This window comes from Myotis daubentonii, chromosome 6, assembly GCF_963259705.1.
Source record: "Myotis daubentonii chromosome 6, mMyoDau2.1, whole genome shotgun sequence".
In the NCBI taxonomy this organism is placed as follows: Eukaryota; Metazoa; Chordata; class Mammalia; order Chiroptera; family Vespertilionidae; genus Myotis; species Myotis daubentonii.
This window is the reverse complement of record NC_081845.1, coordinates 77,450,788-77,522,876: the sequence shown is the minus strand read 5'-3', so window position 1 is coordinate 77,522,876 and position 72,089 is coordinate 77,450,788. Positions and strand designations below refer to the sequence as shown.

The 72,089-nt window shown below is 44.2% G+C and overlaps 1 protein-coding gene across 5 annotated transcripts; it reads right to left on the bottom strand.

Moving 5' to 3' along the window:
• Positions 1 to 17,598: 17,598 nt before the first annotated feature.
• Positions 17,599 to 67,483, bottom strand: GCLC (glutamate-cysteine ligase catalytic subunit). Of its 5 annotated transcripts, none has more exons than XM_059701400.1 (16): positions 66,853 to 67,483; positions 41,478 to 41,590; positions 40,503 to 40,685; positions 36,478 to 36,591; positions 34,136 to 34,194; positions 33,910 to 34,043; positions 27,870 to 27,944; positions 27,293 to 27,409; positions 26,017 to 26,155; positions 25,449 to 25,561; positions 24,860 to 24,952; positions 24,459 to 24,563; positions 20,575 to 20,656; positions 20,386 to 20,498; positions 20,184 to 20,304; positions 17,599 to 19,154 (listed from the first exon to the last, which is right to left on the bottom strand). In XM_059701400.1, the coding sequence occupies exons 1-16, from the start codon at positions 67,000 to 67,002 to the stop codon at positions 18,943 to 18,945; spliced, it is 1,923 nt and encodes a 640-aa protein (XP_059557383.1). In that variant the 5' UTR covers positions 67,003 to 67,483; the 3' UTR covers positions 17,599 to 18,942. The 5 variants fall into 5 exon arrangements, with proteins under 5 accessions (XP_059557383.1, XP_059557381.1, XP_059557386.1 ...); XM_059701398.1 differs by having other exon boundaries at positions 20,386 to 20,501; positions 66,853 to 67,482; XM_059701403.1 differs by lacking the exon at positions 27,293 to 27,409 and having other exon boundaries at positions 20,386 to 20,501.
• Between the last annotated feature and the right edge of the window lie 4,606 nt (positions 67,484 to 72,089).

Below are 72,089 nucleotides of genomic sequence, written 5' to 3'. Positions count from 1 at the left end.
CATTTTCTCCCAGTTCTGGAGGTAAGAAGCCAAAGGTCAAGGTGTTGGTGGTGTTGGTTTTCAGAGGCCTCTCACCGGACTTATAAATGGCCTTCTCCCTGTTGTCACATGGTCTTCCCTCTGTGTGTGTCTCTGTTCAAATGTCCTCTTATAAAGGACTCTAATCATGTTGGATTAGGGCCCATCCTCGTGACCTCATTTTCACTTAATTACTCCATGAAAGACCCTATCTTCGAATGCAGTCACAGACTGAGATACTGGGGGGTTAGCACTTCCATATATGAATTTGGGGTGCAGGGACACAGTTCAACTCCTAACAGCACTGACTCCATCTATTTAGTATTTTAGATTGTACTAATGGTAGTAATAAAAATCCTACTTTGCCCTTGCTGCTTTGACTCAGTGGATAGAGCGTCCTGGGTTTGATTCCAGTCAAGGACATGTACCTGGGTTGCAGGCTCCTCCCCAGCTCCAGCCCTGGTTGGGGCTCATGCAGGAGACAACCAATTGATGTGTTTCTCTCACATTGATGTTTCTCTCTGTCTTTCCCTCTCTCTTCCACTCTCTCTAAAAATCAATGTGAAAATATCCTCGGGTGAGGGTTAACAACAACAGCAAAACCCTGCTTCTCCCAGGACTCGCACTCACACATTTACCAGCATCTGTGGTCACAGCTGTTACTGCAGCATTTCGCTGATGGGATCCTGGGAACAGTTTCACAGCCATTACTTGATAAAAGAGGTTCATAGGTTTGGAAACAAAACAAGTAGCAAGGTTCCCCCAGCTTATTTTATTACAGAACCCCTTCTTATTGGCTTACCTGTAAATGCCTCTCAGAGGTGCCCTGTGGAACAAAGTAGAAAAAATAAAAGCTGATTTATGGCAACATAAAAAATTGCAATGGTATTTTTAGGAGTATATTTAATTGCTCTTACTTATAAAAACACACACACACAAATAATGCCACTTATTAAAAATGTAATAATACTCTTGTGTATGCATTTTACTGTAGACAACAAAAAGATTAAAACTTGTAATATTGTTAAGACTACATTTTATGACTTGAATCTAGGACATAGATACGAACTTGAGAGTTGAAGAAGAGCTGATTGATGGTAGCTGTAATGTCTGCGAATTGAGACCCGCTGGCTAACAGTAGTTACTTCTCATCTGGTATGAGGCTGATGGTAAAGATGGCATGTTCCAGCGAGGCCCTGGAGTGACCTTAGATCCACTAAAAGAATGGAAATGGCAGAAAAGTATAGAGAGTAAAATAAAATCACCCAGAGTTGGACCAATCAGAGGAAATCACTGTGCATGTCTCACATTGCTTTCCTTCTTTTTGCTCTGCTCACCGACATTTACTGTGTGATGGTAATGATGCTGCATGTTAAATTCCATGTCCTGTTTTAGTACTTAAATTACATCACAGCCACTTCTCATGTCATTAGAAATTGTTCATAAATATCATTTCTAACAAGTCTACATAACACTTATTCTGCTCAATAACATTTAAAACCATTTCCTTGATAACTTTGGGTTGTCTAATTTTTTTAGATTACAAATAACACTGTAAAGAGACATCTTTAGAATATATATATATTAGAGGCCCGGTGCACAAAATTCATGCGGTGGGGGTGGGGAGAGATGGACCTCAGCCCAGCCTGCACTCTCTCCAATCTGGGACCCCTCAAGGGATGTCCGACTGCTGGTTTAGGCCCCATCCTACCTAAATGGGCAGTCAGACATCCCTCTCAGCTGGCTCCCAATTGCTCGCCTGCCTGCCTGCCTGCCTGATCACCCCCTAACCACCCCCCTGCCAGCCTGATTGACACCTAACTGCTCCCCTGCTGGCCTGATTGCCCCTAACTGCCCTCCCCTGCCGGCTATCTTGTGTGTTGGAGTGATGGTCAATTTGCATATTACCTCTTTATTATATAGGATACTCTGTAGTTCTGATAATTTTTATAGACTAGATTCCTCTAAATAAAACTACTGAATATGAAATATAAATATTTAAGGCTTTTAAACTCAGTATTATTGAAGTATAGGAAAGTGCCCATTTTGCTATATCTATGTCAGTACCAAATATGACACTCTAAAAAAACACACACAACTGCTAATTTGATCAGCAAAATTTAATTTATTTGAATTTTTATTTTCTTAATTACAAATGAGTTTGTATATTTTTCTTATATTCATTAACTTTCCCTTTTTATGTTTAAAACAATTTTTAAAAAGTTTTGCCCTAACTGGTTTGGCTCAGTGGATAGAGCATCAGCCTGAAGACTGAAAGGTCCCAGGTTCGATTCCGGCCAAGGGCATGTACCTTGGTTGCGGGCACATCTCCAGTGGGGGGCGTGCAGGAGGCAGCTGATGGATGTTTATCTCTCATCAATGTTTCTGGCTCTCTATCCCTCTCCCTTCCTCTCTGTAAAAAGTCAATAAAATATATTTTTTTAAAAAAGTTTTAATTGTGGCAAGATACTTATAACAAAGTTTATCATCTTAACCATTTTCCAGTGTACAGTTTAGTAGTGTTAATTAAGTACATTCACATGATTGTGCAACCAATCTCCAGAGTCCTTTTCATCTTATAAAACTAAATCTATATCCGTTAAACAGCAATACCCCATACGCTCTTCCCCTAGCCCCTGCAACAACCGTTTACTTTCTGTCTCTATAAATCTGACTACTCTGACTGCCTCATACAAGTGGCATTAGACAGTGTTTTTCTTTTTGTGACTGGTTTATTTCACTTAGCATAATGTCCTCAAAGTTTACCCATGTTGTAGCATGTATCAGAATTTCCTTCCTTTTAAAGGTTGAATGATATTCTAGTATCTGCATGTAATACCTTTTGCTTATCCATTCATCGTTGATGGACATTTGGATTGCTCCCACTTTTAGCCTGTTGTAAAGACTGTTCCAATAAACATGGGTGTGGAAAGATTCCTTCGAGGCCCTGCTTCCAATTCTTTGGGGGTATACACCCAGATAAGGGATTGCTGTGTCATATGGTAGTTTTATTTTTGAATTTTTGAAGAATTGCCATGCTGTTTTCCATAGCAGCCGCGCCATTTCACAGTCCAGTGCACACGGTTCCAACTTCTCCACATCCTCGCCTCCATTTGTTTTCCGTTTTGTTTGGTGTGTTTTTATAGTGGTATCCGAATGGGTATGAGAGGACATCTCATTGTGGTTTTGATTTGCATTTCTCTAGTGATGCTGAGCACCTTTCCTGTGTTTGTTGGTCATTTGTATATCTCCTTTGGAGATTTGGCTATTCAGGTTCTTTGTCCATTTTTTAAAGATGAGTTATTTGTGGGGGGTTTTGTTCCTGTTGTTGTAGAATTATAGAAGGTCCTTCTATATTCCAGATGTGTAAATTCAGATATATGGTTTGAAAATATTATCTCCCATTCCATAAGTTGCCTTTTCACTCTAATGATTATTTCCTTTGATACACAGAAATGTAAAGTTTGCTATAGTCCCATTTATCTACTTTTGCTTCTGTTGGCATTGCTTTTGGCATCGTATCCAAGAAATCATTGCCAAATCGAATGTCATGAAAATTTTCCCTCAAGTTTTCTTTTAGGAGTTTTATAGTTTTAGGTCTTGGATCTAAGTCCTTGGTCCATGTTGAGTTGATTTTTGTATATAGTGTAAGCAGGTAAGGGTCCAACTTTATTCTTTTGCATGTGATATTTCATTTTCCCAGCACCATTTGCTGAAAGGACAGTCTTTTCCCCTTTGAATGGGTTTGGCACCCTTGTCAAAAATCCTTTGACCATAATTGTGAGTGTTTATTTTTGGGCTTTTTATTCTGTTGCATTGGTCTATATGTCTGTCTTTATGCCAGCCAGTACCATGCTGTTTTGAATACTGTGGCTTTGTAATAAGTTTTAAAATAATGAAACCTCCAATATGTCCCTTTTTTTTTCTTCAAGATTGCTTTGGCTACTCGGGTCCCTTGAGATTTCATGTGAATTTTAGGGTGGATTTTCTATTTCTGTAAAATAAACCATTGAGATTTTGACACAAATTATGCTAAATTTGCAGATCTCTTTGGGTAGTATTGACACATTCATGATATTAAGTCTTTCAATTCATGAACACCGTGTGTCTTTCCAAGCTTTATCTTTTTTTTCCCCCTAATTTTAAGTCTTATTTATTTATTTATTTTTACTGATTTCAGAGAGGAAAGGAGAGAGATAGTAAGTCTGGATGAAGCCAGGGATGTGAGGGAAGCCCGGGTCCCAGGTGCCAGAGGGAAGCTGGTGCCGGCAGCCAGGGGAAGGAAGGCCTACTCTTGCATGAATTTCATGCATCGGGCTTCATATTTATTTATTTATTTATTTATTTATTTAGGATATTAACCCCTTATCAAAGGTGTTGTTTGCAAATACTATCCTTTCCCATTTGTTCATTTGGTTGGTTGCCTTTTTGTTTTGCAAAGTTTTGATGGTTTCTTTTGCTGTGCAGAAGCTTTTTAGTTTTTAGTCCCATCCACTTGTTTTTGCTTTTACTTCCCTTGCCTTTGAAATCAAATTCATAAAGTCCTAAGACCCAGGTCCATAAGTCTGATAACTCTGTTTTCTTCAATATACTTTATTGTTTCATATCTTTAGATTGAAGTCTTTGATCCATGTTGAGTCAACTTTTGTGTATGGTGACAAATAACAGTTTCATTCTTTTGCATCTGGCTTTCCAGTTTTCCCAGCACCATTTATTGAAGAGGCTTTCTTTACTCCATTGTATGTTTTTGGCTCCTTTGTAGAAAATTATTTGCCCATATAAATATGGGTTTATTTCTGGGCTCTCAAATCTGTCCCACTGGCATGTGTCTGTTTTCTTGGCAGTGCCAGGCTGTTCTGGTTATTATAACTTGGTGGCATGACTGTAGCTCTGAAATCAGGTAGTGTGATACCTCCAGCATTGTTCTTTTTTTCTCAGGATTACTTTGGCTACTTGGTGTCTTTTGTGGTTCTGTACAAATCTGATAATTTTTATCTTATTGCTTTTTAAAAATGCCATTGGGATTTTGGTGGAGATTGTATTAAATCTGTATATTGCTTTGGGTAATATGGCCATTTTAACTATGTTGGTTTTTTTAACCAATGAACATAGGATATCTTTCCATTTTTTTGTGTCTTCTTTAATTTCTTTTAAGAACATCTTGTAGTTTTCAGTGTATAGGTCCTTCACATTCTTTAAGTTTATTCCTAGGTATTTTATTTTTTAGTTGCAATTGCAAAAGAAATTTTTTATTTCTTTTTCTGGAATTTCATAGCTAGTATATAGAAATACAATGGATTTTTTTACATTGATTTTGTATTCTGCAATTTTACTGTATTTTCTTGTTGTTTCTAATAGCTTTTTTGTGTGTGAGAGTATTTAGGGTTTTCTATATATAGAACCATATTGCCTGGCTGGTGTGGCTCAGTGGTTGAGCATCAACCTATGAACCAGGAGGTCACAATTCAATTCTTGGCCAAGGCACATGCTAGGTTGCAGGCTCAATTCCCAGTAGGGGGCATGCAGAATGCAGACAATCAATGATTCTCGCTCATCATTGATATTTCTGTCCCTTTCTCCTTCTCTCTTCCTCTTTCCAAAATCAATAAAAATATGTATTTTTTAAAAGAATCATGGCATCTGCAAAAGGTGGCAATTTTATTTTTTTAATTTCCAATTTGGATAATTTTTATTTATTTCTCTTGCCTGATTGCTCTGGACAGGACTTCCAGTACTATGTTGACTAACAGTGGTGAGAGTGGACATCCTTGTCTTGTTGCTGATCTTAGAGGAAAAGCTTTCAGTTTTTCACCACTGAGTATAATATTAGCTGAGGGTTTGTCATATACGGCCTTTATTATGTTGATGTACTTTCATTCTATATCCATTTTATTAAGTGGTCTAATCATAAAAGGATGTTATAACTTGACAAATGCTTTTTCTGCATCAGATAATTGTTACCCTTTATTTTGATCGATTTGCATATGTTGAACCAACCTTTACCCTTCCACCTTGATGATGTTTTGATATGTTTTACATCAAGTTAAAATTCACAGTAGTTTTTTTTTTAATTAAATCTTTATTGTTCAGATTATTACATTTGTTCCTTTTTTTTTCCCCCCCATAACTCCCCTCCTCCCAGTTCCCGCCCCACCCTCCGCCCTCACTCCCCACCCACTGTCCTCATCCATAGGTGCACGATTTTTGTCCAGTCTCTTCCCACATCTCCCACACCCCTTTCCCCCCCAAGAATAGTCAGTCCATTCCCTTTCTATGTCCCTGATTCTATTATAATCAACAGTTCATTCTGTTCATCAGATTATTTATTCACTTGATTTTTAGATTCACTTGTTGATAGATGCATATTTGTTGTTCATAATTTGTATCTTTACCTTTTTCTTCCTCTTCCTCTTCTTAAAGAATACCTTTCAGCATTTCATATAATCCTGGTTTGGTGGTGATGAACTCCTTTAGCTTTTCCTTATCTGTGAAGCTCTTTATCTGACCTTCAATTCTGAATGATAGCTTTGCTGGATAAAGTAATCTTGGTTGTAGGTTCTTGGTATTCATCACTTTGAATATTTCTTGCCACTCCCTTCTGGCCTGCAAAGTTTCTGTTGAGAAATCAGCTGACAGTCGTATGGGTATTCCCTTGTAGGTAACTGAGTTTCTTTCTCTTGCTGTTTTTAAGATTCTCTCTTTATCTTTTGCTCTTGGCATTTTAATTATGATGTGTCTTGGTGTGGTCCTCTTTGGATTCCTTTTGTTTGGGGTTCTCCGCGCTTCTTGGACCTGTAAGTCCATTTCTTTCACCAGGTGGGGGAAGTTTTCTGTCATTATTTCTTCAAATAGGTTTTCAATATCTTGGTCTCTCTCATCTTCTGGCACCCCTATAATTCTGATGTTGGTACGCTTGAAGCTGTCCCAGAGGCTCCTTACACTATCCTCGCATTTTTGGATTCTTTTTTCATTTTGCTTTTCCGGTTGGATGTTTTTTGCTTCCTCGCATTTCAAATCATTGACTTGATTCTTGCGCTCCTCTGGTCTGCTGTCGGGCGTCTGTATAATATTCGTTATTTCAGTCCGTGTGTGCTTAATTTCTAGTTGGTTCCCCAATATAAGATCGAGGGTCTTATTAGTTTTCGTGTAGATCTCATTAAGTTTATCGGCAGCTTCTAAACAGTTCTTGAGAGACCTTAAAAGTGTGGTTCTGAACTCTATTTCTTCCATTGACAATTTTGTCCTGTTTCTTTGTCTCCGCATTTTGTTATGCTTCCTTGGTGCACCCCCTAGTGGTCTTTGTTTGCAGTCTTATAGATAAATCTTGATTGTTGTAGCTAATTCCAGGGAGGGTTTGACCTCCAGGCCAAGTGGCTATGAGAATCAGCTGTGTCAGCAGTGAGAGAACTTCTGTCCTCTAGGGAGGTGCTAATCTAGCCTTTGCCTGAGGCTATCCGGCAAATGGTTCTGCGCTGGGCTTGGGCGGGGCGGGTCGCACAGGATCAACAGGGTGGGCCGGAGAGAGCAGTTATGGCGGCTCTCAGTCCTGTCCCCAGGGGCTCTGCCTCTCTGAGTCCCAGCACCCGCTGCAAAGCTCGGAGAGAAAGCTGCACTCGCTCTGACCGAAGCCAGACAGTCCACTTCTCCCGTTTGAGCCTGGGTCCCTAAAGACTCGCCCGGATCTGGTGCTCAGAGTCTGCGACTCCCTCCCGATTGAAAACAACAACCGCGCCCTCCGCCGCCAGCCCGCTCCGCGCACTCCGCACCTCAGAATTTGACTTCAGCACTGCGCCTCCTCTGAGTGTCCGTGTGCGTTTCTCTTTCCTCCTAGTTGTAGGACTTCCACTCAGCCAGCGTTCCTGTGGTTCTGGGTGATGTCCGTTCCGTGTTTTAGTTTCACTTTTGAAGTAGTTGTTCAAAGCAGCAAACTCCGGCGTTAACCTATGCCGCCATCTTGGTTCTCCCACAGTAGTTTTTAATATCTTTTTTCATGTAGGGTTATTGTTATTGTGATATAATTGACATATAGCATTATATCCGTTTCAAGTGTTCAGCATAAGGCATTTAGGATAATTTTTAAAAACTGCACTTCGCTAGGACAGTGGTTGGCAAACTCATTAGTCAACAGAGCCAAATATCAACAGTACAACAATTGAAATTTCTTTTGAGAGCTAAATTCTTTAAACGTAAACTATATAGGTAGGTACATTGTTATGAACTTAATTAGGGTGCTCCTAAGGCTTAGGAAGAGGCACACTCAAGGGGCCAAAGAGCCGCGTGTGGCTCGCGAGCCGCAGTTTGCCGACCACGGCGCTAGGATAACAGCTAATGTTTAGTGAGTGCTTGCTATTCTATAGGCACGGTCTAAAGTGCTGCACACATACTCGCTCTTTTATCCTTACAGCTCTGAACTGAGGTTGGTCCTGTTATGATCAGCCCCGTTTTACATATGAGGAAACTGAGGCACGAGGAAGTTAGGCAGCTTGGCCAAGGTCACACCATTAAAGCCAGGCAGTGAGAGGCCAGACACCTCATCCCTTTGTCTCGATGCTCTATTGCCTCCCTTCCTTACTTAAACTCTCTCCTTGCCACTCACGTTCATTCAAACTTCTTTTAGGTTTGGCAGGGAGAGTGAATAAGGAGCAGAGAAACTGCACGCTCGAGGTAGAATCGTTGCCAGCCAGGAGACGTGGTGTCCCGCCGCAGTGCGACACAACCACTGCAGGCCCCGGGTCTGGCTGAGGGGGGCAGGGCAGGGATTTGTTCCTAACAGGGCAGGACCAAGCCTGCCCCAGAGCAGCAGCCTTTTTAGCTTGGTGACACAGAAGCAGGAGCAACAAGCTGGGGAAGAAAGGAGTGTTAAGGAATGTATTTAAAATGTCACATGGCACCATGTCAGGCAAATGACTTCTGAAGCTGGGTCTGCTCTCCGTGAGCCCTGTGTATTGTGAGTGACACGGATAATACCACACGTTCACTTTCCTAGTGGGCTTTTGAGCCAGAAGAGGAAAGGATCTTCCTATTTTTATTTGTGTTCTTTTTCTTTTTCTTTTTCTTTTTTTTAAAGCTTAGCACTGTGCTGAGTCTATTCTTTCCCTGGCTATCAAAGAATGCACCGTAGGCTCTCTAGACCAAACTCAGACACTGACTCAGACATATATTCAACAGGCGGAGAAAACGGTTAAAAGATTTGGTATCGGGACCACCATGATGCCAAAGCAAACCTGGATCCTCATCCAAGATGGGTTTAGCACAGGGCTGAGCTGAGAACATTTTCAGGGAGAATCTTACTTACACGTAGACCTTGGAAACGTTGCTCCTGTCTGTTCGATTGTGTAAGTGATGCTTGTGGTAATAATTGCTCCGGTGCGGTCCTTGTGGCCGCCTCGCACATGCTCACATGGCTCTCACCTCCCATACTTGTCTGACCTGAGCCGCCAGACGGTGGGGCCCAGCGAGGGATATAATACCTGGGAAGTGACAACAATGTCCTGGTGGGAACACAATTCAACCTTCAGCTGCAAAATGGGCAAGAGCGTCCTCTGCCCTGTGGTGGTGGTGTTTTTAAGGAATAATAAAGAGAGAGATGCTGGTGCCCACTGCTCTAAAGGGCTTTGGGGAAGCAGCTCTTTGTGCTCTCCACAGATGTTAGACGGAATCCGGAGGGCCTGGGCAGTGGGAACAGTCTGGGTCCTGAGCCCCATGTGTGACAGGTGGCGTAGACTCACGAGAAGGCAGAGTTCTTGAGAACAGGACTGCAGTCTCTCTTTTTTTTAAAAAAATATATTTTATTGATTTTTTTACAGAGAGGAAGGGAGAGAGATAGAGAGTTAAAAACATCGATGAGAGAGAAACATCGATCAGCTGCCTCCTGCACATCTCCCACTGGGAATGTGCCCGCAGCCCAGGTACATGCCCTTGACCAGAATCGAACCTGGGACCTTTCAGTTCGCAGGCCGACGCTCTATCCGCTGAGCCAAACCGGTTTCGGCAGGACTGCAGTCTTGTCATCTCGCATCTCGGGTTCAATGGTCTGTGGTACTGAGTGGACACTCAGGCAATGGCTGTTGGCTGCCAGGGACACTCAGCATGGCATTGTCAATGCTTCCAGCCACAGGGCATTGGCGCCCTAAGGACCCCCAGCAGCTCCAGGAACAAGGAATGTTGCTCAGGCAGAGAAAGAGACCGAATGCCCCATCTCAAATGGGGTGACTTAACGATCCTCCGAGAGCCACCCTAAGAAGAAGGCTTCCCCAGTGGTGCCTGAAATTCCACGAATAGAGAGTGTTTTCCGTTTGTGTCATCCTCACTAGCTTCTTTGAAAACGCCTCAAAGAGGGGCATCCACATCGGGCCCTTGAGCCTTCATGAGACTGAGTTGGTCATGTCACAGTTTTCTTCACGGGAGAGACCGTTAGCAGGAAGGGGCAGCTGCCCGGGAGGGAGCATTGGACTCACCTGCTCCCGTAAACAATGCTTACTGTTTATTGCTTTTTTTTTTTTGTCCTGACCGAACCCTTTGAGAACCTTGGCTGAATTATCCTCCCCAAGCGGGTGGGCTCCGGACTTTCCTACTCAAACTTCAACATGGGCTTAAAATACAGGAGCTGCTCACACACCCCCTTTCCAGAAGCCTATCTCTTAGGAGCAGTGACACCCCAACCCGCCCTTGCAGGCGCCAACAGAGAAAAGTCGATCCCTGGCTAAACAGCCATAATCGTGGTTGCGTTTCTTTTCCTTCTTAGGAATGACAGGGGTATTTCCTATGAACAGTCCACTCGGGGTCTGTGTGACTTGCATTTGAGCCCAGGCAGAGGACCTGCTTGCAAGGCAGTGGGGGCTGGCACCGACTGAGCACCTGCCTGTGCCAGGCACCTGGCCAGACGAGCACTGCCTGCTGGAAATGACTTGGTTAGGCAGATGGTATCCTTTCCGGGTTCACTGAGAACCGAGCTGAGGTGCTGAGAGAAACAAAGGACGTTTGCAGAGTCAGGAAGCTGGGCTGAATTCCAGAGACTCAGGGCACAGTCATGAACTCCGCGTACACCCCCACTGGCCTTTGCACAGGACCGTGGTGTCTCTCACAGGGAGTGCAGGTAGCAGAAACCCGCTCAGAATGAGCTGGAACAAACCTGTGGGTTTATTGGGAGGGATATTGGGTACCTGCTGGGATCAGAGGGAGGTTGACCACCAGGGTCAGCAGCGGGAGTCCTTGGGCTTTCTCCCTGGCCCTCCACCCAGGAGGAGGCCCGGTAACCTGCACCTCTGTTTTTTAGTTGGAGTCCTCAAAAGAGAGAACCTCATTGGCTGCTCAACAGCCAATGGCTTGGCTCCTTCAGTGTCAGGTGTTCACATCTAGTCCAGTCAGCTATGACAGAGTCATGAAGTAAAAACATGGTTTCTAGGCACTAATCTGTCTGGATAGATGAAACAGTTCTCTAAAAAAATATATTTACACACACACACACACACACACACACATTCTGTGCTGGGCAGACAACCCAAATGTATATTAGATTTGGCTGAAGTTCAATAAATGTTTATTGTTTATTGCATTTTTTTGGGGGGGGTGTGTGTCCTGAGCTAACACTTTGAGAACCTTGGCTGAATTATCCTGTTTTTCATTTAGTGCCTAGGCAGTGTTCATGTGGTCAGGAAAAAGATGTGGCATTTCTACAGTGTATGCTAGTTTGTCCCCTTGTTTATAATCACTGGGACAAATCAAGAAAGGAGAAATGGCCTATTTATTCTAAAAAGGGTTGGTTTTGAGGGGACAGAGGAAATGGGGGAACATCTGTGGCCGAGGCTATTGTGTGTGCTGCTGGAAGGCCTCCAAGGCCAGTTATTGGATGGTGGGCGGCAACAAGTAGGTGCTTTGTTTTTCTCCATAGGAAGTTGTTTTCTGTTTTGCAAGTTTGTTGAATCTCTGTTGTGTCTGGGGTAAATATCCCGAATGCCTGAAACTCTTTCTTTCCCTTCAGTGTGCCCTGACTTGGTATTTTACGAAACCCCAGAGCTGACCAAAAAGCATGTGAAATGACAGGTTAGCGTTGGCACTGAAGGCTGCAAGCATATGGAATAGTCTTATACTGCCACCATGTGGGGACTGCTGGAATTACAAGGCACTTTGATTAAAATGATTTGTTATACAATGGAGTTTCAGAAACAAAATGAGCAAGTAAAAAAAAAAAAAAAAAATTGTGATGGAACAATCCACCTGCTAAAAAATGACCAGATTCTGCAAGGCTTAAAGGGATAGACAATATTTCTAGGTGTGGCCAAGTTAGGTAGGTGAGGGTTTGAGACCTTCCTCAACCTACCATTATCAGTGAGTGTCCTTAGACCAGCCACTGGGTTTTCTAAGCCTTAAGTGTCAAAACGCAGTATGAGTATCCATGTCACAGGTTTTGTATTGAATAAATGAGCTTCCTGTGTCAAAATTTAGCACTTGGAAAGCACTCAATAAATGGCTATTGTTGTCTGAAATTGGCCAGACTGGAAGATTAGAGGTCTTCTCCAAGAAGAAATAGAGAAAGGTGCCAGAAAGGGGGGGGGGGGGGGGGGGTGTGCATTGGTAATCCAAATAAAACCGAAAACTCAACATATGCCCTAGAGCAGAACTGCAATAAACACTTGAAGGGTTGGGGGAGAAGGATCAATGGCGTCACTGGAGATGGTTCTACTTGTCAAAATGGGGATGAAAAACATTCTTTTTTACTACTCATTTTAGAGTCATTTTAAGGCACTATAAAAATATCGAATGCTCATGCAGTAAGTGTTCTATAAATGTACTCCAATTTCCTTTTTTCAAATAGGGCGATCGAGTGTTTGGATCTCTCCTCAGTTAATATGTAGATCCAGACTGAAATCAGAACCTAAGACTTTTGGCAAATAACGCAGCACCCTTCCCATAAGGCTGAAATGGTGCCCAAGACTGGCCGGATCAGGACTGCCCGATTGTTTTCAAATGTTCACTGGTGTGATTACCTGACAACAGACTTCATGTCTTACAACTAAACTCTCTCCTGCACGTGACCAATCGGCCTTGGCCACTTTCAAACCACTGGCTTCCTAACTCTGGATCTCCATGGTAACAAACTCTTTAATGGCAAGAACATGTGTTACCTCTTTATACCTCCTGGCACCTGGCACAACTACGCTTTGTAAACTTTGAGAAACAGATTTATATGCAGTTGTAGGAGATGATACAGAGAGATCTGTCTTTTACCCCGTGTTCTCCCTTGGAAACAGTTTGGATTATAATACAGTATCACAACCAAGGTGTTGACATGGATATAAGCCACTGGTCTTTCCCAGGTTTCCCGGTTTCATTGTACTCTTATGTGTATCTATACAATTCTATGACACGTGCAGGTTCATCATCAGCGTCTAGATGCGAACAAGTCCATCATTCAGAGCTCTTTTGTGCTGTTCTTTTATAACCATACCCATTGCTCCCCTACTCCCTCCCCACCCCGTCCCTATACTCTTTTGACCACCAATGGTTATTGGGCCCTTTTCACTCAACAGAACTCACTAGAGATTCATCCAGACTGTTGCTGTGTCAATAGTTGACCCTTTTTATTGCTGGGAGTATTTGGTGATGTCGATGTACCACTGCTAACCATTCACCCCTTGAATGGCATTGGGCTTGTTTCCTGTGCTTGGCTACTAGGAGTAAAGCTGCTATGAAAATCTGTGTACAGGTTTGGGTGTAAATACAAGTTTTTATTTCTCTGCGATAAATGCCTAAGAGTGCAACTGCTGGGTCGAAGAGTAATTACATTTCCCCTTCCACACACCCCTCCTCTTTGGCAACCATTGGCTTGTTCTCTACATCTATGGGCCAGTTTCAGTTTTATTTACTCGTTTTTTTAGGTTCAATATAAAAGTGAGATCATATGGCATTTGTTTTTCTCTGTCTGACATGTCAGCATAATACCCTCTAGTTCTATCCATGTTGCAAATGGCAAGATTTCATTTCTGTTTATGGCCGAGTAATATTTCATTATATATGAACCACATCTTCTTTATCCATTCATATACTGATGCACATCTAGGTTAGTTCCATATCTTGGCTATTATTAGTAATGCTGTAATGAACATAAGGATGCATATCTTTTTAAATCAGTATTTTTGTCTTCTTTGGGTAAATACAGACTTTTAAATGAAGAAATACACTACAAAATTACCCATGGATCAAACAAAAAATTACAAGGAATAAGGAAATATTTATAACTGGACAATGAAAATAGAACATAAAATGTGTGGTTATAGCTGAAACAGTAATAAAAGTGAAATCCATAGCTTTAACTAATTATGCTAGAACACAAGCCCATTTCCATTTTAAAATGACAATAGAAATAAAATAGGTTTCAATATGGAATTTCACTTTATATTATCTTTGTTCAGAGCGTGTGTCTGAATAGTTGTAAACCAATGAAACTAAAAAGGCAACTACAGCATACACCACTAGAGGGCACTATTATCTAACACCATTGTGAAATAATTTTTAAAAATCTAGTTAACATCCACCACCAGACACAGATTCTTTCTCTTGTGGAAACGTTTAAGATCTCATAGCACCTTTCAAATATGCAGAACAGTATTATAAACTATGGTTACTATGCAAGTTTACACCTTTTGACCCCCTCCACCCATTCTACCTCTGGTAAAAACCAATTTATTATATATATTTGTGAGCTTGGTTTTCTTTTTTAAAAAATATTTTTATTGATTTCAGAGAGGAAGGAAGAGGGAGAGAGAGAAACATCGATGAGAGAGAATCATTAATTGGCTGCCTCCTGCCTGCCCTTTACAGGGGATCGAGCCTGCAACCCAGGCATGTTCCCTTGACCCAGAATTGAACCGTGACCTCCTGGCTCATAGGTTGATGCTCAACCACTGAGCTACACTGGCCTGGCTGAGTTTAGTTTCTTGGTTGATTTTTACTCCATACACGAAATCACAAGGTATTTGTCTCTGACTTACCTCATTTAGAATAATGCCCTCAAAGGGCCACCCTTGTTGTCGCAAATGGCAAGATTTTGTTTTTATATGATTGAGTAATATCCCATTGTGTATATATATACATCTTTATTGATTCATCCATTGATGGGCACTTTGGTTGATTCCATTATCTTGGCTCTTGTAATAATGCTGTGATGAACATGAAGGTGCAGATATATTTTCAAGGTACTGTTTTCATTGTCTTCAGATAAATACCTAGAAGTAGAATTACTAGATAATGTGATAGTTCTAGTTTCAAGTTTTTTAGGAGCCTCTGAGCTGTTTTCCATAGTGGATGTGCCAATTCACATTTCCACCAGGAGGGCACAAGGGTTACTTTTCGTCCACATCCTCACCAATACTTTTATTTCCTCTTATCAAATACCCATTCTAACAGGTGTGAAGTGAGGTGACATCTCATTGTAGTTTTGATTTGCATCTCCCTGATGTTTAATGATGTTGAGCATCTTTTCAGGTACCCGTTGGACATCTATGTCTCTTTAGGAAAATGTCTACTCAGATCTGCTACCCATTTTTAAATTGGGTTACTCGGGGATTTTTGCTATTGAGTTGTTTCTATATTTTGGATTATTACCCCTTTATCAGATATGATTTGCCAACATGTCCTCCCATTCAGTGGGTTGCCTTTTTCTTTTGTTGATGGTTTCCTTTGCTGTGCAGAAACTTTTTAGTTTAATGTAGTCCCACCTGTTTTTCACTTTTGGTGTCAGGTGTTTTTTAAAAAAATCACCACCAGATCAATATTAAAGAGCTTACTACTTGTTTTCCTTTAGAATTTATAGTTTCAGGTGCTGGTTTTCAAGTCTTTAATTCATATTTATTTTCATGTCTGGTGTAAGCTAGTGGTCTAGTTTTCCCATGTTCCATGTATTGAAGAGGCTATATATATTCTTGGCTCCTTTGTCGTAAATTAATTGAACGTACGTACATGGATTTATTTCTGGGCTCTCTATTCTGTTCCTTTGATCTGTTTTTATGCCAATACCATGCTGATTATTATAGCTTTGCGATTGGTTTGAAATGAAAAGTGGGCGGCACTGACTGCATCTTCCATACGTAGCTTTGTAGTGTTTCATGTCATAGGACAGTAAGAGCGGAAGGGGCTCCGGGGACAAGCCAGCCTCATTCAGCTCCACATACCGAGACCTGAACAGGCTGTCGTGCACCTGCCAAGGCCGCCCACCAAGGTCTCCTCACTCCGACTCCAAACCTCATCAGTCCCCTCTAAATCACACTCTTCTACATACACTTGGCATGCATGTTCAGGGAACGTTGAATGTTTATGCAAAAGCATCAAGGAGAAGAGCAGCTGGTAGAGCGCAGTGGCTTATCTTCAGGGAAAGTCGGGGGTTGACCTCGAACTTGAAAGGCCTGGCCTCCCAGGCACACCCTGTGGTCCCTCCCCCCACGGCAAGGGCTACCAGCTGCTTGAAGGAACGTCCACTTTTTGTCTTTGCACGGTTCCAGGTCCCCAGAGATGTCCCTTCAGCTCCTCAGAGACGTGGCCTAAGCTGTGCCACACCCTGGACTTCCACATGTCACCGGTTAGTTTTGTCAGGAGGCAGTTCAGACGGGCGGCCATGGCGAGCTTCCTACATTTCTGAATGGAAAGGCTCATGAGCAGCCAAAGGAAGAGCCAAGTGGTCAGGGCAGAGCCGTCCTGGGACCCGGAAGAGCCTCGTTAACCCAGGAGCAACTGACGGGCAGGAGACTAGACTTGGGGTAAGAGTGGGTGAGGCTGTCTTCTGAGTGAGGGTCTGAGTCTGGGCTCAGCCAAAGGGAGAAAGCCCTTTTACTTATCTCAGCGTTCACAGTTATTGTTCCCGAAACCGAGTCCTCGCCGTGTTCAGGTGGTAAAGCTCATGAAAGGCGCAACTCACTTTGTCTTGGAGACAGCACCATTACCTGTTTTTCACTAAGAAAAAATCTAGATACAACCGATGGAATGAAAAGCAAGTGTCATTGGAGATAGACAGCTGATGTCTACACCTTGAGTACAGTAAGTCCACGTTACTCAGTGTGGCGCACAGAGCCAGGCTGTGCCTGTTAATAAGACCCCCAAGAGGTTTGTATGCAGGTTAATTAGACAAGCACAGCCCTGGGCTGTTCAGGCAAACAAAGCTGAGAAAAGCAGACTGGCCCCAGGACAAGCATGATCACACGAACTCTAGGCTGAGAGGATGTTGACACAGCCGTGGGTTGAAAGGATTCTCTGCAGGACCTGCAGATTCTCCAGTTTAGGTGGAGTGTGCGTCAGCACCCGAGTTCCTCAGCGTTCCCGTGACCACTGGCTCCGCTGAGCAGTGTGGAGTAAAAAAATTCACTTCCTGTGGCTCAGGGGTCACTTCAGCCCAACATCAAGCCCCTCCCTCCCCTCCCCTCCCCTCTGGGGCTGACAGCGACAGGGCAGATGAGGCGTCTGTTTTTGTCACTATGCTTCTTTCTGAAAACCTCTGAGGATTGCAATGAAAACAATTTCACAGAATATTTGAGATGATTAAACACAAACCCGCCACCACCCCTTTCGTTGCAGAACTCACACATTCAACAGTTTTCAGGATTCTCATTCCATTCTTTTATTTCCTCATCCCACAAACATTTAGTTTATCTGCCTTTTTACAACCTGATTTACAAGCGAATGAAAAGCAGGCATTCATTAATTCTCCAACGAGCGTGTATGAAACATAGCACAAACCCTAGTATTTATACCTAAGCAGACTTAGAAGCAGCTTTGTCACAATCTCTTAAAATTCACATTAGTTTAAATATTGATGCCTGTTAAGGTTTGCATAATCTACTGTACATAGTTATTTCTGAAGTAGGTTAAGACTTTAATTGGAAAAAACCTTCAACAAAATGCTCTAATAATTATGTGAAACTTATTTACAGTTAAACATTTAGGGGCTTGATTCACAAAACTTAGTGCAGATCATGATTTATTGAAGAGCTTCAAGGAGAAGGGCATAAGCAGCACGTAGGATATCCTCCAGGTAAAACCTAGAGCAAATGGCTTTTATAAGAAAGTCTGTCAATATGCTTACTGGAAACTACAAAAAAGTAAGAAAACCACCTTCAGTAACTGCACCTGATTTGCACATTTACATACACAGCAGCAACCAGAACAGACACAGGAGCGGGTGCCATTTTTGACAGTACTCTGTATATTATGCACAGGAGGAAAACCATCACCCCCAATAATCACTACATGTGAACTCAGGGTACAGGTCTCCTGCCTTCCTATAGAGTTCTCTTTAATGCCTGCCTCATCGAATTAAATAAAAAAGGACAGTACCTTTCATAATAGCCATCAGTTCGATGGCTTTACTTGGTGGTTAGCTATTCCGATTACAAAAGAAACAGATAAGGTGCCAGAATCCAGGGTTACCCCTAAAGCCCTTCAATGGATCCGACAGTGATTTTAAGTATAAAACAAAGGAGATGACTGAAAGGACATCAATAAGACAAACTGGTTTTAAAGTGAAGTGATAAATTTCAGTGAATCAGGTCCAGGTAAAGTCTTTAAAAAAAAACAACCCACAAATATTTACAGTAAACATTTTGAACTCTGGAATGCAGATATAGTACAATTACTAGAACATCACATTTACAAAACTGCTTGGGCAGTTGTTGCTCCAGAGTGAGAATTGGGAAATGTACAAGCCAGTCCACACTTTAGATATGTTATTAAAATACATTGTTAATCATAAAAATACTTTACTATGTACAGGTTCGCTGTAAAAACTCTAGATTTACCCGCTGAAGGGAGCCTCTCAGGCCATTTCCGGCCCATGGGTCCAGGAGCCGGTACGGTCCTGCTAACCAGGTCACACCAGGCTCTGGCTGGAGCTGCGGCCGGTTCTCCGATGAAACAGCAAGCGAGTCCCTCTGCAGGGGCCTAGTTGGAAGAGTCCATTTTACTTCCACTATATCTTACTCTCCTAAATGCTGGTCCAAGTAACTCTGGGCATTCACATAATTCATTTGCAATTTGATTGCACTTTAAAATAAGGCTATAGTTTATTTGATCGGTTATTACACTGTCTTGCTTATAGTCGGGATGGTTTGCGATAAACTCCCTCATCCATTTGGCGACTGTCATTAGTTCTCCTGAAAAAGAAAAAAATATTTTAGGACACTTTAATAGTAGTGCTGTTTAAAATACAAGTTGACATTTGGCCAGGATGCATAATCCTGAAGAAAAAGCAGCGTGACCTTTGGTGTGGCCAGGTGGCGGGGCTGGGAAAGCATGCTTTCCATAGTGTTTGCAGGACTCCTCCTGGAAAAGAATTTCAGGCTGCAGGCAGGCAACTAGACCACACACATCCCAGTGCTGCCTGGCAGATGCTACCCGCACGCTGACCGACACTGCCAGCTCGTAAGGAACGAGAGCCAGCACGTGCACTAACACACGCGGCCTCCCATTTGGCCAGAGGGCTAAGACCACGTATGCTGGCCGTGTCATGAGACTACCTCAGAGGACAGCAGGTCCCGCGTTTGCCAGAGCGACCTTTGGTCAAAGAGGTAGAGAGAAAAGAACAGTAAGTGGAGTGGGAAACTGGCAGACATACCCCTGGGGGTACGTCCTTTGTAAAATACAGATGCCATTACCACCATCACCGTTGCTCTGGTTCACAGCTGACGGCTCCCCCGGCTAACAGGTGGGGTTCCTGGGGTGCTCACTGTATGCAGCAGGCCGAAGACCCCGACGCCCTCGCTGGGTTGCTTATTTACCTTACAGAGTTACTCAGCCCTACAAAAAGAGCCTGTGATGGTGCACAATGAGCACAGCTGGACTTCAGTCACAGCCAGGCACTGTGTTGCATTCTCTACAATGCCATCGACTTAACGATGCACCGATTTTATGAATCAGTATTAAAAAATAGAGCACTAATTAAACTGTGACTATCAGAGATTATAAGGTGTATCTGATTGTAGAGATGTCAAAATGTGAAAAGGTGTGTATTAATAAATGCATCCTTTAAAACAGCGGTCGCCAACCGGTGGTCTGTGGACCACTGGTGGTCCGTGAGGTCTGAAAAGTTGGCGACTTTAAGAATCTGAGTATTTTAAGATTGTGGGGTTCTGCCTACATTGAGATCTGTTTTTAAAGAAAAAAGAAAGCAAAGGATACCATACCAGATGCTCTCTTCTTAATCAGCTTCAGGTAGTTCAGAATGCTACATCTGGTGTCCACATCCACTTCCATGTTTTCCAGGTAGGAGTTCAGAATTGGGATCAGCCCAGGAAACACGCCTTCCTGCAGGAAGCAGGAGATGCCATGAGCTCCCTGCCTGTGGGTGTCGGCCGGCCGGCAGGCAGTGGGCGCACAGGACCCTACCTTCCCATTGATGATGGTGTCTATGCTCATCAGGGCGTACTCCTCGTGCTCCTCTGCGGCTAGCTCCGCGCCTTGCTGGGCCTTGCCACAGCCGTCCACCACAGCGTTGCCACCTGCTGGTGATGGCAGAGCAGCGTCAGTGGCCTGTTGTAGCCTAAGTGGCCCCAGAAATCCAAGAGGATGTAATACCTTTGCAAATATCTTTCCTGAAGTAGAACATTCCCTGCAGGACAGCATCTCGTTTCTGTGCGACTTTCATGTTTTCATCAACCTAGGGGAGAAAAAGAACATGCCCAAGTCAGAGCACTCTTGACCAACCAGCCGTGCCTCCGTCACTTCTGCCATCAGGACTCGCCTCCCTCAAGAATTCTACTGTCCTTCCCGCGATTTCTGGTCAGAAGAGCGGACTTTTCACTTTTATGTGTGGGGACTGTGTCACTCAACCACAAATTGGTATGTGCTTTTTAACAATAATGGGGGGAAAGAGAAGCTCACCTTAAAAAAACAAAAGCCTAGAATCACGTGGCTGCCTGCATTTCAAGGCACCTTTGTGGCTGGCCTTCCAGGAAACCTTTCTGAGGGCAGGTGGCTGGCTCCCTTTACACAGCACAGGACTCGTCCGAGACCCAGGTGAGGGAAGGCAGGGAACCCAGCCCTGGCTCCCAGGTCAGTGCTCTGCCCCCACCGCCCCTGGGGTTTTGCTGCCTCACTTTGTCGTCAGATCTGGACTGAGCTCAGCTCTCCGGGGGGAGGGTCAGCAACACTGTTTGCCCTGGCCGTGTCCACTTATTCAACAGACCAAAACCTCGCCATTCGTGAATTCTCCATTTCTCCAGTGACTTTTTAAGACTCACAAAGTAAGAGCTTTCAAAACTTCTTAGTAATCCCTTACTTCCTAAAATGAAATCTGAGAGGATTCTCAATATATGAAAGACACAAGTTAGAGGGTCACACTGAACTAGCATGGGCTATTCAAAGTCTTGGATTACTTAGCCTCTTCACTATATTCATTAATTCCTACTGTTGTTTTTTAAAGACACATATGACCTGAATAATCTAGGGACTTCTAGAAACATATTCAAATACAGGCTAAAATTCCACCATGGTCGCTGCCCTAGCCGTTTTGGTTCAGTGGATAGAGCGTCAGCCTGATAAAGCCTTATCTTACCATACCGCAGTGCCTTTAAATGCTTCTTAGTCTTCTGAAAAATGTTTGCTACACTTTATGGGGTACAGAGAATCATGAGTCTAACACTGATTTTCTAAGGTAAAGAAAACTGCTTCCTCTATCCCATTTATACTTCCTATCACATTTGTCATCATGGTTATCTTTTTCAAAGATAGCTATTTTCCACACTGTCCTTATTTTAGGCATATTGTACGCAAACAATATATGCCATTATGTTGCTATTTTATATTACCTGTTTCAGCTTTTTAATAGGAGAGTTTATTCAAATTTGTTGTCTTTTTTTTTTTTTTTTAACCATTTTATGCTCTCTGGGCTATCCTGTCTTACACTCCACTGACCTTTTACCTGCAGGTTAATAGTAAATAGTTAATAGTAGGATTTACTATTAACCTGTAGCTATCTATTACTAGTTTTTCTTTTAAACAAGTAGTTTTGAATTCTCTCTAAATGCCAAGTATTAGAGAGTATCTACCATCCCTCTCCTCCACTGTCCTTCACTAGGTAAGACTTCTGGCATACTTTTAGCCCTAATAATCTATCACGTTTTGTTAGAATTACCTGGAATTGAAAGAATAATTTGACTGGAAGAGAATTCGATGGTTGTGATTTTTAACCCCTCAGGATTCTGAAGACCTTTCTCAGTCTCTTTTACTATTTATTGTTGTACATGAGAAGTGATAGAAGTGATAAACTGTTTTTCACCCTCTTGGCAGCTATCCTAATTCTCCCTACCTAGACAGCTGTTATTTTTCTTTGGGATTCAGAAATTCCTCTAGTGGGTTCTTCTTTAAATATTTATCTCTAGACCTAATGGACTCTTACAGGGAAAATTGTCTTATTTCCTTGATTACCATATCTTGCATCTCTTTTATACAGACCGGGCTGGGGGAGGGAGCGCCTGGCTCATGGGCCATATGAGGCCCGAGAAACCATTTGGTCTGGCCCTGCCAAGGCAACTGCACACAGGACTCAAAAAATTCAATAAACTTAGGAGCTTTTAACATAGCAACATACATTTATATTAAGCGAATCTATACTAATAAAAGGGTAATATGCTAATTAGACCTTCCGGACAAAGCCATGGTGGCGAGGCAGAGGCAGTTACGGGCAATCAGGCCGGAGCGGGGGAGGAGGGGGTGAGCAGGCTGGCCGGGGGGAGCAGTTGGTGGTGAGAAGGCCGGCAGGAAGAGTGGCTAGGGGCAATCTGGCAGGCAGGCAGGTGAGTGGTTAGGAGGCAGCGGTCCCAGATTGCGAGAGGGATGTTCCCGGAGGGGTCCCTGATTGGAGAGAGTGCAGGCTGGGCTGAGGGACACCCCCTCCCCACCGCGCACAAATTTTGTGCACCGGGCCACTAGTAATGTTATAAATATCCAATGGCCCTTGGCAGAAAAATGGTTCTCCACCCCTGATATAGACTATTCTTTTCTTCTAAATTACACAAACACTGAACTTTCCAGAGCAATTTTCCATGTTCCAGTTTTTCATTTCTTTGCCATCTGCTGGGCTGGATCCTACTTTGGCTTCCTAAATCACTGACTTTGATCTTCAATATCTGCGCTACTGGAGGAAATACTGAGGTGTAGTTTGTCTTTGTTGTTAATCCTCACCTGAGGATATTTTTCCACTGATTTTTTAGAGAAAGTGGAAGGGGAGGGTCGGGGGGAGACAGACACATAGATTGGTTGTCTCCCGAATGTACCCCAACCTTGGCTGGGGACTGAGCCTGCAACGAAGGTATGTGCCCTTGACAGGAATCAGACCCAGGACCCTCAGTCCTTGGGCAGGCACTATCCTCTGAGCCAAACTGGCTAGGGCCATTTACTGAGTTTTAAAATTGTGGCTACCACTGTTCTTTGTTTCTAACAACTATTCTCCAAATGCTCGGTGGTCCACAGTGCGTGTTTCATGGATGTGAGCCTTCTCTAGAATTTCTTTAAGAGTTTTTTCCAATCTCTTGAATTAACTGTGTTTCACTGAGGATAATATACTTTTTGTAGGCTCTTTAAGGCCATTAAAAGTTCTTGGTTTCCTACTGACATTTAGACATCTATTGTAAACAAAGGCTTAGACTGGTAGCTTACATGGACTGTGCCTCAGACAGGCTGCTCTCCCCAACAGGCACACCTGGTGTGCAACATGGGCCACGGGACTCCATGGCCCCCTTCGGCCTGGGTGTGAGAGCAGGCAGGGACGAGCTGGCAGCCAGACTGCCTCCAGGGTGTGTGGGGGGACAGGGCAGCTGCGGTGCCCCCTGGGGGAGAGGGAGCAGAGGTCGGGCTCCGCGGTTTCTTCCTCCTTCCACACTTGCTGGGACAGGGCTGCTCTTCTCCTTGCTCTGCCCTAACACCTCACCAGACCCCTCGCTCTGCCTGTAGCTTTCCCAGCCTCTCTCTCTGCCAACACACCTACTGGCCCAGGAACCAAACCTTCTACTTGCTGCCTCACAGCCTGGAACTGTTCTGAGGCTCTGCCAGGAAACTGCTTCCCGGAGTTTCCTTTTCTGTTTTTTATTGGATTTGTTTTTTTGATGGTCCAAGCCATCACATTCTCCAGGAACACAGCAGGTATCCTTTCTCCTCACACCCTAAGCTTAATACTGTAACCAAAATAAGATGGTGGGGAGGATGAAATCTATTTGTGGGACTCACTCCAACCACCATCTTTCAAATGGGCTGAGTAAGAAACCACTGTTAGCACTTTTTCGGGAGTTTCCACCAGTGTAGCATCAAAAAGGAAAAAAACAATATAAGGTGGAGGGAGAAGCATTTTATTCTAAAAGGTGAACAATTCTAAATGAGGTCACATTTAAAATAAATATGACATACAAATGAACAGAATAGTCACAGCCATCTAGACCCACTGCTACCCTTTATCACACTCTTACCTTTGACAGCGGAATGAGAAAATCTAACTTGTAGGAAAGGATCACTCTCGTGAGCAGCACCACAAACACCACATACGCCGAGTTCTCGAAGTCTGTTAACTGAACCTAGACAAGCAGGAGCCCAGAAGTTAGCAACCCACCACACAAGCGAGCCATTCCCCAACAAAGCCCTCCTTGGATCACGTCATCCCCCCCCCAATTCCCCACCAGGGTCTGGGTCTGCTCACAATCTATTCTCAGAAATCAACCCTCCTTAGCTTCTGGATGCGCTCACTACGTGCACACACTTGATCTGTATCGGTCTCCAGTTAATTTAGGAGCCTCTGCTAAGAGCGTCATGGGGTCGTGGGCACTCAGAAGACGGGTGCGTGTGACTTCGCTCCTGCTGATGCGCGTCTTACCTCCATGGGCCGGAACTCCACTCTCCATCCAATGTCTGAGTTTGGAGGAGGAGGCTTAAATCTCATTGTCTGCCAATTTGTGGACTGAATGTTCTATAATAAAAAAGGCAGAGAATAAAACCAACTTTCCATAGGCCCCAGAAAATATTAAGATGACTTGATAGTTAATGAGGGGAGACTGCTTGCTGTCCATACCTAATACTCCTCAGTTTATAAGTACAAAAAGGTACAACTTAAGATTTTCTTGGAATGTGACCTGCTAGGAAAACAAACAGCAAGTGTTTAATAAAAGTTGGTTATATGCCAGCAGCTCTGAAATAACTGATCAGGTTATTTTTATGTAGCATGCTTGAACTTTTCACCATGCTGCAAACAAGAGAAAATACAGAATAAGAAATTTAGAACTGGAGATATAACCTGTAAGAATCATAATAAAAGTACCTTGAACCAATTTAAAATTTGTCTTGGTTTTATACTGCACTGGATAATGAAAGGCATGTGAGGTTTCCACTGGCCAATTTCTCACAGACACAGAAAACTGCCTCCGTCTTGGTTAGTGAGATAAAAATGCATTTAAAACAGGAACTACCTCAAAATGGTCAGACTCATTGGCATCATCCAGGTGTATTTTCTCTTCAAACAGAGTCAGCGGGTCTCTGATAAAGAGATGAGCAACATGCTGGGCCAGGAGGTGGTCAATGCCTGCAAAGAGAGGTTGCACTGGACTCACTACACAGCTCAAGACTCCACTGTCCTCTAAGTCCCAAAGGAAGACGGACAGCTCAGGAGGTTGAAGAGCGGGTGTCTAGAAGCTCAGGCAATGGCTGGTGTGTTCGGTAACTCATGTCGCCCGGGACCTTATCCTACGGGCCCTGGGGAAGCGCCGGAGTTTCACTCGCTACTTACACAATGCCTGTTGGGGCACTGGTGGGGACCTAGATACAGACCTCCAAAGTAAGTTCCTTTTGCTAAAAGTCAAGAAGATCTCACAAGTATTTGGGACTTGAAACTTTAGGAACAAGCAGCCTCCTAAGAAAAGTTAGAGACTTCACACTAAAAACAGAAACCAGACCAGGAGTCAGCAAAAAAAGTTTAAAAGAGTTTGGAAGAACTAAAGGCGTACAGTCAAATCTAGGAAAAAAGGCATGGATGCTCACCTTCCTGCATCAGCTGCTCGTAGATTTCTTTATCGATTGTCAAGTCGATGTCATTGTACTTCTCCCCACACTCAGACAGATAGCTGTCTATTGAATCATATCGGGATTTACTAATCCTATAGTTACTGTTCTTCAGTGGCTAAAATTTAAAAAATGTGAATGAATGCCATATAAAATCATTTGGCAATAAACTAATGCCCCAAATAATTACATTAAAATGCCGTATGTTTTTATATATAATGATTATATAAAGATGTCTAACCTTAACATAAGACTCTGAAAAAATAAGTTAACACTGAAAAGTAATATTAGGGAAAATTATATTTAAAAAGCCTGGATAAATTAAGTAGCCTTCCCTCCCCCCCCCCTCATTTTTAAGTAGCCTTTTTGCCTGATGATTTAAATATACCTTAACTTTTTTCTTTTTTAAAGCACATCACCTTCATTCTTATTAAGCTTCAAAAATAAATGCTAAGATTGACAGCAAAATAATTAATAAAAAGCCTATACTGTAAAAGAAAACTATCAAAATGATTTCTCCTTTGAAGTTCGTTTATTTTTAGAAAGCATGTTCAACAATTTATGAGCAATTGCATGAAGAGCGGAGAGCAGTAGTGTGCCCTGGTTCAGAACATCAGAATTACTTGGGAGGGCTTCTTTAAAAACACCTATGTCAAGGTTCCAGTCCTAGAAAACTTATTAAAGGTCTGAGATGGGCCAGGGGTCTATTTTTTTAAAGATCTCCAGAGGTGGTTCTGATGGATACTCTTGGTTGGAGAAATGCAAGTTCACAATTCAAACAAGGGGCAAACAAGAGGCACTAACTGACCCTTATAAGGCAAAACCTAACCCTTCATATGGGGCAAAAAATCTTTGACAACAGAGTATACTTTTCACGGCAGAAAGCATCATATATAAAGCACTCATGTAGCGCCAAAAAGCATTTGGTAAAAACAGCCATCAGCAGTGACTGCCAAAATATTAAAAACAAAAACAAAACTACACTATTAATTTAGAAGATAAAATAAATACAGATTTCAACAAATGATGAAAATTAACCCCCCCCCAAAACCAAATCACATTTCCACATATTCACCCCAGAACAAACACTATAAAGCCAAAGACCACAAAGATAGGTTTATAACCGATAAATTTCTTCCCATGTGTGACTCAAGATAAAAATTTGAGGGAAACTTCACAATCACAAGTAGTTATTACAATAGCTCTGGTTGATCTGCTTGATATAAAAAGGCTATGAAGGAAAAATCATTCCCACCTCCAGTCCTCTCTCCTCCCGAGTTCTATCATCTACAGATGCAGAAATCACGCCCCAGCGACAATCAACGTCTGACACATAGCCTCGGTAAAAAGGAGACGCAGCACTCAAAGCCATCTAAAAACAAACAGAAGTCAGCACCTGCAGGTTCAAAATGTCACTTTCATGCTGAAAAAAGCTCCATGCAGTTATCCCTGGTCACGAAGAATCAGTTATGCAACACAGCTCTACTGCACTGTCTGTGCCTGTTTCTCATAGTGGAATACCCCAGGAGTGACTTAAATCCCTGTATCTGGTACATTTAACATCCTCTCTCTAATGTGAGGACATGAAGGATGGAAGAGAGAAGATGGCTATACTGGAACTTAACACTTTAGCACATAAATGTCTTCCTAGCAACAGTAACCGTCTACAGCTTAGACTTAGTCCACTGGTTCTTAATCTACATATTATCTGGGTTAGTTCACTTCTGAATGAAGTCTGAAATGGACTTAACTAGCACACTCAGCAAATTTCGGACATGCGGTCTTTATTCTATGCAAGGAAGAATTTAAGGTAAGCTATGACTTCTACTTACGACAATTGGGCAGATAGTGGCCAACTGATCATACAGGTATCTAGCCTCGGAAATGCTGCAGGCTTGGAACGTTACCTGTGTAAGAATTGCAAGTTATTAACAACAAAGAATTATTAACATCCTCCCCTAGGAGTGAAGTCTGAGAAGAAGACTGAAGAAGGGAGGGGCCTGGTATGTAATGGTCATTCCATTGATGAAACGTTTAATACAGGAGTTTAAAAGTTTGTCCTAGACGAATTTTGCTAGAAAGTGGTATTTAATCATGTTCAAAACTAACATAAATAAGATTTTAAAAGTCGATGAAGAAAAATAAGACATTAGATAAATGATAAAGTTCATTAAGGCATTTCCTCTTCTACTGGTTTCTTTCAAGAGCTTCCCTTTCACTTCAGTTGGCTGAGAGGTTACATGCATTTTGGTGAAAAGGGGACTTGGAGATACCGAGGATGGGTTCAGAGTGCACTGGTGGCAGCATGAGGAACAGCTTGGAAGGGGCAAGACTGGAGGAAGGCAGAGAAGTTCAAATGCTGCAACCGCCTAAGAAAAAGTTGAGCACACTGGAACAAGGCAGCCAGCTCTAGAGGCCACAGGGTAGAGAGAGTGAGGGTGTGACTTAGCACTTGGCTTGGGTGCTCCCAGGACAGACAGGAAGAAGAGGCAAAGGCTTAGGGAGCCAAGGACAGACAAAGAAAGCCGCCCTGTAAGTGGCTGGGTCCAGAACTGGTGCCTAGAAGAAAAACCTGGGCTGGAGAAATATTTGGGGAGTAGGCTCAGATGATGTCCTGAAGATGGGCAGATCACCTAGAGCAGTGGTTCTGAACCTTCTCTCCCTTTAAATACAGTTCCTCATGTTCAACCATAAAATTATTTTTGTTGCTACTTCATAACTGTAATGTTGCTACTGTTATGAATCGTAATGTAAATATCTGATATGGAGGATGGTCTTAGGCGACCCCTGTGAAAGGGTCATTCGACTGACAAAGGGGCCGTGACCCACAGGTTGAGAACCGCTGACCTAGAGAGTCTGCACATGAAGGGTAAGTAGGACATTTAAGAGTTAGGCAGAGAAAAAGATCACATAATGATTAGTACAAATCCTCCACAAATAACTACTAAAAAGAATCTAAAAAAATGTTCTACCTTGTTTGGAGCAGGACACTGGGAGCAGTGGATGGGAGCAAGGGATATAAATTGTGGTTGTGTTGGCACATCTGCATTAACTGCAAATTGGGAACAGTTCTAATTTCCTGTCACTGTTATTTAATAACTAGTGGCCTGGTGCACAAAATTTGTGCACATTAAAAGGGAATTAGAGGAAATAATATTGCTATTTGTCCTTTCTCTACAATAGAAGTGTCAGAGATGAAATAAAATTAGTAAAATGTATATGAAACTCTCCTGTCAGAGCCTGGAGTGTGCCGTGGGACCCAGAGTCTAGTCCCCGCACCCCCGCGTGTGCCTCGAAATTGCGCGAGACCCAGACCCGGCCGGCCCCACCCCCATCAAGCCCTGCAGGGCAAGGGGCACAGCCTCAGGTCTCCCGGCCCCAGCACGAAGGCATGAAAATCATTTGCACATTAGCACTTTATTATATAGGATTACATTGGACTAGAGGCCTGGTGCACAAAAATACATGCACTTGGGGAGGGGGGCTGTCTCTCAGCCTGGCCTGCGCCCTCTTGCAGTCCAGGAGCCCTCAGGGGATGTCTGACTGATGGCTTAGGCCTGCTCCCCACCAGGAGCGGGCCTAAGCCGCAGTCTGGCCTCCCTCTGCAGGAGGCGACTGGACAGGCCAATCAGGGGATGTCGAGTGGCCGGCCCCAACCCCATCGCCCCGCCACTGCTGCCACCCATGGCCTCCCTCTGCAGGAGGCGACCAGGCGGGTTGATCAGGAGACGGCACCGGCCGACAAGTGGCCAGCCCCGCCCCCCCATCACCCCTCCACCACCATTACTCACTGCCAACCCCCCCCCCCCACCATTCCCTCCCTCTGTCTGCTGGCATGCACCTTGGCTGGCTGGGCACTGCCTGCTCACCGGCCCCACTTCTGCCGACCAGTTGTTCTGCCGTTTGGTCGATTTGCATATTACACTTTTATCATATAGGATGACAAATTGAATTTAATGTTGGCACAGGAAATTACTTAAATTGCTTAATACTTGAAATAGCTAAACCAACATGTTAGTTTCAATAGTTTTAGCCAGGTCTCAACTTTGCATTCTTAAAAGCCAAGAACTGCTGTTGGAGTCACAGGTGCACCTGCTGACTCACAGTGGCATCTCAGGTCAGCGTGGTGACTATAGAAAACAATCTTTCAGACAGGTTACTGTGTCCTGATCTTCCTACACTTCCTATGCTAAGGCTATGTTTTCAGTAAAATGTAATAATTGCCCAGACATTACAGATTAATTCAACCCAGAGAAGAGCTGAGTCATAGACATCAACGAATAAGAGTATCAAAGGTTAAAACAGATAAAGATTGAGTAGGGCTGGCAACTAGGTCACTGATAACCAGGAGGGTAGTTTCTGGAAAGAGGCAGAAACTCAGAAATTAGTCTGTGCTGGGTAAGGGGTAAACGAGAAGTGAGGAGATGGGGGAGGGTGCACAAAATATTTCTCACTTATCTGCTGTGACCCTACCACAGAAACCTCCAGCACAGCAAGGATGTCTATGCCAAGTGTGAAGAACAGTGTCTGACACCTACTTAGTATAACAGATATTTATTACATTTATATAGTATCTTGAAGGAATGAGGGTGTTATAGAGGAGAACACACGGGCAAAGGTAAGTTTTATTTTAATAAAATGGTGAGATACTTGAAAAACTGTGACCCCATGGGCCAAATTCACATGGATTGAGATTACAAGCACTTAAATGTTCCCCAAGTATTTTGACTGCTGAATTCTTCTGAACAGACTTCTCTACTTTACTTGGGTCCTATTCAGCACTTCTGAAAATTTTAGTGTGTGTCTGTGACTTTTGTTCTTAAAAAGATAGTACAGTGAGCATTGTTTCTTTTCAGTTTTGTGACTGGGTTCTGTTAACTGGCCTACTGCATACTAGCCCATCCACAGGCAGATCCTGGGAAAGCCAACCTTAGACGAGTTAGAAAATTAGCACCTGGAATTCAATAGCTGCGTTACAACAGCACAGCGACTTATTCTAAATCCACTTACTATCTTCCTTACTCTAGAGCTGATACCATAGTTACCAAACCAAATGCAACATCACTGCAGATAAAGGCTTAGTGGAGAAAGGAAAAAAGTTCTAATACCTTAAAAAGGTGTAAATATATGAACAGTTGGCTTCTGGTATCCATTTAAAGTATTTAAAGAAGAGAAGCGCCCTAACTGGTTTGGCTCAGTGGATAGAGTGTCAGCCTGTGGACTGAAGGGTCCCAGGTTCGATTCCAGCCCAGGGCATGTACCTTGGTTGTGAGCACATCCCCAGTAGGGGGTGTGCAGGAGGCAGCTGATCAATGTTTCTCTCTCATCGATGTTTCTAACTCTCTATCCCTCTCACTTCCTCTCTGTAAAAAAATCAATAAAAAAGATTAAAAAAAAAAAGAGAGAGAAGCAATGTCACCAGGAAACTGAGAGGGGAAAAATGAGTGTATGAAAAATACCAGTAGATGTTAAAAACCTAAATATTTAATCTGAAATTTATCTAGGCCCAGCCGGTGTAGCTCAGTGGTTGAGCTTTGACCTATGACCCAAGAGGTGATGGTTAGATTCCCTCCCGTTCAGGGCACATGCCCAGGTTGTGGGCTCGATCCCCCACAGGGGTGTGCAGGAGGCAGCCGACTGATGATTCTTTCTCATCATTGATCTTTCTCTCTCCCTTCCTCTCTGAAATCAATGCAAGTATATTTAAAATTTATCTAGAACCCAGTTTAAAGCCACATGATTTTCTGGGTTTGGGGAGACCTCTTACAACACACAGGAACTTACTGACATGAACTCATTAAATGATTACTGAAGCCCTATCCGGTTTGGCTCAGTGGCTAGAGCGTTGGCCTGCGGACTGAAGGGTGTCCCAGGTTCAATTCCAGTCAAGGGCATGTACCTTGGTTGTGAGCACATCCCCAATAGGTGTGCAGGAGGCAGCTGATCAATGTTTCTCTCTCATCAATGTTTCTAAATCTCTATCCCTCTCCCTTCCTCTCTGTAAAAAAAATCAATAAAATATATTTTTTAATAAATAAATAAATGATTACTGAAAAGCTCCCAAGAGTCAATTTTGAATGTGGTTAAATGATTTGTCTTGTAAATTTTCCATTAATCTTCAATTACTTTTTAAGCATTTTTTTCTGCTTTACCGTAATAAGCAGTTGCTAGTGTTCCACTAAAGAGATTCACAGCAGGAAGCTCTGTGTTGAATTGTGGAAGTTGTTTCTGCCACAACTTCACATCTGTGCCAATTTTTTCAGTATTGACACTGGGTATTGGACGGGCTATTGAGAAAAAGAAACTTAAACTCATGACAAAGCTTAAATTGGATAGAAAACTATATCAACCAGCAATAAAAATGTGGCTGGTAGATAGCATGAGACTGCATTTATTTGTAAAAATACAGCATTTCAAAGGAAAGAATAGCCCTTTGGAACAGAACAACTGCAATGTCCCTGGTGAAACACCTTGGTTTAATATTAAACCAAAAAAAGGCAAGCGGTTCTCCCACAGCACCAATAGAGTTTTAAAGCTGTGCACTGTGAGTTCTAGAGCTTAATGGTTCTCTTTGGAAATATTTGTAATTAAGATAGGGAGGCAGATAAGCAGTTAACAGTCAAAAGGTCTCCTTTTTTATGAAGTGCGGCCATGTGTAAGGAAACTTTCTGGCCTGTTTATTTGGAAGCCACATATTTTATACTACCTATGGAAGTCAGGAAAAGCAGGAGAAAACTGTACCCTTGGCCATGGTTACTGAAACACATTTAGCACGGAAAACTCGGACCCTGGCAGCCAATTTTGATTCCACATAGCCGTGAAAATAAATGCATTAGAGATATGTGCAGGAAGGTGTGTGCCTGTGCTGCAGCTGTTTGAGATGATGGGGAGGCTGGTTTCCCAGCCCCTCTGTCAAAAGTGCTCAGGCTGGAGGTCCAGGGGCCCTTACGTGGGGACAATGCCTGGTGCTGCTCCAAGAACACTGTTCCTAATCAGCTGAAATAATGAGACCTAGATAAAATCTCCTTAAATAACAAGAGGCTCCCTTTTCTTTGATATTTTTCAAATTTTCAACTCTTGTTCTGAGAGGATTTTAAATAAAGATTAAAATAAATACTTCTGTTCATAAAAACAATGAAATAAATATTAGCTTGGAGTCAGACCTAGAAGAGGCCTTAATATAAACCCTTCTTTAAAATGCTGAGAAAACAGGCCAAAAAAAGTGAAGGAAGTTACCCAAATACCAGAGTAGCCAGGCCCTGCGCTGCCTGAGGAGTCCCGGGCTCTGCCCCCCAGGCCCTAAGTGAGCCTGGGCACAGTCCCTGCCAGGGGCTCCGTGATCTGATTAGGTCAGAACGGCTGTTCTACCTCCTGTGTAACTCAGCCAGGGGCAGGGCAAACTCAGGCTGTTTTCTTTTTATGCTGCCAGGTGGCCTCACATGAATATAAAGATTTAAAGTCCAAACAGTCCTTCCCTTGATGACAAAATCACTGGAATGCATCCATTAGACTTCACTTTCAGAAACAAAAGATTGAAGCCATGTTTATAACCTCAAAGCTACACTGTCGCTAGATGGCAGCAAAAATCAGGCTTATAGAAAGAACAGAGACAGTGACTGGGAACAGTTCACATTTTATGTTAATCAACAACTATGCATCCCTGCAGTGAAAGGCAGATTCTGTCAATTCTCTGTCAAGAGATCGTTTCCAACAAATTTACTAAAATAACTTCACCGGTTTTCAGAAAAGCAAACTAGCTACCTTTTCAACCTGATTAAATATGATTTTTAAAGCGGAAACACAAACCTGTCAAGGACAGAAGTTATAGAGAGAAGTGGGCGAGGGCACTCGCCTCTGCCTGTGAGCTAGTACCTGAAGACAGCAATTGCCCATCCCAAATCCCATGGCGTCCATGTAGATGTGATCTGGCTTTGAAGCCTTGGCCGCCTCGTCATCCTCAGGAAATGTTTCTATAAACGGAGACGGTGTGTTCTTATCTTTAAATACTGTATTAAAAAAAAAAAAGAAATGGGTGAGAGCCAAGGATTAAACAACAACTCCACAGGAACCTCTCCACCCACCACGCCTGTGGACTCACTTGGTGCATTGATGACCACCTTTTCTCCTCTCCTATGCCGGATATTTCTGGTTAGGGTGCTGAAACAGACAACCAAACACCGTCCATCAGTCCCATCGGTACCAAAGACCCATTATGTAAAAGAAAATTTGATCATATACAAGTAAACGAATGACATCCTGTACCTTCAAACTAATTCTGAGGTCACTCTAGATAATTTATATGGATCAAGATACCCTGAGAGATCCTCCGAAAAAGGGCTTCACATTAATACCACTCCCCTGGGTGCTTACTCAAGACTGCCACTCTCTCCCCTGCTTCACCCCTGCGCCTCCTAGCTCAGTGTTTGGAGTCCGCAGGGTCTGGTCTCACCCTGCACCTCTAACACTTCCCACATTACAAAGACTTTAACCAAACTTTAGTGCTTGCTCTCCCAGGCATCTCTGGAGCCCCAAGACCTCATTACTGCTACTCCTAACCTGCAGCTTTAATACTTATCCTCTAGACCTGTGATGTCTAATCTAGGAGCTACCAAGCAAATGTGGCTACTGAGCACCTGAAGTATAGCTAGTCCTGATAAAAATATGCTGGGAGGAGAAAAATACACACCAGATTTTGACAACTTAGTATAAAAAAATTTCATATTAATACTTTAAAAATAGATCATAAGGTGAAATAATATTTTAGATATATAGGGTTAAATAAAATATATTATAAAGCCAAGTCTACATTTTTAACTTTTTAAATGTGGCTACTAGAAAATTTAAACTAACATCCTGTTGGAGAGTGCCACTGTAGACTCAGTGCCATCGCCTCATGAGCCTGCATGGATCCTCTCCGTGAGAAGCACCTGCTCTCTCCCAGGAGGATCCCTGCACTCCCATTTTCTTTTTTTAATCTCACCAGAGGATATGTTTATATTGACTTTGTTAGAGAGAAAGGGAGAAACAACAATCAGTTGCCCCTTATACGCGCCCCAATCAAGGATTGAACCCACAACCTAGGTATGTATGTGCCCCGAATGGGAATCTAACCTGCAACCTTTTGGTGCGCAGAATGATGCTCTAACCAACGGAGCCACTGGCCAGCCAGGGCAATGCTACCTTTTTTTTTTTTTTTTTTTTTTTAACAGAGTCATAATCTATCTTTTCTTGCAGCTGAATATCTCTTTTCCCCTCGGCACACTCTAACCTTTGAAGTTGGGAACTATGTCTATAAATCTTTGTCTCCCCCAAAAAACTTTGCAGACCTCTTAAAAATGAGTACTGACAAGTCCCAACATCCCTAACTCTAGGTCAGGCGCCAGGTTCAGGATGAAGGGTGAGGCTCAAGGTACAAAGCTATTAGACTGGTGTGGGCCCTGAAGCAACTTAAACCCAAGAATTAAACACAAAAAGAAAGACCTAGAACAGTAGTCGGCAAACTCATTCGTCAACAGAGCCAAATATCAACAGTACAACGACTGAAATTTCTTTTGAGAGCCAAATTTCTTAAACTTAAACTATATAGGTAGGTACCTGGTTATTAACTTAATGAGGGTTCTCCTAAGGCTTAGGAAGAGCCACACTCAAGGGGCCAAAGAGCTGAATGTGGCTCGAGAGCCGCAGTTTGCCGACCACTGACCTAGAAGATAATAGAACAGTGGTTCTCAACCTTGGCTGCACATTAGAATCACCTGGGAATCTTTTTAAACTCCTGATTTCTGGGCCTCATCCTCCAGAAATTCTGTTTGTTATGGGGTGGGGCCACAACATTAGTAACAAAGAAACAGAATTTCCAAAGGATGAAGCCCAGAAATCAGGATTTTAAGAAAAAGATTCCCAGGTGATTCTAATGTGCAGCCAAGGTTGAGAACCACTATAATAGAACAAAAGGTGGAGAGTGCCTATTATATGCAGATGTACATAGTTTACCTTATTACCAGGGTACACAGAATGGGAAGAACAGATCACACAGACACTGGTGGTAACTTAGAGGGGAACAAGGTAGAAATAACTACGGGAAAGCTTTCCCAAAATAGGTGTTTACAGAACTAGGATGGAAAAGAATCTGCTCATTAAAGGAGAATACAGTGGCTAAGTTAATGACTTTAAGATGAGCTGGAAATAGGCAAGTCAAACCTGGCCCCAGAAGCAATAATCAAGCAGCCTTGGGCACACAACAGGTGTGTGTGTGTGTGTGTGTGTGTGTACATGTATATGTGTGTGTATGTGTGTATTATATATTGTCTTCTCTGGTTAATTACAGAGGGAGCCAGAATTCAGTAAATGCTTGAAAAGGATTCCTGGGCAGGCCTATCATCCTCTCAGAAGGCAGAGATCTGAGTGAGGGGCACCTGTATTTAAACACACAGCTATACTCACCTAAAGCGGGGGTGCTTGTTTATTGCTTCATCAGGAAAGAAGAGGGACCTGGAAGCTCCTCCTTCGACTGGGTTGGGTTTGACCTCAGGCAGCGTGAACCCAGGACAGCCTAATCTACAACAAATTGAGTTAATTATGCCTAGTCATCATTGTACCTGTTAAAATACCTAGCCCAGCCTTGGGCAAACTACGGCCCGAAATGAATAAAACTACTGAAAAAAAAGACCGTACCCTTTTATGTAATGATGTTTACTTTGAATTTATATTAGTTCACACAAACTCTCCATCCATGCTTTTGTTCCGGCCCTCCGGTCCAGTTTAAGAACCCATTGTGGCCCTAGAGTCAAAAAGTTTGCCCACCCCTGACCTAGCCTCTATCATTCCCTTTTTCAGAGGGTCAAGCACACAAATGGTTTGTAAATATTATGCTCCATTACAACCACGCCTTTGCTTTTCTTATTCACCAAGATCTTCTTTTGTGATTCCAGCCCTTTACTAACCTCATCAGAGAACTTCGTTCAGTCGTCGCCCACAGAACACCCTCTAGAGCAGTGGTCGCCAACCAGTGCTCCGAGGGCCACTGGTGGTCCGTGAGGTACGAAAGGTTGGCGACCGCTGCTCTAGAGAAGGCCCCCTTGCATCCTGCCCATCTCTTCATTTAACAGCATCAACCCAGGGGTTATAGGTGCCCCCTATCCAGCTTCTGAGGCTTCTGCTTTTACTAGCTCTAAACTCTCAGCTTATCTTTTGACCCTTGTACTGACACTGCCCCAACCCCCTGATAAGCTTTGCCTGAACCTGAAAGGGGTCTCCTGTTTTTTGCCTCTGCAGGTCACCTCACAAATCCTTCAAGATTAGATTAAGTAGGGTCTCCACTGGTGTCCCCATCCACCCCTGAGATCTCTCTCTGAGGTCTGAAACCCAACCCTATTATCTACTTGACCTAAAGAAGAGTTTTAGTTCCCACACAGAAAAGGGCAGCTCTGTATACATCCCTGATCAGAACGCTCCAATTCCACCTCACTTGCTGTCACACCACCTGTTCTTTGAGTTAAGAATTTTAAGGTCAATGGTAAGTGTGCTGTGAGGGAGGACAAAGACGATCAAGTTAGTGAAAGCCACACAAGGGGGGCTCTTGTTAGGGTACAGATCAGTGGTAGGAAACTTCGCTGAGAGCCAAGACTAGCCTCCACGCCTCACTTCCCCCTGACCTGAGAACAACTGAATTTGCTGATCTTATCTAGAAAAGAGTTCCCAGGGCTGCTGGAACTCCTGCGGCACATGCCCTGTGTGTTAGGGAGAGTCCTTTAGGGGAGTGACAAGTGTACACGGGGCATTCTCCGCCAGGGTGTTGATCTGGGGGTCAGAGCTCAGATCCTCAGACTCCTGCACAGCTCTGCTTTGCTTCTGGACCAGCACCCCCACAGAACCTCCTGCCAAGACGGCCCCATTAACACCTGTGCTGTCCAATCTCAGCATGTGGCCACTAGCCACAGGGGACCCCTGAGAACTGGACTGCAGCAGTGTGACTGGGGAATGGAATTCTTCATTCCCTGTACATTTGATTAAACTCAAATTGTCATATGACCATTGTTTTGGACTACACTTCCACACTATAGAATTTTTGCCTCTTTACAGAGAGAAAAATCATACTGTTTACACTTAAGAAACCAAGTACTATTTTTACTGTTGATCCCAAAATAAAACCTTCCTTATCATTTTCTATGGATGTAAGGTGAAGTTCTACAACTTCTACAACTAAATATTATTCTTGTTTTGTTTTCAAGTCCAAAACATACAGTAGACTTTTTAGAATGAAACTTATTTCATTGTCTCAACTCCCCCTCATAATGACTTACGAAGCTAGATCTTAAAAACAAAGGCGGGCAGGGGTGGCAATGGTTCCATACAGAGCCATTATCACGAGTTAAAAACACATTAGATTTAACTTAAAAAAATGTCCTTTTGCGGCCTACTGCCACACTACTAACCATTCTGAATTTTGAAGTATAAGAGAAAACAATTCTGGTTTGCATTACAAACCTCTTTTTCTTTTTAATTTGCTAAGTGAAAGGTAGAATCCTCTAATGTTAAGGAAAAAAAGGAAAATTTAAGATACTGAATTTTCCAGTTCACTGAAACTTGTCAAATAAAGGCCAAGAAGTAGGCTACAGGTATTATTACTGTAAATTTCGTAATAATTACTTGACCAACAGCCTTGCCATCTCTTCTCTCCACCCCATTTGCTGATTTTGCCCATCTCTTCATCTATCCATTTTCTCCATCTCCGCCACCCACCCTCTGCAGGCTGCCCTCATCTCCTCACTGAGCCCCCTTCTGGTCTCCTAGCAAGCCCTGCACCCATCCTACAGCCACACCGACACCCCAGCCCAAGTGCAGGGCTGCAGAACTAAAACGTGATGCAATCCGCCCAACCCAACCTTCCCAAGGCTCCCACTGCTTTTAGGATAGCAACTGAAATTCTTAGTTAACACAACTGGCCCACCCACGACCTGCCTGGCATCACCTTACCCCACACTTCCATTTCATTCTCAGCATTCTCGTCACACTGGCCAGCCTTCTTCCAGCTCTTTAGGCTCGGTCCTCCCCTGGCTCATCTTAGGACGTGTGCCCATGCTGCACCCCCTCCCTAGTACAGCCTTCCCTCTCCACTTCTATTAAACTCCTACTAGAACTTCGGATGTCCCTAATAATCATCTTCCCTGGGCGGCGCCCTCCTCCACCACGCAGAGGCCATGAGACAACCACGTCACTCTCTCTGTGCACCACACCCCCTCACTACTTTCCCTCATGGTTGCATCCTCACTGTGTGGGTCTGGTGTGGAGCAGGCACTCGGGTATCCTGTGAATGGCAGTCATGAATTCTTTACCTCCTTCAAACACTGGGCAAAGGAACATGCCAATTCTCTTCCAAGCACACCTGCCCACCCTCACCCAGCTGGGGTTTTTATTTCTGGCAGGGAGAGGGGAGTGGCCTGCACAAATGAACAAAGGAATCACAGAAAGAGATGTTTTTCTAAATGTTTGATGAGTTGCTTAAACAGGTTTCAACTATTTAGATGTGACCACGGAAATGTTAAAGAAAATTCTCATTCAAGTGTCCTTCTGAGACCAATGGTGTGACTCTGAATGCCTGTGTCCATTACAGACATTTATCAAACTGTTCCAGGACATGGATACTAATCCCCGAAGCTCTCTGAACTTTGAGGAGGTGAGCATACTTGGTCACACTCTGACAGATATCTAGCATAGATCAGATTGACGATTTGGTAGAACCGTATTCTTACGTACAGGTCCTACGATTTGGTAGAACCGTATTCTTACGTACAGGTCCTACATATAATTGTAACATATTTATGTACCTCATTGTAAGCTAAGAACATAATCTAACTATTTCTATTTATATTTGTGAACTTTTAGCCATTACTAGATTAGTATAAATGAAGCTAAAAACTGCTTTACAATCCCCAATTAGACAAATCTAAAATTTTCTTTTTATTTCTGGCAGGGAGAGGGAAAATATGACCTAATACCCCCTCCGCCCCTTGTTCAATGCCGATAGTGCCCTGGGGGCACTGATGGTGGCCCTCCAACAGGTGACCTCTGATAGGCCACCAATGTCACCCTTTACCAGTAGGCAAACACATGTGAGGCGCAAGGAGCACTTGATCAGGGGACTCACTATTCCTCACAAGGTCAGAGCTGCATGGCACAGGATGTGCTGCTGCCTCCACCCTGCTAGCCGGCCACAGTGGTCCTCCTGGTCTTTCCCACCAAGCCCAGACACAGCCCTTACCACAGGGCTCCAGGCCACACCACCCACTGGAGCTGGTGTGCAACATCTGCCTGTAGCTCTAACATAGAGGCAGCCAAAGGCAGTGCTGTGAAGAATGACCGGTCTGTAAAGTATGAGAACTTTTAGGGTCAAGTGCTTGGTCATGATTTGCTCTTTATAACCTTGAGCTCCGAACTGTCCCCTGGGGCATGTTCACGTAGGAACTAACCTGGGAAATGAAGTTATTGTGCAAAGAGCCTGATTTTCTTTTAATAAAGAAGTTGCCTCCTTCCGGCGCTGTCTCATATTGTCTTCAACTGTGTTGAACTCGGACATGGTTCCTCCGTATGGCTGTCCAGGCGTCCCTTCAATCATGTAACTCCCGTACTCTGGTCTCCAAAGTGTAGGGTGGCTACAGAGGAGGGAAAAAAATGCTCCATCTTATTCTTGGCTGCAGTCTACTCAATTCTTAGAAGTTCTTTTAAAGCATTGCCTCAAAAATGTTAGAAACTATTAGGTATAAATGAAGCTAAAAACTGCTTTATAATTCCCAAAGGCCATTCATTAATTTTCCATAGCTCTCCAACTATATAAGGGTTAAAAGTACCAGGTCCAAAATATTTATAAATAACTGAAAACACGCACAGGGCACTCTCTGTCAGGACAAGCCAGTCCCTGTGCAGGAAAGGAGGTGAGGCCCTAAGGCTCTTTCAGTTCTGGGCTGAGGTGAGGAGAAAAATAAACTGCAGAGCACAGGCCCCCTTCCCCTCTTTGTCTACTTAAATAAATATTTAGAAAACATCCCACCAGCCAAACAAAACCCATCTGCAAGTTTAATCTGGCACCATCGTTCGTGGTCTCAGGAACACTATGGCAATTTTTTAAAATAGTAAACAAGCTCTATATTGCCTTTACTATTCTAAGTGCTCTAATATGTTAATGGATTTTAAAATGTCAATACCCTACAAGGTAGATATTATTATCCCTCCCTTACAGATGAGGAAACTGAGGCACAGAGAAGTTAAGGGACTTGCCTAAGGTTACCCAACTATTAAGTACAGGAACCAGGATTTGCACCCAGGCAGCTGGGAATCAGAGCCCGGCTCTAAACTGGTATGCTATCCTGTGTCCTTTACATCTGAGGAAAGAGGCTACTCTAGTAGTTTGACAGTTTCAGAGACACTAAAACAAGCCTCCAGCTTACTTCGGGTTTGTCCTTTCCCCCTTTTCTTGTAGAGTTTCAAGGACTTCTTCTCCAGACAGGACCAACTGGACTCTCTTATTTTCATGATCAAAAGACACCAACATGTATTCCACCTATTGAGATTAAGGAGAGAAAGATGAACATTCTTTCAGACTGGTGCTCAGTGTGACCTTTAAGAGAAGAAGGCGGGGTCCAGCCAGCGTGGCTCAGCGGTTGAGCGTCGACCTATGAACCAGGGGGTCAGGGTTCGATTCCCGGTCAGGGCACATGCCCGGGTTGCGGGCTCAATCCCCAGCGTGGGGCGTGCACGGGGCAGCCGATCCATGATTCTCTCTCCTCATGGATGTTTCTCCCTCTCTCTCTCCCTCTCCCTTCCTCTCTGAAATCAATTCAGGCGGGCGCTCGGCCAGGGCATGTCAGAGGGGAAGCCGCCCGCCCGGTGTGTCTGCCCCGGACAGAAACCCAGAGGGCAGGACCGGGAAGGAGGCCTCCCTCGACACCTTTCCGTGCGGATTTAAATAAAAAAAAAAAAGAGAGAGAGAGAGAGAGAAGAACGCGGGGAAACATGGAGGTTGGAAAGGATCGACAATAACTTGAGACTGTCACATTCCTGACATGATAGCATATCATAAACACTTGTTTGCATAATATGAAAACCTGAAGAAAATGGTTAATAGTGGCACTGAGGACCACTCTTATACCTCAATTCCTTCTTTCCCCTCTTCTACTTAATATGCTACAGAAAGGTTGAGATGCCCATTTTGGAAAATTGTACTTCAAGAGGGAAGTATTCCAAAGCTAAGATTCTATACATTACATTGGCAAGAAGTCGCATTTTAAAACTTATTTCCTCCACTGGCTTACTGTAAAGTGGTTATCTGGGCATTCTGGTCCAAGGCAGATGATCCTTACTTCCTAGCAGGTTATTTAATAATCCCACTTAAGTCCCACTACTGGAGAGTTCAATCATCAACACACCAATACGGAGCAGTTACTTTAGGAGTTTCCACCAGTTAGTGGAAGCATGTCAAGCACTCGGCATGCCTCGTTTATTTGGCCCGTGTTAGCCTTTGAGTTTGACATGCTTGATTTAGTGTTTTTCAATAAAAATGTAAGACAATTTCCTAACTCTGAAACCAGATCAAATGGACAATGCAAGGTGCTCTAGTGCATTTACAATACCTGGGGGAATTCTGATAAAAATCAACAGTTCAATACCAAAGTAAGACTTTTCTGGACAGAGTACACATAAAACCTGCTTTTGTTTTCCCTCAACCAGGTGCTTTAAATTATGATTATTGATATGAACAGTGAAGATTATGAATCGCCACAACTGAAATAAAACACACATTACCCTATGTAAGTGAAAGGTATGGAACTGGATCTTCCAGGCAAACACTTGAGTACCTTTGGCACAAAACAGAGAAGATGAGGCAAACTGATGCCCCACAAGGCATGCCAATACACAGATGTATTTTGTTTGGCTTATCATAGTATTAAAATTTAAAAAAAAAAAAAAGGCAAGCAACAATACCTCTACTACCTGACCTCTGCATGTCAATCCAGATTCCCAGCCTTAGAAACACACACCCAGAGCCCAGCACTATGTTATGGTCCTACAGGGCTGGGCTGCTCCCCTTTTGGGGGTGCTCTGTGGTCTGCAGTGGCCTATCCCCTTATTTATGTGTACCTGTCCCATCTTGGAAGGCATTTGAGCCAGCCATCCTTAGCACAGAAATGGTTACTCTTCAAGAAATGGTTTTGCCCTTTAGCTAAGAAATATAATTAAAGAGGGGTAGGTGGGGGATTGTTAGTAACCATAGGAAATCGCCTGGCAAGTTTAAGCAACAAAATAATGAACTTTGAATTAACTTGTGTTAACTGTTGCTATGGGCTGAATGTTTTTGTCCTCCCAAATTCATATGTTGAAGCTCTTAATTTCCAATGTAATAGTATTTGAGGTGAGGCCTCTGGGGGTAATTAGGTCAGGAGAGTAGAGTCCTCATGATGGGATTAGTGCCCTTAGAAGAGAAGATAAAAAGTGATCTCTCTCTTCAACGTGTGAGGACAGAGCAAGAAGGCAGGCATTTGTGAGCCAGGATGGGGCCCTTACCTGGAACTAAATCTGCCAACACCTTTGACCCTGGACTTCCCAACTTCCTGAGCTGGGAGAAATAAATAAGCCACCCAGTGTGTGGTATTTGTTACAGCAGCCTGAACTGACAAGATAGTTACCTCACCAATGAGTCCAAGTTCCCATTCATGCTTCTCCATTAGAATTTTTTAGTTCAAAAAGTAGGTAAGACTACTGGATTTAGGTACACGAGCCAGAAGTGTAGGATTGTACGTGTACAATCACCCCATGTGAAATGCCTGAAACATGGGCGGCAGAATCTGGAACTGCTCCCAATTTTAAGTACAGGTTTTCAGATAGCATCTACAGACACATGACTCCTGAATAGCTAAAACATGATGGAACAGGAACCTTTAAGTCTCAGGATGAATATATGAAATATCATAGGTATGAGAAACAAATTTACCTCTAAATGATCATAATGAGAAAAGGTATGCCATAAACTTTCATTTATGGATCCTAATCTTCAAACCCGTCACGATCACCTGTCAAAGTTGGTGTGATCACCCTTTGGCATGATGGGAAAAGAAGCCCAGAGATGCTGAGTAAGTTGCCCAAGGCCATACTATCGGAGCAGGGATTTGAACCCAGCTCTGACTGGCCTCAAGGCCCAGCACACCTTACTGCTAGAACTACAGAGGATGCCAGTCTTGGTTAGAAATAAGCTTTTTAAAAAATTGTTGTAAGCTACACGAGGCAGGGAAAGGTTATAATACTGGCTGAAAATCTCTCAAACTGATTATGCCTCAATTTTATGAGGTGGGCCTGACAATGTATCATAGTAGCTGAGATATAACAGTAAGGTTACAGATTTAAACAGATGGGTAAGCCCATCTCTTAGGCTCAGGAAGGAGCGCACATGTGCTCTATCCAGCATTCCTAACGCTCCCAGTTAGAAGGAATCTTCTCCTTCAGTACTTCTCCTTCCATCACTGGTTCCAACATATCTGCCTGGCAGCATGTTTTCAGGGTTATCTTCTTAACCAGACAACATGCTTCTGAAAGATGAAGAGAAACGTCCTAGTTTACTGGGTTCCCATCATTTAATATCACAATGAACAAGAACTTTTGCACCAATTGCATAACCTAAATTGCAATTACTTTGTTAGTTTCCTCGTTTTGAAATAGTCAAAATCCTTGGTTTTCAAAAATCACTCTTAGCCCACAATTTAGAACATGGGAGGGAAAAAAGAGCAAAGCACTCAAACTCAGTTTGAGCTTTACACATCAGCCAAATGGATGACACTTAAAATCCTAACAAACCCAATTCTCCTTAACTAAAAAATAGTGAGCCTCGATCTCATTAAGCAAATGAAACAGAAAAACATCAGAACACTTATCAAATGAGTGTTAATTAGGCATTTTACTTCTGGATAAAATCTAAATTCAGTTAGAAACCTTAAGAATTCCCTGAAGATTTTTCAAACTCAAATGTAAGGCATTCTGAAGTAACTGTCCCTACAGTCATCTTGACCATTCTGTTCCAGTGCCCCAAATGGTTCCTTATCCTCTTGGCTTTTTGTTATCTTATTTAATCCTCCCCCACCAACTTCAATACATTTATATTTATTTCCAATTCTAGTTCATACAAACACTCAAATAATTAACTCAATCTTTAAGAGTCAAACTAGAGCTGAAACAGATTTTGGTTCAGTAACCTTGCTGTTGAGAGGTAATAAAAAGTGATACAATAAGACAATGCTTTCCCAATATAAAATACCTAAAACCACAGTGATTTATTTTATTCCTTCTGGAGTTTGTCCCCATCCTAAATCTTTTTGCATACAACGGATGATGAGAGGAAAAGACAAAATTAAAGGGAAAATAACAAAACAGGATATACAGGCCCTTCTGTACACAACATAGATTCCAATGATTAAATTGAACCAGCTTCCTGACTTTGAATAGCATGTAGGCGGTACACCCAGAGTTATAGCAATATCTATGTGCACTGCACACAACACACAACTCTAAAAGTGTATGCCCAAAGAACATAAAATGCACTGCAGAGTGACTAATTCAAATCTGTGTAATTAACACATCATTTGAAAAAAGCAAAAATAGCCACTGTACTATTCTCAGTACAAAGATCATAATGCAGATGTAACTTAGGGACACTGCTATTTGGTGCCCATCAGTTGTCTTTTTTAGAGGAGGGAGAATAAGCACCATAAAAATAACCTACCACTCTTTGTGAGACACTCATCTTTTAAAAATGCACTCTACTTTTTCTACAATGACAATCTTTTAAATTTCATTCCTAACTGGCTAAATGTTATCCTACTAGAATAACAGTCACTAATATCTCTGAGGTGTTTAATCAAAGGCACATTCAAAGACTATTATATAGTTTTCTGTTACATAGCATTGCTAGGAATGGCCTGTACACAATAACCCTCTAGTTATTTAATGCAGGTTTGCACAAGCACAAGATGCTTTATTCATCTGAAATTAGGCCAATAAATATAATTTTAATTGAGGGTGATGTAAGTACCCAGTACAATGCTGAACATATAGTAGACTATGAAATATTTGTGGGATTAAAGTTCAAGATAACAGTTAACATTAAATTTTTTAGTATTTATGTTGTCTTAAATGGTATTTACCAAGTTTAAAATAAAAGTTTTCCTTTTTAATACTACAACAAAAACATTCTAATACTCTACCATTAAGGTACGGGTTACAGGTAACTTAGAATGTAAGGCAAGGCTAGACATTTTATAAAATACATATTTTTAAATTTCTACCCTCTGGAGGTGAAAACAGTGCTTAATTAGGCAAACAATCTACTTCTATAAGACTCAGAAGCAATTATAGGCACGTCCCTATTTAGGGAGGTTATACTTCGAGAAAATTCCTTTGTCTCTAAGCCACCCTACTGAAATTCAAAATTCAGGGTTGGGGGCCAGCTCCTCTATTCATTGTTGGCTCTCCCACAGGCCCAAGCCTACAGTCCTGATTGCTAGGAACTACCTGCTGCTTCTCAGAGGCCCAGGTTTCTCCTTACACTAACTCCAAAAAGAAACCCATTGCCCTTTGAGGGTTAAGGTTCTAGTGAGAGTTGATGACCAAATCAGTGCCCAAACAGCATCTTGCTGCCCCCTCTGCCACACCCGACTCCCTTAACCCCCCATATGCTTGGTCCTTTCATCCACTCAAGGAAGCCCTGTGCGGGAATATTGTGAGGAGCCAGGCAGGTGTGGTTCCTGTTCTCGAGCTTACACTGTGGCTGGAGCCACAACCAACACTACAGAGCTAAATGACCTGCGTGAGTGCTTGAGATGTGCACATCTAATAGGAGAATATGGTCCCATCTGGGAGATCAGAAGGCTTCTGGGAGGAAGGGGGCTGCCCCAAAGGAGAGGGTCTGCTGATGCTTCAATATAAACACAAACTCCCACAGGATTTCCCTGTCTGTCTGGTCAGAGATACAGATAAACTGGCCCCATACCACAGGGATCATGCTACAATAGTCCTTTTCTAGATTATAAACTGTTTTAATGCTAGTGACCATGATTTCTGTCCAGAAGACTATTTCCTCATGTGGCAAAATATAAATGACTAATATTTTTGAGCCCTCTCAACCATCTAGTTGGATGGCACCCTTTTCCATATCTAGCACACAATACCCAAACTTGGAAGACCCAAAAAGGCGCTAGCCATGGTGACACTTAAAAAAAATCACCTATACTTAAATAGGGAAGACCTGAATGACAAGACCAAAAGAGCAGCTGAGCTTAAAACAGTGGTCAAAATTCAGTAAGAAATTCTAATGTAGATGTAATAAGGTTTGATATGGCTCAGAATTCGGTTTAAGGCAAACTCCCGGGTTAGATATGTCTAAGGATGATATTACTAAATATCAAAACCACTGCTTTATGTGGTAATATTTGAGCATTTGGGGGAAACAAGCACAAAGCAGAAATTGTAACGTGCTTCTGTATAGTTGTGTACATGATGTTTTAAACTGGTAGCTGTTGATATGTCAAATTAAACTGTGCTATGTCCCCCAAAGAAATGCTATAGCAGTGTAGTCTAAAGACAATAAATTTTCATAGTATGATATATTTTGACTCTCACTTCCCCCCTCAATATAAAATATGATCTCATACCGCAGAATTACACAGGTGAACTCTAAGGAAGTTTACACTTCTGAAACCAAAATCATCGTGGCTTCACTCTGACCTTATCTTCGTGGGCAGCCTACAGAGCAGCAGAACAGCAATGAATTTCCTACACGATTAGGTATAGTAACTTCCCTGAATCATTATCTTGGTCCACATTGAGAAAACAAGTTCTTCATGTGCCAAGATTAGTGACATGAAACTTAAGTGACAAACTTTAGGACTTTAAAAGAGAAAGAAAGTGGGAGCTGCTGGGAAAATTGTGGTGGATCTCTTAAGAGGGACAATGACACCTTTCACTAAAGGGAAGAGAAAAAGCATGCCGTCCATTACAAGGCACAGGTGGCTATTTAGAGTTAAAATTCAGTTCCCAAGTCCCACTAGCCAACTATGGTTAGTGCACACATTTCTACTACTGCAAAAAGGTGTACTGGACAGCACAGACTACACCTAAGAGAGAGCAGAACCCTGGAACTGTACCCGGACATACGAATTCATCACACGGGAAATCCCCGAATGTAGATCTGCTCTTTCATGGCCTACAGATGGAATGAGACTTTCACTTCTGGCCCAGAGAATTTACATTAGCTGACTTTTTTTTTTTTTTTTTAACCATACCACTACACTTCAGGCATATGAAATTTTCATTTTCTTATGGTTAAGGCACTCCTATTATTTCTAAACCAAATCTAACAGAACCCAGCCAGTCTTCTCACACAAATGAACCTCAGAAAAAGTAGCACATCAAGGAAAGTTATCAATGGTGATGTTTGCTATGGCTGCCAAGTTAATGCAGACAGTCTGCAATTGAGAAACTGAACCTAAACCAGAAGACTGCTCCTCCTAAAGAAACAATGTAAGTAATTTTTATTTACCTCAAAATACCTGTACTTGAGTATAGAGCTTCTGGGTTCTAAGGACAAGTGAATTCCTTGGCTCATTCCTGAGAACACACTCCCCTACCAGAGTCCAAGGAGGGTATTCTGGTCCCCAGATAGAGGCTGCTTTGGATCAACTGCTCTGCAGTGCTCAGCTGGAGGTGGGGCAGGGGGTGTGAGAGGGAGTGAGGTCGCATCAAGAATCTGTAGGGGGTAAGGTCCATCAAGAACCTCTAAGGTGGCTCCTACCAGGTACAGAGAGCTCAGGACATTAGTAGAGGCAGGACTGTTGCTACAGAACACCCACCCTCCAAAGGGGACCCCAGCTCAGGGCCTGATGCACTACTAGAGAAGAGCAAGCGAGAAAGCAAGCACGTTCCCTGTGACATCTATATATATAGAACCCTAATATGCAAATAAACCAAACGGCAGAACCACCGAACAACTGGTCACTATGACATGAGCTGACCAGCAGGGGGCACGTGTGGAACATGGCGGGTATCAGCTGCAGCGGGATGGTGGAGCAGGTGAGTGGGGGCGCCAGACCAAGGCAGGGCACCAGTCGCTGTTATCAGGGCGAGCCTCTGGTGGTTACTGAAAATTCTTTGCTCCCATGCACCACGGTCCTGCCCAGCACTCGCACCTGCTGCCAGAGCCAGCCCCGCTCACACCTGCCGCTGGTGCCCGCGCCAGCCCCAATCGCTCGGCACCATCAGCTGTGCAAGCAGCGGCTGTGGGCCCCGATCGCCCCTCAGGGCTTCTCCACCTCCCCCTGCTCCTGAGGGGCCATCAGGGCGGCATCCGCCGCTCGCATCAGCTGATGGCGCCAGCCCTGCTCGCCCCCACTGCTGGCGCCGGCCCCAATCGCTCCGCACCATCAGTGGGTGCAAGTGGGGCCAGCACTGTCAGTGTGTGCGAGCGGCGGAAGCGGTGGCAGAGGGGCTGCCAGCAGACAGGGGACCAGGGTCCACGGCGGGAGGGGCTGGGTGGGGGTGCAGAGGATTGGCTGAGACCTGCCCCTGTGCCCACCACCACCTTGAGGCCCACAGTTCCTTTCAAGGTGCACGAATTCGTTCACTGGGCCCCTAATATGTTCATAAATTAGACTGGCTTAAATTCAGGGACTGCCTATGAGAAAATCAGGGTTTTAGTTCTTGGGAACTGGTGGTAGACTAACCCAGCCGGGGGGGGGGGGGGGGGGGGAGTGCTTTCTAAAGAGACCAAGAGCAAATGCTACCACAGAGGAATTCTAACTCCAAAGTAACTGCTGTGCTCAGAGGGGGCCCACCTATGCCCCCCGAGACAGTGATTCAAGATCTCCACGTTTAACGCTCTTCCACCATCACAAGAATCTGAGCAGTTCCTCTTTCATGATCACATCTCCTAAGGGCAGCACTGGGGCTCTCCTTCAGGAATTACTCCTGGGTGGTAGGACAGAAGCCACCAATAGACCTGCTTCAGATGGGATTTGGAAGATGGAGACTCTTGGTAACATAAACTCCTTCACTGCCATATTTGAGATTCCAGTGAAAGGAGCAAGCTCTCGAAGAGGTAAGTCAAGCTCCTGACTGGGGCTCTGATTCTGGCCCGCTACCTGCTGTCCTGGGATGAGGCTGGCACAGTCTGCATAACTATCAAGTGAGGTCAGGCTGATCTTCATTTAAAGGGCCCGTCCACAGCTGCCTGGTCATAGGGCTCTGCTGCCAGCACATTAGCTGGGACGCTGTGGCCACATTACCAAACCTGTTAACATTTGTCCTTCAGTCCGAGAAATTGACAAATCATATTCAATATTATAGTTTTGAAGGAATACTGGCATTCACTAAAAGGGAATCATTGGCAGCCATCTGGTAACGAAAAATACTTAAGCCTGCGTCTGTAGCTCTAAGACAATTATATTTTCATTCAGAAACAAACAAAACCTACTTTCTTTGTTGACACCACCCCTTCCTCTATTCTTTCTTCTTTTCCTTTCACCTTCAACCTCATCTCAAGTTGCAGCCTATACACAGTCACAGAGCTCTTGTCCTTCAAGGTATCTATCTGGGAGGTGGTCCCTAGGTGAGCAGCTAGGAGTGCAGGCTTTGGAGTCAGTTTGAATCTTAACTTTTTCAGTTTTTTCTTTTGTAAAATGGGGAGAATAGCTACCTCATACAGCCCCCTGGAGGGAATTACATGAAACAATGCATATAAAGTGCTTACAAGAGTAGTATGTAAAAATTCCACTCAAATGTTAGCAGTTATTATTTTCTAGCTCTAGGGCCGTGGTACACTGATTGAGGCAGAATAGTGTCTTATATGTGTTTTTCAAATGCTGGTTACAACCCCTTAGAGGGCCATGGTGGGTTGCAGTCGATATTAAAAAATCTTTTTGAAATAAAATCGAGTAAAGTATCAGAATCTGTCATTTATGGGAAGGAAAGTACTATTTCACCAAAATGTTTCAAACAGCATTTATTTTAGGCACTATTGGTCTCAGGCAAAGGTGAAGCTACTAGTGTAGGAACCTACCCAACACTGCAACTAGGCAGGCCCTGCTGGGCCCCTTCACCACGCAGATCAAGTCACTCCCTCCTGGAAACGTTTAAAAGGCTCACGAGCAGCAAAAAAATCCAACCCTCTCACCAAAAGCATTCAGATCATCTTCTTCCTCTGCTTCCTCCCTCCATATCAACCCGGCCCCCATCACCACACTGCAGCCACACCGGCCACCTTTCTGTTTCTCCAACAACCACTTCAGGGCCTTGACACACTTTTGTTCTCTCTGCTTGGAAAGGTTTTAGCTCAGCCCTTCAAATAGTTGGCTCTTGTGGGTCTCAAGTCCAATACCTCTTCAGAGAAACTTTGCTGACATGCCCCAACACCAAGACCCTCTTCTTGTCCCCACCCCCTAGAGGCGCCAATCACACAAGTGCCTCTGGGACTTGTGCAAGGTGGCTTCCTGCCCAGAGCCATCTTCATTTTCCCTCACTTGACACAAATATTGTAATTATAGACATTTGGCGTGTGTTCTGATCTCTGGGCCTTAGTTTCATCATCTGGAAAATAAGAAGAAAAAAAAAGAAAGAAAGAAAAACACCTTAATGTCCCTTCCCGCTCTAAACTACTATTTCTGTAATTAAACTCTTTCAGAAATCCTCTTAGTATATAATCATCAATTTTTATTTTACTCTCAAATACAATACATTATTTACTCTGCATTGCCAGGAATGTAATTTTACTCAAATGCATTTTCTTGTTCCTTAAAGCTTACTCCTTTGTAAGCATGTGATGTCTTAAAAAATTGTATGTATATTGGGGAACTCTCTCTAAAACATCCTCTTCTCCTATCAACAGGAAGAAACTAATACACCTCCACTTTTTATTAAGGCTTTGGACTTCATTAGCAACTTCACCTCTAACTAGAGTCCAAACAAAGCAAGGTCCTAGAGACCCACGGCTGCTGCGTCTAGATCTGCTTTCACAGTTCCTCTCTCTTAATTGGTCTCTCATTTCTGCTTCAAATGATATTTTGTACTTCATCCTGAGCTGGAAACCTAGATGAAAAAGCTTGCAGGAATTGTTATAAAGTCAGTGATCTCTGGGCAAGGACCAGAGACACACTTCCAGGAGTAAAGTGCATGAACTCTGTACTTACAGGACTTTTGTTTGCTTCCTAGTTCTTACCCTTTGAGTAACAACCTGCAGATCATGACCCCTGGGGGCCCAGAGGGGAGGACTACCACACTCAGCACAAGCAGGACTCTTGGGAAGTGTGCTAGGGAACAACATACATCCCAAGGACCTTATCTGTGTCAATACATAAATATTTAGAGAAAGAAATGAAGGAAGCAACCCCCAATAACCTTTTTAGGTTCATCTGAAGCAGTGGTCGCCAGCCAGTGGTCCGTGAGGTCGAAAGGTTGGCGACCGCTGATCTGAAGCTTACAGTTCTCAGAGTATATACTTTACAAACAAGACTACAAAAACAAACTGCTAACTTTCTTGTGCTTAGGGTCAACTACTACAACCCCTAACTCTTTAAAAAGCTTCCAAGAAGGTCCAGCCAGCTTTCACAGGTCCTTCATCTATACTACCTCTCCAGAGCATTAAAATATGTGAAACTCTGGGCACCCCAGCCCTATGGGTTCCAAAAGTGGCAGAAGTTGCAGGTTGAGTCTTACTAATTTCCAGGAAAAGGGTCGTGGAGTCTCTCACCTTAGGGTTTTGTTTTAGGGCTGCTAAGTCAGCATCCAGTTCAAAAAGAAAGAAAAAACTGACTCCAAAGGACTAAAAAAGGAGCCGGGGGAGGGAGATAAAGACAGTGGGTCTGTGTGAATACTAATGTAATCAGGAACATCTGGTTTGGGGGTTCTTTTGTAATGTTGCTGTAGAAATACGTTTAACTACCAAGTCCTGACCATAACAGACACAAAAATCTAAGAATACAGAAAGCTCTCCAAAGAGTGTCCAACAGAGTAGAACCTTCGCCATAATGAACTCCCCAAGGCATAGTGATCTAGAAAGTCAAGTTTTGTAGATACCATTTTGTAGATATGCAAAATGAGCTCTTCTGGCTAGAAGTCTGAGGCTTCCTCATATTTCCCCATCTTCTTATACAATGTCTGAGAAACTAACCTTCAAGTCAAGATTCAGGGTCACTATCCTAGCACACTCAATCCATTACAATCACTTTCAATATACAACAGAGACAACTTAGCAGCCACAGAGATTCTACTTAAGTGACCCAAACTCACATGCTTTCTCAGTTCAATACCGTTTCTTTCTGAAAATTATCACCATGATTTCAAGGACTCTGCACGCTCTGAAAACATGGATGGGCTCTGTGCCATTTATTTTGGCCAGAACCCGATTTTTGCTCTTTTCCCAAGTTCTTAATATGTTTGAAATAGGTTGCTGCCAAAGTCTGCAGTCCCTTCCTAATCAGCAAATCCAATGGCTTCATTTCCGCTCCCATCCTTCCACACCTCCGGAAAGCCTGCCACACTTCTTCCACACACAGCGGTCCTCCTCCCCTCCCCAGATCGCACACAAAACCTGTCCATTACCTGTGTATTCATCAGGGTTCTGACCACCACCAAGGTTTTCCTCTCACTGGTTAACCTTGCTCTCCCCACCTTTAGGTCTGTGGCTGCGCAGGCACACACACAGCCAGCTCAAATGTTGCTCCAGCTGTCTCCTCACTGTCCATCTGGTAGAGGTAGTACAGGGCTCCTTAATGGTTCCAAACCACAACAGCAAACCAGTTCCCTCAGAAACTAGGTCCACAGAAATTCTTACTCACTTGGTCATCTAAGCTGGGCCCTGGGTGAGAGACATAATCACTCAGGTGCCAAGTACTCAGATTCCTCATCGAAGTAGCTCTTTAATATGCATCACTCTTATTTCTAGAGCCTTAGGCTAGACTTTCTTCTCTCTCTCTCTCTCTCTCTCTCTCTCTCTCTCTCTCTCTCTCTCTCAATGCCCTGTGCATCTTGTCTCTAGTGACCCTTCCAAACCCATTTTTTCACACTGTTATCAAAGGAATCTATCTAGAAGAAAAAAAGAAATCTCCGTGCATCATTCCTGGACTTATAATACCATGTCTGCCCTCACTGGCTATCCTATCTAATAAAAGAGAAACATGGTAATTAGCCGTACATCCGCTACCCTTCCCATTGGCTAATCAGGGCGATATGCAAATTAACTGCCAGCCAAGATGGCGGCCAGCAGCCAGGCAGCTTGAAGCGAACATGAGGCTTGCTTGCTTCAGTGATGGAGGACTCCAACGTTCCCCACCTGCCTTGCCAGCCTCTGAGCTTGCAATTTGAAACACTGTAACAAATATAGAAGCTAAACAAAACCCCAGAAACCCACTTTCAGCCAGCTGGGATCTCAGAGCTGGAGATGATACAGTGTTTCGATTATAGAACTGAAACAAACCAGATACCTGCTTTCAGCAGCAGAGGCCTCAGAGCTGGAGTCAGAGCTAAAGCTGGCCCAGAATTTAAGAAAAAGAAAAAAAGGAGCAGTTGGGAGCTTCAGTCACCCACCAGCCTGAAAACAGCCCTCAGCCCCTCACCCAGACTGGCCAGGCACCCCAGTGGGGACCCCCACCCTGAAGGGTGTGTGACCAACTGCAAACAGCCATCAGCCCCTCATCCAGGCTGGCCAGGCACCCAAGCGGGACCCCCACCCTGATCCAGGACACCCTTCAGGGCAAACCAGCAGGCCCCTACCGTGCACCAGGCCTCTATCCTATATAGTAAAAGGGTAATATGCCTCCCAGCACCGGGATCAGCGTGACAGGGGGCAGCGCCCAAACCCCCTGATCGCCCTGCGGCTCTGTGTGTGACAGGGAGCGGGGCCACAACCTCCCTATCCGCGCTGCTCTGTTCATGACAGGGGAAGGCGCCCCAACCCCCTGATCAGCCTTGCTCTGTGCCTGATAGGGGGGAGCTCCCCAACCCCCTGATTGGCCCTGCTCTGTGTGTGACAGGGTGCGGCGCCCCAACCCACCCCCCACAGGCCCTGCTGTGTGTGTGACGGGGTAGAGCCATAACCTCCCCATCGGCCCTGCCCTGAATGTGACAGGGTGCGGCACCCCAACCCCCTGATCCGCCCTGCTCTGTGTGTGACAGGGGGCGGTGCCCGAACTCCCCTATCAGCCCTACTCTGTGAGTGGCAGGGGGGAGCTCCCCAACCCCCTGATCGACCCTGCTCTGTGCATGATGGGGTGGCGCCGCAACCTCCCCATCGACCCTGCCTTGAGTGTGACAGGGGGCGGTGCCCCAACCCCCCAATCGGCCCTACCCTGAGTGTTACTGAGGGTGGCATTGCAACCTCCCGATCCACCCTGCTCTGTGCATGACAGGGGGCGGCACACAACTCCCCAATCGGCCCTGCTCTGAGCCCGACCAGGGGCTGCACCTAGGGAGTGGGCCTGCCCACAGCCACCCTGGAGCAGGCCTAAGCCAGCAGGTCATTATCTCCCGAGGGATCCCAGACTGCTAGAGGGCACAGGCCGGGCTGAGGGACCCCTCCTCCCCACCGAGTGCACAAATTTTTGTGCACCGGGCCTCTAGTTTTATTATAAAGGACCTCCAACCACCTGAACCCAATCCACTTTTATACCTTAACTTCCAGCCATTCCCTATCCCCTGCTTTAGTCCTATGTTATAGCAGTACTCCCTCAACTTTAGGCACCTTTAAAATTTCATATTTGCACATGCCCTTTGAAATCCTACCAGAAGGTCCCCCCATCTATAAGACTCCCAGGATGTCAGGGTATAGAGCAAACCCACCCCACCAACCACTGGTATTCTTCAAAGGCAGAGAGCTTCTCTTTTCTTGGTTTCTCTCTTCAACCCAATGACCTAGCATAAGAAGTCCTCAATATATAGTAGGTACTCAATAAGCACTTCTTATTTTAAAAGTCATCCACCATGGAAATAAAGGCTTTTAGTATTTTGCCACACTAAGTAAAGGTTAAGTCTCAGCTTTCCTGAGGGAAAAGTTTTGCAATACCATCTTGCTTTTTATAAAATAAAAAAAAATAAAAAAAATTGTGAGACTCAAATAGGCTTACTAAGGAAGTTAAAGGAAAACATTTCTAGAAACCTAGTGTCTATGGCAGGGGTGGGCAAACTTTTTGACTCGAGGGCCACAATGGGTTCTTAAACTGGACCGGAGGGCCGGAACAAAAGCATGGATGGAGTGTTTGTGTGAACTAATATAAATTCAAAGTAAACATCATTACATAAAAGGGTACAGTCTTGTGGGTTTTTTTATTCATTTCAAACGGGCCGTAGTTTGCCCACGGCTGATCTATGGCTTTATAATCAGATTAGTTTCTTAGTAGCCAAATATATTATCTTAGAAAAATGTTAAACTCCAAAAAGTGACAGGGCAAGGCAAGCAAATGGATTCTACCATTTCTAGTGTGTATTTACTGATTTTCATAAGTCATATGGCATTTAAAGAATTCTGACACAGTTAAATTGTTAAAAGATACAATTAGAAATATATATAGGTATATCTACCTATATATAAAAGCATGCAATTCAAAACCAAGCATTAAGATTTCTTTTATTTGTCTTACAGATGAGGAAACTGTGGTCCAAAAAAATTTAAGTTTCATATCTATGATCACACAACCATTTGAGAAGAATTGGACTCCTATCTTCAAATTAAAGTCCATTCAGAAAACAGATGCAAACTTTCAAAATAGTCCCTGGCCATAGGATGATAACAGTGATATCAAGTGTTGAACATTACAGCATAAGTGCGAAGAAAATCCTGATTTTAAAAATCTGGCTACATCTTAGTTGCTGGAGATATAACCATGAGGTTAGCCAGCCTTTGGACAAAGTTTAGAGCCAAAGAAGTAGAGCTGAAAGAACAGGAAAACTGCAAGACTTCCACTTCTGATCAAAATAGTGTAATAGCAACCAATTTTACCCTCCCACCTAAACAATGGAGGAGAAAGAGAGTGTGAGAGAGAGAGAGGGAGTAGGGGTGGAGGGGAAGGCGAGAATGGGAGAGCGAGAATATGTGTATGTGTATGTGTGTGTGTGAGTGAGTGTGTGTGTGTGTGTGTGTGTGTGTGTGTGTGTGTGTGTGAATAGTTTTTTTAAACATTTTTTATTGATTTCAGAGAGGAAGGGAGAGGGGAGAGAAAGATAAAAACATCAATGATGATAATCATTGATCAGCTGCCTCCTGCATGCTCCTCACTGGGGTTCGAGCCAGCAACCTGGGCATGTGCCCTTGACTGGAATCAAACCCAGGACCCCTCAGTCCACAGGTCAACGCTCTATCCACTGAGTCAAACCGGTTAGGGCTATAAGAATAGTTTCTCAAGACACTGGACATCAGATAACCAAGGGCAGAGATCCCTAAGATATGGGGTGAGAGGGCACAAATTAAGGGAGCCCTACAATTGCCCCAACTTACTGATCAAAAAGAGACTCTAGATCGGTGGTTCTCAACCTTCCTAATGCCGCGACCCTTTCATACAGCTCCTCATGTTGTGGTGACCCCCAACCATAAAATTATTTTCACTGCTACTTCATAACTGTAATTTTGCTACTGTTATGAATCGTAATGTAAATATCTGATATGCAGGATGTATTTTCATTGTTAAAATTGAACATAATTAAAGCATAGTGATTAATCACAAAAACAATATGTAATTACACATGTGCTTTCCGATGGTCTTAGGCAACACGACCCCTGTGAAAGGGTCGTTCGACCCCCAAAGGGGTCGTGACTCACAGGGTGGCAACCCACAGGTTGAGAACCGCTGCTCTAAATTATGGGCAGGGAGGTGAACCACACCCTGATTGAAGAGATGGAGCTGAAGGTCTGAGGAAACCAAGTCAATTAGAGGTCACAAGACCAACTACCTAAAGAAGAGAGCTGCTCATAAAACCCTGGGTCCCCCTTAAAGATTCAGTAGTGAATTAACCCACACATGTGAGGCAAGAACTCAAAGCTGGGGCAGGCTGTCCCCACAAGTCATAATGGAATAACTCCTAATTTAGGATCACTGGGGAAAGTATTCATGAGAGTCTTGTCTCAGTAGAAGGGAATTAGCCCTAAACTGAGACTTCTCCAGATCTGCCTAATAAATTGTAAAAGCAGCGCTTAGCCCAACAGTTCACAACCTGTGGGTCGTGACCCCTTTAGGGGTCGAACGATCCTTTTACAGGGGTCGCCTAAGACCATCGGAAAACACATTTTATATTCAATTTGTAACAATGAAATTGGGGGTCACCACAACATGAAGAACTGTATTAAAGGGTCACGGCATTAGGAAGGTTGAGAACCACTGCCTTAGCCGGTTTGGCTAACTGGATAGAATGTCAGCCTGCAGATGGAAGGGTCCCAGATTCCTTTGCAGTCAAGGGCTCGTACCTGGATTGTAGGCTCCTCCTGGGGCTCATACAGGAAGCAACCAACCAATGTTGTTTCTCTCACATTGATATTTCTCTCTCTTTCCCTCTCTCTTCCACCCTCTCTAAAAATCAATGGAAAAATATCCTCGGGTGATAAAATGAATGAATGAATGAATGCATGCATGCATTGTAAAAGCAACACCTGAAAGGAACAAACTATCTCCAAATAACTGTATTCCAGGAACAAAGAATACTTACGAATACTTTTAGGAGTATACAAACATCAAGTACCCAACAAGGTAAAATTACCAGACATGCAAAGAAGCAGGAAAACACATTCAAAATGAAGAGAAAAAAACCCCACTGACCTGACCTTTAATGACAAAGATGAGAGTTAACAAATACATTAAAACAGTGATTAGAACTATATTCCACGTTCAAAAGTGAGTTTAGTAAAGTTGGAGGATACAAAATAAATATACAAAATTTTATTTCTATATTCATGGTATGCAAAAATATGTTTACAGTTGTTCATATGGAAATACATTAATAATAATCCTATATAATAAAAGCCTAATATGCAAATTGTCCCCTTGACCTGGAGTTCAACCGGGAGTTCGACCACTCACTATGACTTGTGCTGGCCACCAGGGGGTGGCACAGAACAGGGCAGGCGTCAGCGATGCAGCATTGGCAGCAGGAGGCAGTGGAGGCACTGCTGGCCCCGATGGGCCCTGATGAGAGCAGGACCACAGCTGGATGATGGAGCAAGTGAGCAGGTGGTGCCAGGCCAAGGCAGGTGAGAGCAGGGGCCAAATCGCCCTGCCCATTGCCCCGCAGATGGCGACAGGCGCTGAGGGAGCCGAGCGGCGGGCCTGGCCCCAACCTATCGCCCTGCAGACGGCTACCAGCTGCCAACAGGCCCTGATTGCCCGATTGGGGCTGGGCCCTGGGCTGGGCTGTGGAACTGGGGATGGTGGTGGCGACCAACCTCCTGCAGCGCCTGGGCAGGGGGGCTGCGACCTCTCCCTGGCTACCTGGGGGCAGGGGTGACCGGGATGGAGGTGTGGTGAGAATGTGGAGTGCCCACTGAGCTCGCTCTTACTCCCCCTGCTACCCTCCCCAGGGATGCCAGGCAGGCCCATGAGGAGCCCGCCCTGCACCTGCACAACCTCTTCTGGGTGAGCTGGACAACAGCCACCAGGACTGCAGGGGCCGGTTGGGCTCCCCGTGGGTTTGCACAGGAGCCAGTCTGCGAAGCTGGCCAGGAGAGTGCACTGCCCACTGGCTTCCATGCAGCACTGCTGGCGGCCCAGAGGCCCCACTGCGCCCCGACACATGGCATCTGGCCGCGCTTATCGCATCTCCATGTGGGGACTTGGGCACCGTGACTCAGGTGGAGGTGGGCACGAGGGGGCCTGGGGTGCTGCCCAGGGTCAAGAGGTCAGCTGGGACCTGCCCTTCCACGCCAGATGCTCACGCTTCAATCGCCTGCCAGGTCTAGGGACCACATCTGTGCACAAAGTTCATGCACCGGACCTCTAGTACAAGAATAAACTCTTTCACTTACCACAACTGTAAGCCTATTTCTGTCCCACTCTATATTAGCAATGAACCAGAAATTAAAACTTTAAAGTTAATAATATTATTTATAATAGAATAAAAGAATACAAAACACTCAGTGATAAATCTGACAAAGATGTAGACTTGTACACTGAAAACTACAAAACAGTGATGAAAGAAATTAAAGAAACCATAAATAATTAAGAGAAGTATTTGTTCCTGGATCAGAAGACTCATTTATTTGTGAAGATGTCAATTTTCCCCAAATTGACCTATAGATTCAATGCAATCCCAGTCCAAATCCCAGCAGGGTTTGTTTTGTTTGTTTTTGGTAGAAATTGCCAAGCTGGTTCTAAAATTTATGTAGAGATTCAAAGGACCCAGAAGAGTCAAAACAAGTTAAAAAATAAAAATCAAAGCTGTAGAGTTAACACTATGTTATCGCATGACTTATAAAATTACTAGTGGCCCAGTGCACGAATTCGTGCACCTCGAAAGGAACTATGGGCCACAAGGCTGCAGCAGGCACAGGGGCAGGTCTCAGCCCATTCTCCACGCCCCGCTTGGCTCCTCCTGCCGCGGCCCCCAGTCCTGTCTGCCAGGAGCGCTGGCCCCGCTCGCATCTCCTGATGGCACAGAGCAACTGGGGCTGGTGCCAGTAGCGGGTGCAAGCACCATCAGCAGGTGCAAGCGGCAGCTGCTGCCCTGATTGCCCCTCAGGAGCAGGGTGAGGTGGAGAAGCCCTCAGTGGCTATCAGGGCCAGCAGCTGCCACTCATACCTGCTGATGGTGCCAAGTGATTGGGACAGGCGTTGAGCACTGCCAGCAGGTGCAAGTGGAGCCAGCGCTGGTAGTGGATGCAAGCGGGGCTGGCGCCAGCAGCAGGTGCAAGTAGGGCCAGCGCCAGCAGCAGGTGTGAGCGCCAGGCGGGACCACATAATGTGGGAGCAAAGAATTTTCAGTACCAGAGGCTCGCCCCAATGACAGCGACCGGAGCCCTGCCTTGGTCTGGCGCCCCCACTCACCTGCTCTACCATCCCACCGCGGCCAAAGCCTGCCAGGTTATGCACACGCCCCCTTGTGGTCAGCGCACATCATAATGACTGGTTATTCAGTTGTCCAGTTGTTCCAGTTGTTCCGCCATTCGGTCTATTTGCATATTAGCCTTTTATTATATAGGATAGCAATAAGAAGTGTGCTAATGCCATAAGGATAAACAGACCAATGAAAGAGTACAAAAAAATCCAGAAATAAAACTACATTGACAATTGATATTAGCTAATGGTACAAAGGTTGTGCATGCCTTCGACAGTGGAGAAAAGGCAGTCTTTTCAACAAATGGTACTGGGGCAATATGCAAAAAACAACCGAAACCAAAAATCCATGCCTTGCATCATATACAAAAATTAACTCAAAATGGATCACAGACCTAATTGTAAAAACCTAAGATTATAAAACTTTTGGGGGGAAAAATAGTAGAAAATCTTTGTAACCTGGGATTAAGGCAAGCTTCCACACCAAAAGCATAATCTATAAAGGAACAAATTGAACTTCATCAATATGAACAATTTCTGTTCTTCAAAAGACACAGTTAAGAGAACAAAAATAGACTACGAAAACATAGGTAGGAACATTTTGCAGATGACTTACATCCACAACACATAAAGAAACCTCAAAACTCAGTAATAAGAAAGCATCTCAAATAGACAAGTGATTTTAACACTCTTGGCCAAAAATATAGAGATGGCTCATAAGCACATAAAAAAGATACTCAATATCACTGGTCTGTAGGGAAATACAATTAAAAATACAAAATGAAATACTACCTCACACCTATTAGAATGGCTAAAATTAATGAGACTGAGTATACCAAGTGTTGGCAATGATGCAGACAAACTAGAACTAGTATACACTGCTGGTGGAAATGTAAAATATGGTACAACCACTTTGAAAATGTTTGGTTGTTTCTTTGAAAAGCTAAAACACATCATTCCTACATAATAATAAAGACTTAAGCATAAGTCCATACAAAAACTTCTGTTTATGTTCATGAGTGTTTTGAATTATTGTAATAGCTAAAATTTGGAAATAATCCAAATAGTGAATAAACAAATTGTAGTATATCCATACAATGGAATACTACTCAGCAGTTAAAACAAATGAACTACTTATACATGCAACAACATGAATGAATCTCAAAACATATGCAGAGTTTAAAAGTGAGACCAAAAAAGTACAAGATTTTTGGTCTACATGATTTCCTAGATATAAAACTCTACGAAATTCAAACTAAGCTACAGTAATATAAAGAAGATCCCTTAGGGAAGGGGAGGGAAGGGGGAAATTGCAAAGAGGCACCAGGACATTTTGTGGTGATGGTTGCACAGGTATATACATATATCAAAATTTATCAAATTGTGCATTTTATATATATGAAGTTTACTATATATCAATTATATCTAAATAAAGCTGTTACAATATTAAAAAACGAACTTGGTTATCCCTGGCCAGTTTTTCTCAGTGGTTAGAGCCTCAGCCCACAGACTGAAGGATCATGGGTTTGATTCCCAGTCAAGGGCACCTACCTCAGCTGCAGGCTCAATCCCCAGCCTTGTTGGGGTGTGAACAGGAGGCAATCAATTGATGTGTCTCTCTCACATCAATGTTTCTTTCTCTCTCTGCCCTCCTCCTTCCCCTACATTCTCTCTCACCAAAAACAAACAAAAACACACACACAACTTGGCTAAATCATGAACAGAGAATATTAATTAGCAAGCTCATTAGGATATGGTCCATCCAATAATACCAGCAACATCAGTAATGCCCCATACAGTGGGGCCTTGACTTACGAGTGTCCCGACTAACAAGTTTTTTTGAGATACGCGCCGACTCTCAGCCGATTTTTTGCTTTGAGTTGCAAGCTCAAAAAAATTTGGGTTACGAGCCAGCTTCAGATACCCCACCGCTAGTTGGCGCAGCGAACGTCACAGTGATTTGACATACGAGTAATTTGAGTTATGAGCTCCGTCACGGAACAAATTAAACTCGTAAGTCAAGGCCCCACTGTATATAGTTTAGGTTTAACAATACATTCAGATGACTTGAGTATCTAAAAATGTTCAGAAACACAAATTCTGTTGTTAAAGGCTCAATTAATATTCTGATATCTTTTCTCAAGATATGGGATCTTAATAAACTTTACCTAAATTTACACCTCAAAATGAAGCTACACATAGAATACTAGTAAGTACATTGGCTAATACCACTTCTGGGCATTACTATAAGTAGTATTAGAAGTGATACTCTAGGCATTCCTCTTCACAGAGGTATTCGACAGTGATATGATGGGGATATAGTAACTGGTTCAGAAGTACAGAAACATTTTTCTAGAGGAGCCAGCTGTACAAAAAGTATTAAATCTTAATAACCCTACCAGGAAGGTACTATAGTCCCCATTTTGCAGATGGCAAAAATGAGGTTAAGAGAGATTAAGTAATTGCTACACAAAACTTTCCATTAGGCTAAAGTGACTATGTTTTTGTCTATTCCAGATTTTTAGCTGAGGATTATGTTACTTTTGTTATAGGATCATAATCTTATTGACTGACAAGCCATTCATTTTCTAAATAGTCACTTAAGCACTCTTACAAAAGCACACCTACACTGGCAAATTTGTAGTTCAAAATCAACAGATGTTACATTAACCCTTAAATCCCACCACCTCAGTCTTATTAGTTTTATACATGTTAAGAACACACTCATAAATATTAAAGACATATATTTTCCTCTCAAAGTTCACATGGACTTTTCTAATTAGAGGACAATTTACATTCTTGCCTTTGAGAGCCACACAGCATTGGATTAAAACATTTAAGAAAAATGTTTGCTTTTAAATGTTGTGTTCTGGCACCTCCACAACCTGTAGAGTTTGAACTCTGTAAATGGAGATTTGATGAAATCTCATACATTGTAAATAATCCAAACCCGGTATAATGTGTTTAAGAAATGAACCTCGAGTCAGACAGATTTCAATTCTGATAATGCCTCTGCCACTAAATAGCAGCAAAGGGCTGGCAGGTAGCTAACACTAGAGTGATTATCAGGGAAAATTCAAAAGTTGTATTTATTGCCACATTTGCACCATAGATTTCCTAGGTTTGTCTTTTAATATGCAGACTCCAAGTTATAAACAAAATCTATACCTGAAAAGTTGTGTGTGAGCTGTTAAGAGAGAAGTGCATACTTTTTTGCATACATACTATGTTTAGCAGCAATAGAGCACCCAGGGATATCCATCTTCTCCCCTCCACCCCCACCCTGTCCTGGGGCAAAATGAACCTATGAGTTCCTGGCACCTAGGAGTTAGAACTTCTATTTCCAACAGAAACAGAATAAATGGTGGCAAGGGTTAGCACCTGTCACACTAAAGGTAAAAAAATGCATCTGTAAGCTGATCTTGGACTCTACCTTATCTATAAGGTTCCCACTTTTTTAGTTCCAATAAGCCAGCATACACACACCTTTATTATACAATCCATTTTTACCATGGCCATTGGTGACAGCCTTCTCTATTTACTCAGCAATCTAAAGATTATCTCCAGGTGAGTTTCAAAGACTAACATACTAGTTTGAAAGATGTACATTATTTAAAAATTTATTCCAACTGTACTTAAACTGTAAAAGCTGGAAGGGAAAGAATGTCCAACTCCCTCACTTGCCAAATGAGGAAGCTGAGGCTGGGAATCACACGGGCAGTTGGGCAGGCCTTGGAATCCAACACCAGTGAAACTCCAGAGCCAGGGTTCTTTCTGATTAAACACCAGAGACGAGCAGTGTCCTAGTAACCAGGGCTGAGCATTTCTAACGTGGCAGGCTCTCCTGCCACAGTGTCAAGGCACTTTTTTCTTCTTTTTCAATCCAAGTCCATGATCTGGTAAGCACAACACCAAACCTTCCCACGAAGAGCAATATTTTGGTTTCACGTTAACACTGCCCAGCATATCGCCTCCCAAACACCATTTTCTGTCGGCCAAGGCCACTCTTCATCTCAGGGGCCATGCTACCCACCACACCCTTCTCTCCTCTTATCTGCCCAGCCAGTTTCTCAATTACTGCCCTAGGCTTCTGTATGAAAACAAACTCGCCTGCTGTCTGCCCCTGCCTGAAGACTTCTATTCAGCAAATGTGGTTATGAATTCCTACTGTGTGTAAGGGTTAGTGCTAACACTGGAGTAATTACTCTACTGCTCTTTTTCACAGCCTCATCTCATCAAGGAAGCCTTCCACAATAAACCTGGCTTTCCAACTCCTTTAACTGAAACCACAGTAAGAAATAATCTAAATGTGACCCAATACACACTACCTCAAATAAATAACTCAAAAGTTTGACATGATATTCTTTACTATGCATGAATACATCAATATTCTTCATAGTATTCCATTTTTATAGAAGTCCTAGAGAGAAAAAAATTTTAAGGGGTACACTAGATAGATCATAAAATACACAAATGAACATATAAAATGCCAGATGCTGTAAAGAAACAATGAACTTTTGACTAAAATTGAAGAATTATCACCAAACATACTGTACTCCTTTTGTGACGGGAAAAAAAACACTTATAGTAGAAATGTGAATTACTGGTTATTATACTTTTCTAACTTAAAACTGCACAATCCCTTCAACTGCAAGAAGTAGAATTACGTTCCGGTCTTAGAAACAGAAAAACTTTTTCAGGGAGAGAGTCTGTATTGGTGGAGCAGCACCTTGACACTTAGGTCCAGAGTGATAGCAATATCTAGAAGAGAAATCATTTACACCTGACCACGCCATCGAAGGCGAATGAGAAAAGCACAAATATAAATGGGTTCTTCAAGAAGTCATTTAATTATCTTAACTGCAAACTGTATACCTGTGTTTTTTTAAAACGGGAAGGAGAGCACAAAATGCTTTGGCAGAAAAGAGTAACTCTAACCGGAGGCAATGCTTTCCAGATCATTCCAATTAAACTAAGGTTCAACATATTGAGAACCCAGAGACATTTCACCTGCAGGCAGAACATATGCTGAAGCGCTGATGTGTAAAGTTTAAGATGCTGGATTTAGGCCATGGAGAGGTACTAACAATCCCAATTATGAGGCGCTGAGTTCCCAGTTAGAATTAAACAAGGCCAGGAGGGCTCCTCCTCTTCAGGGGCAAAAGAAGTTCAGTTTCAATTGATCCTTATCGTGTGTGTGTGTGCAAAGGGGGCACTGATGAGGAGTTGGAGGTGCAGCGCAGAAGGGAACATCCTTTAGACCTGATCCCTAATAACGACGGGCCTTCCTTCCTAGGACAACTTTCCTTTCGCTTTAATAGCAACAGTGCATTTTGAGATGAGATCGCGAAAGGGGGCCGGCAGATAAGTCTCAGAGACTGTAAACTCCCCGCGGCACCAAATGTCACGCCTTTTCACGGTGGAGCCCTCCCAGTGCCCAATCCACATTTGCTTAGAGAAGGAGGAAACCCACGTGAATGAGTGAATGAATGAATGAATGGGTGAGAGTATCCCGGCCGGAAGGCTCAGAGCAGGGCCCCACGCCCCAGACAATCCTGGACGCCCAGTGGGAGAGGGCAGGGACGGCGAGCCGGGGCAGGGAGGCGCCCGGGCTCCCTGGGGCGCCGTGCAGGGCGCAGACAGCCGTGGGGTCCTGGGGCCGAGGCCAGGCTCGCAGGTAGGGCCTTGCGGAACAAAGGCGGCGCAGGGTGGCCTGACGGGCGGCCCGGGGGGGGGGGGGGGGACGGGGGTCGCGGGCGCTCACCTCATCGCCCCACTTGAGCACGTCCTTGTGTCGGTCCTTGACGGCGTGGTAGATGTGCAGAAACTGGAGGATCCCGTGCCGCCGCACGTGGTCGGCGTGGCGCTTGGTCTCCTCCCAGCTCAGCGGCGAGCCTTGGGACAGCAGCCCCATGGCCGCCCCCTCCTCCTCCTCCTCCTCTCGGGCGCTGTCGGCGGCCGCACGCTCCCGGCGCGGGACCCGAACCGGACACTCAGCTGCCCGCAGGAGGCAGCGGCGGCGCCAGCTGCTCCGCCCCGGGGGGGGCGCCCTCGGGCCGCAGTCGGCCGGGGGAGGGTCCGGTCCGTTCCGGCTCCCCCGCGCGCGGTCCTGACCGCCCAGGGACCGGCCCAGGGACCGGCCCAGGGTCCGGCGCACCGCGCGGGTTGAGAGGCAGAGGCCGTGAGGGCAGACTGGGCGGCTCTCGGCCCGGCAGCCTCGCCCCTCGCCCGCCCCAGCTCCCGCTCCCGCTCCGAGGCGGCGGGGCCGCGGCGGCTCCCGCTTCTCTTTGCCGGTGCCCTGCACTGGCTCCTTCCTACTTGTGACCAAAACCTGCGCGGCCGCGGAGCATGCCCAGTCCTCCCATCCGCGCGCCCGCCCTTCCTGGGAGTGATCCGTCGCTCCGGATCTTATAAACTACGGGCGGGGGGGGCGGGGAAAGGGGCGGGGCCGGGGATGGGGGGCGGCTCAGAGGAGGGCGTGGCCGAGCGCCGGAAGAGACCAAAGCGGGCTGCAGGGCGGGCGTGCGCAGGCGTGGTTAGGGCGGAGTCAGAGGGAAGGCGCTCACGGGGGGCGAAGAGTATGGTCGGCCTGGCTGCAAGCAAAAGCGAAATGTAGAAGTTAGTTTTCTCTTACCCAAAGATATCGACTCGGGTTTGGGGAAGAAAGTTGGTTATTTGAATTAATGAAGGACCCACCGGATTATTTTTTAGGTGAGAGGGCCTTCACACTTCTAAAAGCAGGGTGAGAACAGCGGGGTATGGCAAGAAAAATATTAACTTGGGAGGCAGATGAAATACGTGTTTAATTTTAGTGTCCGCCGTTGACTGCCTGTGAGACCTTGGGCACGTCATTTTCATACCTGTACAAAATTATATTACCTCTGTCTTTTTGCCTGTTGTAAGAATGTGCACATACACAGGTGCATAGAGTTAATGGTCAATAAAGAAGAATCAATTTGTCTACAAGTTTTTAGACGTGTGTATATTACAATATGTGTGTATTCTCCAATTATTTGATGACATACATTCTTTGGATGACACAGACACCATTTATTGCAACAAAGGGGACTTTGTCCATATCCCTAGATGGGTCATTTGAAGGAATCACCTCCAAAAATAAATACCTGGTCCTAGCCTAAGAGTCATCCAGTAAGTGGCTACAATAATGTTCGTGTGAGTTTACCCTAAGGGTAGAAGATAGAAGAAACAGCTGGGGTTGGCCCTACCTGGCAAGAAAGGGAAGATACAAGGCACCTCACCACAAAGTAGTTGTTCAATAAATGTGTTGACAGAGCAATGACATGACAGGTCAGGGAAAGGGTGACAGCAACTAGATCATACATGTACTGGGGCCAGAACGTGTGTACTTATTGTGCCCACTTCCCTCACACTACAAAGTTAACATTTAGTAAGCACTTATTAACTGCTAAGTGGATATATGATAGGAGTCTCTTCTCTCATACCCTTCATATTGGATGTGCCCATCTCAGGGCTTGGGGACATGTATACCCAAGATCTGGCTGTAATTTCCACAGCTGGGTATGTTTATGTAGGGGGGGGGGGGCATGGAGTGTGGCAGTGCTTGAAGCTCAGGGGATGATGTTTCAATCCTAGAGTTATAGCCTGGATAGAAACCAAGCCTCATTCTAATTTACCCCCAGCTGACTCAAACATCCCCACCTACTGCCCTACTCTTCCGTGTACCCTCCCCACCCATCTCTCCAGACCTGTGTGGTCCTGGCTTTCTGTTGTGTCTTTCTGCTTAGAATTCTCCACCTGACACATTCCTGTTCTTCCGGTTGCAGTTACTCCTCCCTGTATTTTTTTTTTAATATATTTTTTATTGATTTTTTACAGAGAGGAAGGGAGAGAGATAGAGAGTTAGAAACATCGATGAGAGAGAAACATCGATCAGCTGCCTCCTGCACATCCCCTACTGGGGATATGCCCGCAACCCAGGTACATGCCCTCGACCGGAATCGAACCTGGGACCTTTCAGTCCGCAGGCCGACGCTCTATCCACTAAGCCAAACCGGTTTCGGCTCCTCCCTGTATTTTGATTACATTTGAACATGCCTCTATTTCTACATTATAAAAGAATCCTTTTAAAAATATCTCCACATTAGATAGTGACTTCCTCTGGGATAGAGATAATTTATGCCTTTATCTTTAATTTTAAAGTGCTTTGCATAAATGTTTGCATCCTATGGAAGGCAGGCAAGTGTGGGGGCTGGGGTGGGAGACAGGGTTGGTCATTGTTTTGAATACAGGTGAGGAGGCATCCAAAGGATTCTTTTGTCATTCTCACAATCTCACCACATATTTGCATAAATCTGCATTGTTCAACACAATAGCCATCCACCATTTGTGACTACCGTGTTTGAAATATGGCTAATTTGACTGAGAAACTGAGTTTTAGTTTTATTTAAGCCCACTTAAATATAAATTTCAAAATTGATATTTAATTTGGTTGCTGGAAGACTTTTAAGTAAATCTGGAAGAGGTTGGGATATAAATCCACTTTTCCATCTATTAATTTTATGAAACACAGATAAAGTATTTCCAATGAAAATTTAGTGGCCTGGGAGGTGTGATGTGGGTATAATACACACACCCAATTCAAAAACTTAGTACCCCAAAAATGCAAATATCTCATTAATAACTTTATATTGAATATGTTGCTATACTAGTATTTTGAATATGTCAAGATAAAACAATTTAAATTAATTCACCTGTTTCTTTTTAGTGTTTAAAGGTAGCTAATGGCAATTTTTAGATTACATATGTGGCTTGCATTCCAGTTAACGCAGCGCAGGTGTAGACTTTTACACTTTGCAAAGCACACACTTTCTCCTACACCTGCTTCATTTCCTCACAATATGGTGAAGCTGGTCTCTTGGGAAAGCGTCAGTTTCGTTTTAAAAAGGAAACAGTGAAGTGGGGGGGAGGGGGGGCGGAAGAGCCATAGTTCTAATCTAGCTAATGCTCTACGTGATACTGAATGTAGTGAGAGTTAATACTATCATTTGAGTCACTCAGTCTCAGATTCCGGTTGATTCTCACAGAAGAGCCCCCAAACTCCAAACTAGCACCCCCAGAGTGAGCTCCTGGGCTCTGGACAATCCCCAATTGGGCGCAGCGTGGGCAGTTATGCACAATTTAAACCACGGTCTCTACAGTGCCTTTCCAACTACTGTTACAAGGGGTAAAGAAACCCACCACAGATCAACCCAACGGAAGTCACATTCAACAACAGTCATTTCCCTTTATTGGACAGTGTTTTGCATTTTTAGGTTTACTTCTGGATTTCATTCTGCAGATTGCAACCAGGACCGGGGAGTGGGTTTTCAGCAGACAGCCCCGAAAGCAAGCAAGTTTGACATGCCGCGAGTTTGACATGCTTAGGGCTTCAGCGATCCTTCAGGACTAAAGAAGGAGCTCGTCTATTGCAGAATCGGCTCTTCCGAAGGCCTTTCCCAAAGGCGATTCCTGGTGATTTCTTCGCGGCGGGGGAGACTCTCAGGGCCGGAACCAGGCCCAGAGAGCGGCGGTTCAGACAGCGCATCCCTGGCTCCTAGCACCCAGGGCGGCCGCCGGGAAAACCCGGACGGTGGAGCAGGGCGCTGGGTGCTCCCGCAGCCGCGCGGCCGAGCTGAGCATGCTCGGAGAGCGGGTCGGTCGCGGGAGGAAGCGCGGGCGCTGCACGCCGAGCGGTTGTTGTGATAGAGCCCCAGCCACGTGACGGCCGGCCCGCCTCGGGCGCGTGGCGCCGCCTCCGCGTGACTCAGCACTTTTTGCGGGCTCCGTGCTAGAGGTCAATCCCCGGAAGGCTGCTTGGGGGCAAAGTCTGGGTTGGCCAATCCTGACCCTCTGGCTGCTGCTGGTGGTGCTGGTGCTGGTGCTGGTGCTGGTGCTGGTGCTGGTGCGGTGGTGGTGGCGGCGGCGGCGGTGGTGGCGGCGGCGGCGGCGGCGGCGGTGGCGGCGGCGGCAGCGGCGGCGGCGGGGGCGGGGGCGGTGGGAATGGTGGTGGTCGTGGTATTGTTGGTGGTGTTGTTGTTGCAGCAGAAGCCATTTCAGACTCGTCGGGTTTCGGGACCCCGGGCAAGGGAAAAAAAAATGGTCATTTCCCTGTAGTCACGCCGTTCCGTTACCCCTGAGTCAGCGTTTCGCGGAGTGCTTGGAGCTGGCAAAGCAGAGATTAAATGAGAATAGCAGAGGGGGGGGGGGTCTCTCTGAAGGAGGAACTTGTCACCCGCCCCACACCATACTGCTCTCTGGCCTGAGCATACCCCTGATCTCTCCGGTGGTCTCAATACCTTGCTCTTGATGGGGCACCTGCCAAGCACTGTGTTCTGGAATCCAAAGAACAGTCCTCCTTGCCGCGTTTTATATAGCTGAGGCAACTGAGATCCAGTACAGTAGTCTCCGCGTGTCCGCATTTATTCGTGGGAGATACATTCCAAGACCCTCCCCCCACCCCTCCCCTGCCCCTACCCCCACTCCGAGGATGCCTGAAGGCACAGATAGTACAGAACCCTATATATGGTGTTTTTTTCCCTATACATACATACTTACAGTAATGTTTACTCTTGTGCTTTGGGGCCATTATTAAGTTAAATCAAGTTTACTTGAAACCTAAGTACTTGAGGTAGTTGAACTGATAACCGAAATGGCTGCTAAATGACTAGGGCAGGTCAGGTATACAGGGTGAACACTCCAGACCAAGGGATGATTCACATCTGGAGGGGGCAGTGGGAGGGTTCATCACGCTATTCTGAATGACGCACACATTTTAAAACAAGACTTTTAATAAAAGGCATCCAAATTGGAAAAGAGGAAGTAAAACTGTCCTTATTTGCAGACGACATGATATACATACAAAACCCTAAAGTCTCCATCAAAAAACTACTAGACTTAATACATGAATTTGGCAATGTAGCAGGATACAAAATTAACCCCAAGAAATCTAAGGCATTTCTATACACCAATAGTGAACTCTCA

What these genes read in the sequence shown, in the direction of transcription:
- GCLC (XM_059701398.1), bottom strand. Translation starts at nt 67,002, where the DNA reads ATGGGGCTGCTGTCCCAAGGCTCGCCGCTGAGCTGGGAGGAGACCAAG. An exon ending in ACAATAACTTCATTTCCCAG is followed by an intron (nt 36,592 to 40,502) that starts GTTAGTTCCTAC and finishes AATTTGTTGTAG; the next exon opens with ATTAGGCTGTCCTGGGTTCA. An exon ending in GGTGGTCATCAATGCACCAA is followed by an intron (nt 34,044 to 34,135) that starts GTGAGTCCACAG and finishes TTTTTAATACAG; the next exon opens with TATTTAAAGATAAGAACACA.